General features: G+C 39.6%; 5 protein-coding genes across 10 annotated transcripts in view; 2 read left to right on the forward strand and 3 right to left on the reverse strand.

Annotated features, from left to right (window-relative positions):
* MKK6 (MAP kinase kinase 6) overlaps positions 1 to 6,475 on the reverse strand; it is a 12,920-nt gene extending 6,445 nt beyond the window's left edge. Inside the window, exons 1-6 of the mRNA XM_077361465.1 lie at positions 6,297 to 6,475; positions 5,954 to 6,038; positions 4,313 to 4,447; positions 1,529 to 1,753; positions 1,231 to 1,413; positions 829 to 1,052 (exon numbers count right to left, since the gene is read on the reverse strand). Of these exons, the coding sequence (XP_077217580.1) occupies positions 829 to 1,052; positions 1,231 to 1,413; positions 1,529 to 1,753; positions 4,313 to 4,447; positions 5,954 to 6,038; positions 6,297 to 6,376 (932 nt within the window). The 5' untranslated portion in view covers positions 6,377 to 6,475. The remainder of the gene's footprint in view (positions 1 to 828; positions 1,053 to 1,230; positions 1,414 to 1,528; positions 1,754 to 4,312; positions 4,448 to 5,953; positions 6,039 to 6,296) is intronic.
* Positions 6,476 to 13,145: 6,670 nt separating this feature from the next.
* LOC143851958 (early nodulin-93-like) lies at positions 13,146 to 25,553 on the reverse strand. Its single transcript, XM_077361475.1, has 4 exons — positions 25,271 to 25,553; positions 25,046 to 25,107; positions 19,807 to 19,882; positions 13,146 to 13,607 (listed from the first exon to the last, which is right to left on the reverse strand). Exons 1-4 carry the CDS (start codon positions 25,377 to 25,379, stop codon positions 13,516 to 13,518), a joined length of 339 nt encoding a protein of 112 aa, XP_077217590.1. The 5' UTR covers positions 25,380 to 25,553; the 3' UTR covers positions 13,146 to 13,515.
* A 3,549-nt stretch (positions 25,554 to 29,102) lies between these two features.
* On the forward strand, positions 29,103 to 37,368 carry LOC143861402 (O-Glycosyl hydrolases family 17 protein). Of its 3 annotated transcripts, none has more exons than XM_077372336.1 (4): positions 29,105 to 29,421; positions 34,692 to 36,001; positions 36,367 to 36,397; positions 36,889 to 37,368. In XM_077372336.1, exons 2-4 carry the CDS (start codon positions 34,900 to 34,902, stop codon positions 37,001 to 37,003), a joined length of 1,248 nt encoding a protein of 415 aa, XP_077228451.1. In that variant the 5' UTR covers positions 29,105 to 29,421; positions 34,692 to 34,899; the 3' UTR covers positions 37,004 to 37,368. The 3 variants fall into 3 exon arrangements, with proteins under 3 accessions (XP_077228446.1, XP_077228451.1, XP_077228441.1); XM_077372326.1 differs by having other exon boundaries at positions 29,106 to 29,421; positions 34,730 to 36,001; XM_077372331.1 differs by lacking the exon at positions 36,367 to 36,397 and having other exon boundaries at positions 29,103 to 29,421; positions 34,730 to 36,001.
* Positions 37,369 to 38,108: 740 nt separating this feature from the next.
* On the reverse strand, positions 38,109 to 38,555 carry LOC143865715 (uncharacterized). Its single transcript, XM_077375890.1, has one exon. The coding sequence runs from the start codon at positions 38,553 to 38,555 to the stop codon at positions 38,109 to 38,111; it is 447 nt and encodes a 148-aa protein (XP_077232005.1).
* Positions 38,556 to 52,446: 13,891 nt separating this feature from the next.
* LOC143851968 (uncharacterized) overlaps positions 52,447 to 60,704 on the forward strand; it is a 13,859-nt gene continuing 5,601 nt past the window's right edge. Inside the window, exons 1-4 of one of the 4 annotated variants that reach the window (XM_077361493.1) lie at positions 52,447 to 52,772; positions 53,627 to 53,750; positions 54,082 to 54,200; positions 58,420 to 59,792. In XM_077361493.1, coding sequence (XP_077217608.1) covers positions 58,443 to 59,792 — 1,350 coding nt within the window. In that variant the 5' untranslated portion in view covers positions 52,447 to 52,772; positions 53,627 to 53,750; positions 54,082 to 54,200; positions 58,420 to 58,442. The remainder of the gene's footprint in view (positions 52,773 to 53,626; positions 53,751 to 54,081; positions 54,201 to 58,419; positions 59,793 to 60,704) is intronic. The other 3 variants (XM_077361497.1, XM_077361487.1, XM_077361499.1) reach the window with 3 other exon arrangements.

The raw sequence follows: 60,704 nt of genomic DNA on the forward strand, positions 1-60,704 counted from the left end.
CACATTCGATGGTCGGCCCAAAGTGGGACCACATGTGCCACGTGTTTGCCAAGTGGGCCACACGTGCAGGGGAGTGTTAAAGTATAAAAGATAAATAACGCCTTTCTCCAACAGCTTAAGCTTTTGGAGAAGTTGGTAAGTTAACACAAAGAATATAAAAAATGGCAAGATTTCCTTTCAAATTGGTCCTACATCAGATCCATATACAAACAATATCAAAACTCTTCTAAAAATCCTCTAAAATTCATAACAATTTCCAATAACTAAAACTGGCAGGACTCCAAGGTTTTGGCAACAGTTGGACCATATGAAACTCATTGCTGAAATCAGCATGATGTTATTGTGGTGTCAACAGTAAACCCCTCCTTGTTCGGCACTTTTTATTCTTCCTCACTGATGGATATGTGATTCTTTAATAGATCAAGAAAAACATCACTCATTTTCATCCTCATCACATATAACTTGTTTCTCTGGACCCAAAAATGTTTTGCTACATTGATAATTAGAAGTATGTGGAGAATAAGTGGGAGATATTCTTCAGTCTGTAACCTAAAATATCTATCAGTAAAAGAAAAATGAGGACTTGAAAATGCAAAGATACTAGTCTATCAACGATGTTCTACTTGGTGCAGTAACCTCTAACCATTGCAAAGGTCAACCAGAGCAGAAGCAGCAGCAAATGATATATGTATGGAAGAGATAAACAATATATAACAAGTTTGAAAAGAAAGAGGCATTCTCCATTGGATGGTAAAAACCTAGTTAAATAAGATAAAATAACATAGGATAGCAATTATTATTTGTCATAACATGCACAAGTACACATACCAGGCTGAAATGAATGAACAGAACTCTGGTGAGAATTGATCTGGTGGGGCAGAAGGTGGTGGTTGGTCCACAATAGTCTCCAGAAGTTCATAAAAACTTAGCCAACCTTCTTCTTGTTCAGGTGGTAAATAGGGAAAACGACCTATAGCACACTCGAGTATGACCATGCCTAGACTCCAAATGTCACTACTGTAATCATAGGTGCTTCCACTAATTCGTTCAGGCTGTGACAGGAAAATCTTGATACTGTTAGCTCTCATCCTTCGAACTGTTGACCGATAATCATATCCAATGCACTTAAAACTGTAGTCTTCTACAAAGCGTTCAATAACTAAATAGTTCAGAAATAGCAATAATTAGGCCTATGAATTAGTATAATTAGAGAACAATAGTTCACCATACCGACATGTAGTTGTAAGTTCCAACAAATGTATCACGTTGACCCATGGAGCTCGCAAGCATGACACTCACTCCAAAATCAGTTATCTTTACTTCCCCTTTGTGATTTACTAACAAATTGGATGGCTTTATATCCCTGTGAATTACATGTCTTTCATGGTGCAAGTATACAAGACCCTTCAAAACCTAAAGATAAAGAGGAAAGAGTGAGATCAGGAAAGGAAAAATAAACAAGGTCATCTGACTATAATGAGAATTCATAGTCTTGACAGACAATATAAAGTATAGAACATACACAGACCTGCTTACAAACAACTGCAAGATACGGCTCAAGTATTGTTTTGACTTGTTTGACAATGTCTGCTAAAGATCCACGATCCATGTATTCCAAAACGAGTGAAATAACTCCATTTTGGTAGAAAGAATGGTAACAAACAACAACATGTGGGCATTGTGATGCTTGATTTATTTTCAGCTCTTGGACTATTTGTTTGCGAACAGTCTCTTGAATGTTCATCTGGATAACCTGCAGAGTATATCATCCCCCTGTCAACTTCCTCTGCATTCCAATCTGCCAGGACCTTAGAGCAAAATTATAATAATCATTCAAGAACCCATGTAGCAAAACAAAAGGATGGTGTCTTATATTCATTCTGCAGCTGTTGAGCATTATCTGTAACTCCATGATTAATTATATGATCCTGCCAATTCGTGGCAGTTGCACAATTATTTCTAACATTTTTATGTTCTGCAACGTTAAATCGTGTCAATAAAAATGAAATAATTTATCTTTTTTCTTTATTCTTTTTCCTTGGTTGAGTGGAATTAGAAACTCTCTGAGATCGAAGTTCTAATTCTCCTCCACTTGCGCATTGAGAATATTCAAGGCTTCTAACAGTTGTTTCCTACCTCATGCTAAGAGGGGAAGGCATTGTGCCATGGAATGCTTCATTTTGTATTCCAAAGATCAAGTTGTACGAATAATCATGTTGACTTTCTGACCAAAGATGTAGTAAGACGCACTATCCCATGTTCATCACTCCTCTTTAGTTATCCAACAGTGCTTTGGATGCCCAAGAGGGTTGATTTATAAAGTTCATAAAAAAGTTTTTTTATAAAAAGAAACAAAATGTGAGGAATTTTAGTCCATCGCCACAAATCAAGTTGAAATTATAAACATGTCGTGGAACGTCACTTAAACTTATTCATAGCATGTGTTACATTTTGCCACTTGGAGTCAATTTTGCGTATTGAAATAAGTAATAACACAGTTTGATGTGGTAGAACTGTTCAAGTTTCGGTTATCAACTTATTTACAAAATTACATGGTCTGTAAATTTTTTGGGCAAGAGTTGACGAACGCAGATAAACCAAATTTTCATTGGCATATTGGAATATAACCGACCATAAAATGATCAGAATGACTGAAAATATACCATACAGAAATGCAGCGGCTAAAGAAAAAAAATAAAAATAAATATCAACATATTTGCTCTCTTACACTTCTATAAAAACATTTTTCCTCAAAATATGAATGCCCTGTTTGTCTCAAAAAAGTTGAAACTCGAAACCTATTATATCAAGCACATTTAGGAATAAATCTCTTATCCCCTTTAAATATTGAGCGAAAACAAAATAGAGTCCAAATAGGCGGATTGGTCACAATTAGGAGAAAGCCAAATAGTCAACATTGGGACCCATATGGGGACACAGTATCGAGGCCATTGATCTGGTGGACTATCATGAGATGACGCACATGGACCTTGATCCAATGCCAAAAAAACATCCCACCAGTCAAACTACAGCCTACAAATATCAACGCTTTAGCTTCCCTTGAATCCTCAATGAGGCATATTAGATCAATGGGTTAGGATCATACGATCAAGGTGCGGCCAATGGCAATGGCTGGATATGTGTTAACTAGTCGGATCAACAGAGCCGAACACATCTGTGTTGCATATGTGATCCCAAAAAGAGATTGTTAAGAAAGAACCTAACAATCACTGCCTTTTTAGCATTTCTCAAAGGAATTTTGATTAATCATCTGCTTACTTTCTCATCGAGAAGTGGCAAGGCATTTTAATGTTCTTGGTTCTATTGTGCAAACTGAGTTAGAGCCTTAAAGGCTATATGAAAAGCACTTGAACTCCAGGGTGAAGATTTTGTACTTCCTTAGTATTGAGGTCCTTCCTAGCCTTATAATTTTTCTTCTTCTTTGTTTTTTTCGAGAAACATATTTTGGGCATTTTTTCACGACAAGTTTTTTACTCTAATGAACCTGTATGTTAATATGTAGAAAATGTAGGAAAGACTCCATATGCTAGCTGATCAACACATTATTGCTTGAGATTTTCTTATTTCTTGAAGAGTATCATAAAAAAGAAAGGAAGAGACATGAGGTAATTATTTCAGAAAGAGGATGTATTTGACATTTTGTGAAGAAAATACATGGACCGGGGAGAATGGGGAAAAAGTGACATCATGAGAAGCAGCAGGGTTCTACTTGAGTGATTCATAAATTAAAAAATAAGAGAAAGAATAAGGTCACAAGACTGTACTGGTTCTTTTCCGATAGCGACAAACCATAATTTGAGGCAGCACATGTCAAGTTGGAAGGAATTGTTGCACTGCTCTTTGGGAAGATGCATTCATGTTCTTTCTTTTGATTTGGGAAAAAAAAACTCTTGATTTGAAAAAACACATGCTGATCCACAATTCCACACTGAACAAAGCCCATCAGTGACAGTAGAATGAATTAACGATTTACTATGGCAGTCATTTTTGTTATGTATGTATTAACTGGTTGGTGAAATCTTAGTCATAATTAGCCACTTTCTGACTAACTGACAGGACTAACAATCAAAAAGTTATCAAATAGCTTCCATGAAAAAGAAAATCCTTAGATGTGGCATTTTGTGGAACTTCTTAGTTTATTCATATTTTCCAACAATTACATTATAATCAAATGATCTAAAAAATATAACTGTGTCCCCACCATAGTACCTTCTTAGTCTAATCACATTCCAACAATTGCATTATAATCAAATGGGCAAAAAACGATAACTCAGGGTCCCCACTATAGTACCTTTAGCGCAAATAGTGTCCCCTCCCATTTATGGCGAACAAGTTGAACAACACCTCCACTTCCCTTCCCAATGACTTTGATAGTCTCAAGGTCTTCCAACAAGAACTGGAAATCAATCTCTTTCGCATCTGACGGCTGCATATCAAGATATTATAAACAGAGTTCGCAGAAAAAATTCAGCAGAAAAAAAAAACTGTAAAGCAAAGCATCATGGAAGTTATTTCTTTCATATATGTCACCATACTGAGGATATCCACTATAGAATTTCCTAATTCCTGCCATAGCCTATCTTTCACATTACCATGATAATAATAGATGATTCCATAAGTGATCCTCTTACAGTAAGTTGTTCAACCATTTGATGCCAACAATTTTACTGTTCGTTATTTATCTTAGTAGAGAGAAATCATAACTGTTAAGTGATATTAAACAGCAAAAGAGTCCACTAAGTTGACCTTGAAATAAATAGAACTCACTTCGGGGAAAAAAGACTAGAAGAAGCCCTATATATATACAAATATAACACACGACTTTCGACGTCGTCTTTTTTTTTCTCCATTTTTTAAGTGAAATTCTCTCACTCAATGAACAGTGTATAACCATATGCCGAGCACTATTGAAGCAAATGATGAGATTAGATCGGAAATCCCTGACATGCACAGAAGGTAACACCACCACTTGCAGCAAATGGCATTACCAGTTCTCTCTCTTCAATCAAATGACATAAATATTATTAAAAATAAAAAAGAAAGTACAAAAAGATTATTGCACAGTGGGCATTTAGCCCCAAATCACTAGTTAGTTAAATCAGTTTTTTTTTTTTTTGAATGGCAATTTATTAGAAGGTAGTGAAGAGTAAGATTTGTTAAATCAGTTTTACATTAGATTTCGGATGATCAGGTGTTGCATGATGTGTATGACTGTTGAAAGCATTTTCTGAATTTCTAGGAACTTCATGTGCAAAGTCTACCAGTTCTATCCTTTAACCATCTGATAGCAGAATCCCCTTCTTTCTGCCTAGATATGAGCTGGAGTCCTTTTGAAAGGGTGACGCCCAACATTTTCTTCTCTTTTTTCATTTTTTCTTGAACAGGACACCAAACATTCCAATGGATGTCATTTACGCTTATTATTTTTCGAAACAGGCATTACTCCTAAATAATTAACTTCCTCTATATTGCTTCCTCTATTCAAGGACCCATATTTTTCGCTTAAATTCTCTCCATTAATCACTTCACTTTATAGCAAATTGTACCACTGAATCAAAGAAGTGAATTATGTTCCAACCCTTGGTCAGTTGAATCATTTAAGTCAGCATTGTTTTTTCATCTAGCTATCAAAGAATCCATTGGGCAACACAGTTTTATAAAGAGTGACTAATGTTCATATTGGGATCTTTTTGTACAAAAATACAAACAACACAGTTTCATTTTTCATTTCTGACTATTTCTTAAATTAGCCCAACATGACATGCAATGAATCTTAGACATAAAATCCTAATACGAGACAAATCATCAGCAAAGAAATCTATACAAGTTTAACGCAATAGATTGCTTGATATTACGCAAAACCTAAACTAGAAAAGAAACCCGCTTATGCGATTGATCAGCAAAAAATGGGGAACTGAAAAAAAAAACTTACACGAATTTCCTTCTCTTCGGAAATCAGACGCAGACCTTTCTTATTTAAAAGCAGATCGCCATCTTGGAACGTGCCGCTCGCAGTCCTGGAAAATACAAAAAAAAAAAAAAAAAAACCCTAATAGTTATCACAAACTCGAAAAGAAAAAAGGAAAACGGAAAAATCAGTGAAATTCTCAAATAAATTACTTAGGCAAACTGAAATTGGAAAGAACAAATTGATCGAGAGAGCAAGAAATGCGATGATGAAAAAAAAAGGTGGGGGGGGGGGGGGGGTCAATTGAAAGGCAAATTGGTTTGGATCTGTGGAAATTCAGAGAAAAAAGAAGGGGCGAATTACTTACAGGAAGTTTGTGATGGGGGTTTCTTGAGCAGGAACGGAGAGCTTGAGCTGCTTCAAGGGCTTGGGCTTTTTGCTCTTCATGATCTAGGGTTTTTTTAGGGTTTCTGGTTTTTTGGAGTTTTGGAGAGAGAGTAAAATGGAGAGAGAAATAACAAAAGATTTTCTTTGGTAGAAAGTGAGAGGAGTTGCTATCAGAAGAAAATTCAAATGACAGAAAGCCGCCACATGGTTCAATTATTTTGTCCATGATTTTTTTTTTTTTGGGCGATAATAAATGCGCACCCCCTGTAGGATAATTCGCACCCCTATCACGTTAAAAAAGTTAAAGTCTGCCAAAAATACAGCTGTGCATGCACGTCAAAAAAAAACAGTGGGTCCCACATTATTTGGGTGATCCCAACCGTTCATTCGTCGAGCCCTTAGGTAGATAGGTTGTGCTCAAAAAATCTTCTCCATAGATTCTAATCATCTAATCTGTCAAGGTTTCTGTATTGTACTGTCAATTTTAAATCTCCACAAATTGGAGGGTTAGGATATCCTATGGAGAAGATTTTTCTGGGCACACCCTATCTAATCAGGGCCCAATGAATGAACGGTTTGGATCGCGTGTAGTTAATATGCGTATAATTATCCATGTAGTTAATATGCGCCAAGGCGTCAGGTTAGATGTTCCCCATCATATACTGTGGAGTGTGCGTGAAAACCAATATTTTTTTTATAAAGTATAGTGGTGGCCACTTAAGAGGATGTTCCAAACCCTGCATTCAGGAGCGGAACCAGGAATTTACACGGGGGGCCGGGACTAATTTACACTTGCCTGCATTGGTCATTGGGGGGAGGCGCATTGCCACTAAACTAGCTAAGCATGCATGTATACCCATGCACCATGCACATACACCCATACACCATAAAAGAGATTTTTCAAGACATTGGGGGGCCATGGCCCCCCTCATGCAATATGTGCCTCCGCCCCTGCCTGCATTTGTTGGCCCACAACCTAACTAGTAGGTTGTAACATGTAGGTCATTTCCATAGGATGGTCCAAAGTCCTAACCTTCGGTCTATGGAAATCTCCATAGATTAGAGGGTTAAGATCATCCTACGGAGATGATCTGCAGGGTGCAACTTATGAACGGTTTGGATCATCATATGAAGTGGGCCCACCACTTTTTCAAAATTAATGGTTGAATATGGATCCACCAGTAAATCCATTGTACCACCTAATGTCTTTGCGTGTGTAATAAGAAGCTTCCCAAAGGAGTATTCATTCATACAAGTAAAGGAAAATGATATGAGGCGAACATGCTTGTTTTAGGATTTTTCCATTGTACACTCGTAGCCCGTTTTGATTTTCAGAATAAGGCATTATTATACAGAATTTTATTAAAGCAAGCAGAGACCGAGATGGTGATTATTAAACAGAGGAAAAATGCACGGCTGAGATTACGCCCAAAGCAACAAGATAAAAAGAGATAACTCAAGAGGGAGAAAGTCAAACAACTGAGAGAGCAAAGGAGGATATTATTGACTTTTGTAAAAAGTTTTTTTCATTTTTTTGGTCGGTAAGCTCGAATTGAACCTCGGACAACGCTAGAGGCTCAATAAAAAAACTCTTTCCATTAAATGTAAGTGTCGTTATCAAAATGAGGGGTGCAAATATCAAAACAAGTGAGTGTTGTTACTAAATGAGAGAGAGAGAGAGATACTAATGACCGTAGCATGGTTTTAAATTTCGACCGAAATCCAAAATTTTGGGTTTCGGTCGGGATCAAAACCGAAATCAAACATACCCGAAACGGTATTTTTTTCGATCATCCTCAAATCTCGGAAATTCAGCCCCAAAATGTCGGTTTTATTCTTTAAATAATATTTTAATTTCGACAAAAATTTCCGTAATTTTGGCTGAAAATTCTATACATAATTAAATAATTTTTTTAATGGTTACCGGATTTCAGACCGAAATTTCGGATTTCGGCGGAGACTGAAATGGGTACCGAAACTGAAATTTAAAACCATGGACCATAGTATAGAATTTCTCCATTTATTATCTTAAAAAATGTACAAGTATCTTTATCAAAACAAGGGAGTTCCATTATCAAGCCCGAGGAATGGAAAGCGAAAGAAACTATTGAGTATGTAGTATCTGTTTGGTTGCCGGGTTTTTTTTTTCCTAGGATTTATGTGGGAGAAAAAAAATCCAAGGAGATCGGTGGGGAAAAAAAAAGTCCGAGAAGTATCCAGGTAAAATAAAAAACTCATGTTTGATTGACCGGCTTTGTTTGGTTGCTTGAACTTTTGGGAAGAAGAGAATTCTTCTCAAGCTTATTTTTGGTTCCTGGGATTTTTTTTTTTTCCTTCCTCGGGTTTCATGCGAGGTTATTTTGGTTCCTGGGATTATTTTGGGCCCACCAACCAAACGTGGGTTTCCTAGGAAATCCCACAAAAGTCCCAAGAATAAAAAAAAACCGGGCAACCACACTGACCAAAAGGAAGGGTGTGCTATTATCAAAACGAGGGAGTGCATAAAGAGGAAGTATTGACCATGTAAAGACTAAAGACTTTCTCTATCTATTATCTTTAAAAACAAGGCAGTGTCATGATCACAACAAATGGGTGTAAATATTATATCTTATTAAAAGACCAAAAGGCCCAAGAGAAATTAAAATTATTATATAATAATCATTGAGTGTCTTACTGATCTAAGTGGATCTTGGAATGGTGGGCCCAACAAATAACACCACAATAATGGAGAAATGAGAAGAATCCTAATTACTCCAGTATTAAGAATTCTTACATACTCCTCCTACTTGGAAAACAAAACAGGGAGAGTTTTCTCCTATATATTAAATTATCATCTTCTAGGTTCATTAGGACTAGGACTTCTAATTAGGGCTGCAACTCGGGTCGGTCGGGTCGGGTTTTGGAGAACCCAACCCTACCCGAGAAATATCTCGGGTCGGGTCGGGTCGGGTTTTTTTTCGGAGAACCCACGATTCCCAAACCCGGCCCTACCCATGATAAATCTCGGGTCGGTTCGGGTCGGGTCGGGTTTTTTCACGTTGACGCAAATTTTTAAGGAAAATTCTTGTTTGGCAAGGCAGCTCAACTCATAGAAGCAGAAATTACACTCACATTACACTTGAATCAAACAATGATGTAATTACACTCACATCACACTTGAATCAAACAATGCTGTAATCAAACAATGTTGTAATTACAATCAAACAGTGCTGAATCAAACACTTGAATCAACTCAACTCATAGAAGCAGAAATTACACTCACATGCAGTAACAGTGGGTGCGTGGGTTTTCACTTTTAACTTTGGGATAATTACATTTACACCCCCTCTAGTTTCTGACACATCCACTTCCACCCCTATAGTTTAAAACGTGACAAATACACCCCTGTAGTTTCAATTTGTTTAAGGTTTGCCCCCTCAGCTGAAGGTTCGTCCATAGATTGAAGGGTTAGGATGATCCGATGGAGCTGATTTTTTGGGCACACCATATCTATGTCAGGACCCATCAAATGAACGCTTTGGATCATCCAAATAATGTGGGCCCCTACTCGAACGCTTTGGATCATCCAAATAATGTGGGCCCCTACCCGAATCCAAACACTACCAAAAAATCATCCAAATAATGTGGGCCCACATTGTTTGGATGATCCAAAGCGTTCATTTGATGGGTCCTGACATAGTTAGGGTGTGCCAAAATAATCAGCTCCATCGGATCATCCAAACCCTTCAATCTATGGACGAACCTTCAGCTGAGGGGGCCTACCTTAAACAAATTGAAACTACAAGGGTGTATTTGTCACGTTTTAAACTATAGGGGTGGAAGTGGATGGGTCAGAAACTAGAGGGGGTGTAAATGTAATTATCCCTTTAACTTTTAACTAACAATAGAAAAAAATGTACATACTATAACTTATGTAACTCGGGTCGGGTCGGGTCGGGCCCCTTCAAACCCGGCTCGACCCGAGATTCATGCGGGCTTTTGAATGCTGAACCCGGCTCGACCCGAAACCCATGAAACCTGAACCCGACCCAGGCTATTTTCGGGTCGGGTCGATGTGGGTCGGGTTTTACCCGGCTCGAGTTGCAGCCCTACTTCTAATCATGGTTTTAAATTTTACCTAAAACATTTTGTTTTGGGCGCTAATATTCCCCCCGCCCCCCTTGTAGTCTATTCCCACCCCCCACCCCCTTTTGACGGCTGGCTAACGTTAAACGTTAGGATATGTCACTTTCCCACCATTTGACCTCTCTCTCTCTCTCTCTCTCTATATATATATATATATATAGAGGATATGTCACTTTCCCACCATTTGACCTCTCTCTCTTTCTCTCTCCACACACAACATGACAACAGGAACAGTTGGTGGGCCAACAGAAACCGTTGGTGGAATGGTGGGCCCATCTTTAAACAACGTAGGCCCCGCCCATACCACAGTAGGATAATCCAAACCATCCATTTGATGGGCCATAAACGTAAATAGGTTGCGTCCCAAAATATCATTACCATAGGCTGATCCTAGCCCTCCGATCTAAATAGAAACTACATCTTATGCAACCTCTATAGATTGTAGGGTTGTGATCATCCTATGGAAATGATTTTTGGGGCACAACCTATTTACATTGTGGCCCATCGAATGAATGGTTTGGGATCATTCTATGGAGTTGGTCGTAAAGTAACATTAAGGCCCGTCCACAACATAGGACATTCCAAGCCGTCCATGGTTTGGATAATCCTATGGAGTTGGTCGTACAGTAACATTAAGGCCCAATCGTAGGCCCCACCGTTTTTTTTTTCAAATTGAAGCGTACCGTCCACAACATAGGATGATCCAAGCCGTCCATGGTTTGGATCCTACTATGGTGTGGTTCGTACAGTAACATTAAGGCCCAATTTAGGCCCCACCCATAATTTTGAAAATGAAGTATACCGTCTAGACCATAGGATGATCCGAGCCGTCCATGGTTTGGATCCTACTATCGTGTGGTTCGTACAGTAACATTAAGGCCCAATTTAGGCCCCACCCATAATTTTGAAAATGAAGTATACCGTCTAGACCATAGGATGATCCAAGCCGTCCATTTGATGGGCCATAACGTAAATGGGTTGTGCCCCCAAAAGGGTTGGCCCATCAAATGAATGGTTTGGATCATCCTGTGGTCGTACAGTAACATATTTGTGGGCCCCATCAAGTCATATGTGCGACATGCCACGTCACACAGACTTCTCCACCACTTTCTAGTTGGCGAATTCGATTTTCAAAAATCCCGTTCAACGGCCTGAAGCTATTATGCGTCCCTAACCGTGCACGATAGCCAATCCATCGAATCCGATCTTCGGCGGCCTCCACCTTGCGCCACCGCCTGTCCCGGGGAATCCCCCATTAAACCACCAATCCAAAAAACCCTAGTCTAACCCTAAAGACCACCATTATTCACCCTAACTTCTTCCTCTTCACCTACACCAGAATCCTAAATCTCCAACCCTACCCTTCCTTCCACCTAACCCTAGATACCACTATTGTTCACCCTAACATTCTTCATCTTCACTTCCACCAAACCCTAAATCCTGACCCTACCCTACCTTCCACCTAACCCTAGTCTTACCTCCTCCCTCAACCACTACCTCTCCAGCCACCGCCTACCACCACTCCAGCTAACTATCTGCAACCCAAAACACATATCCTAACCTAACACCCCGGCCCTTCTAGCCCCAACCTTGCACCTCGATCAAACACATCGTTTACCCTCAATCTCCAGACGGCAACCCCAACGCTAACTCCGGCTACCCATCACCTCCTCCACTCAACGCGGCCCCCAGAATCAGCGACCCACGGCTTCCCAAAGCCCTTTGCCGGTCAATCGCGACCATTTTCAATATCCCACGTGCTTTCCGCATTTCACGAGGGGGAGGAGGGTTCGGAATAACAAGCCGTCTCAATATCGCCGTCCGCATCCTTCATCAAACTTTTTCTTCACCGCCACCATCAACACCTCCACATCCAATCTCCTCATTTTTTCCCCCGAATCCGGCCACCCTTTTTTCATACTCCTGCCACGTCCACCACTTTCGACGACTCACCAACCCACTTTCTTTGTCCACCCTTCCCAGTTTCGATCATTTTCCCATTAAATCCGGCCCACTCGGACCCATATCCAGTTATTCTGCACCTCCAGCCACCATTGTTGCATCCCCTGCGAAATCTGCCCAAACCCGGGCATCATCCGGCCGCCAACACCTCCCTTGCCCATCGAGGGAGAGAAACAGAGAGATCAGAAAGTAGAAGAGATAGATCTAAGAGAAAGAGGAACCAAAGAGATAGAAAAGGGGGGGGGGCAGAAAAAAAAAAATAGAAAGAGAGATCAGGGAAAGATCAGAAAAATGAAAGAAAAAGAGATAGGGGGAGAAAGAGAGAGATCAGGAAAGGAGAGAGAGAGAGACCAGATCATACATCCAAACATAGTTTTTGGATCAAGTGGTATCGGAGCCAGTTTCGTCTTCAACCTGAGATCGTGAACAATGATGAACACCCATGTTCCATGACAACAAGCATACAAAGAAGAAGACCTAGTACTTGTACCCATCGACCAAAGAGACATGGTAAAAGATAACAGTCGTTCAAATATTTTATCGGATAAAGAGCGAGATGACGACCCTCATGTCGATGATGTCCCAACTAACATCTGCCAGGAGGCATCGACCTCACAACTAAATCCTTAACCTACCACCTGTGAGAAAAAGGTAGAGGTCGAAGGTGAGAGGAGGAAAAAGAAGATCGGGCACCATAGACATCAAAACTCCAAGGAGAGCATCCCAGTCTAACCATTCAAGGTGAAAGCCCAAATCGACATACCCTTATATTTCAATAATGGCATTCGTTACTCATTAGGTTGCAAAATTTCATGAGATTTACACAGGGATCACTTATTACTGTTGAGAAAAAACAAAAAGTCCTTTTCAGAGAAAACAGGCTAACCATGCATAAGTTGTAATACAAAACACAGTTAATTCCCTACTCAAACACATTCAAGACAGAGAACTGAGGGATAAAACCTGAACATTTGTAACAGTTTAAACATTCGCAAGGCCTTTAGAGAGAACTAGCTACCAGTTGGGTTGCACCATTTATTGGAAGCCGCGCATATAAGTCAAGCCATATGTTCGGAATGCGTGCACCCATGTGTGTCCAAGGACCCAACCCATCAAGCCGTTTTCTTTAAATTGTCGATACTGTTTCTCCTTGCACATTCTAAGATGGTTTTATCAGCAGTAATGAAGTAGGAAGCAATGGAAGCTGTACACAAATATAGGAAACAAAAACTCAGTTGTAAGTTGTAAATGTATCTAAAATTGCAAAATTGGAATCAGATTTTACATATAACTGTACAAATTTAAACTGTTTTTTTTATTGGTAAAAAACTTTCATTGAAAAATAGACCGACATGGTCAAATACAAAGAAACAGAGGAAAGAGCAACAGAGCAAGACAAGCAAATAAGATGAAATTTAAACTAACTTAAAGGCATAAATAAGAAGGAATGGAAAGGAAAATCTTTTGTCCCTCACAAATCTGTGTTTTAACTGGCATTTTGACCAGTAAAAACTAAAAAGGTTCATAGTATTGTTAGGTGTATACAGAGAGTGGGGAGGTATATCAGTGTTATATGTGTTATTTATTTGTTGCAAGTTGCAACCTCATTAAGGGTATTATGGCCAGTGTAATATATTGTCTATGTTTATATTAGAAGAAAGAGGTCTCTGGCATCCTTGAGCATTTGACACATATTTCTCTTTCTCTTATTTTTCTATCTCTTCTCTCTTTCCTCTCTTCCCATCCTCGTCATCGTCGATTGCATCATCACTGTTCGATTCAAGCAACGTGGTATCAAAGCCAAGTTCCTTGGTTGTTTGATCTTTTCTACTTGACCGTTATTACCAAGGTTGCTAGGGCGGGAATCGAAGGCTCCCGGGATGGTTGGAAGCGAGAATCGTGAAGTCGTCAGAGAGTCGTCGGGGAGTCGCCGGGGAATTATCGGGGAATCGCTGGGGAGTTGGGCATCGCCAGGGAATCTCCGGGGAATCACCGTAAAATCGCGTCTCACATAACATTAAACCATGGTTCCCAAAAGTAGGAATCGGGTTTCCGGGGAATCATAAACCGCGATTCCCAAAAGTGGGAATCGGGTTTATGGCGAATCAGAATCCGGATTCCCAGATTTTGGGGATTTGAGAAGATTCCCGTTTCGGATTCGAAAACCCGGGAATCGAAGGTTCCCCAGTCCCAGGGAAGAATCCTACTTCCTTGGTTATTACACCATTTCACCACTGACATCAGTCTCATGCTTCACTGATGACAGCCCTTATTTCACGACCTTTGCCAAGTGGTTTTCTGGCAGCTTCTTACTAGAACTATTCCTCGATCCAAGAGGGGCTCTTCTAATGTCTAAAAATGGGATGCTAATAATTCCATTGTCCTTGGTTGGCTATTCAACTTACACAGGTGATAGCAGCATGCAAGCAAGGGGATCGATCTATGGGGGGCATTTCAGTTTATTGGAGAGTACATGGGAGGAGCTCAGTCATTATGAGCACCTATCTAATTTTTGAAAAGCTGCTAAAATTGCTAAACATAAGGAGAGACATCATACTTGTTTCTTGATGGACTTCATCCAAAGTTTGAACAAACTAGGATTCTTAATTTCTTACTCATCATCTTCCTCCTCTCAAAACTATATATTATTCTCTTTGCTGAGGAGCACTCCAGTTGTTCCTCAAGATAGTGCCGTCTCTCTCTCTCTCTCTCTCTCTCTCTCTCTCTCTCTCTCTCTCTCTCTCTCTCTCTCTCTCTCTCTCTCTCTCTCTCTAACTGGTCGTGAAGGAGGGCTTCATCGAGGCCATAGTAGTAGTAGTGACCATACTGCACGTGGGCATGGTAGCTCTTCTATGATCTGTTCTCATCCATCTGCTCACACATTTGCCACAAATTCATCTTATGTTAATCTACGGCATCATTTGACTCGCTTAGTTCGTTGAGGGTTGAGATGCCAGAGATGATCCATGTCACAAGCTGCTCTCAGGCTCACACCATCAATCCAATTGAACCTTCCTCTTCCACAACTGTTGATCTTCCAGGTACTTCAGCTGTATCTGCCTTTACTGCCACTTTCTCACCCTCGTCTTCTCGTTTGATCATTGGCTCAAGGGCAGCGAATCATGAGACCGATGAGTCTCAAAGTTTCACGTTGTGTTTCCACCTTCCACATCTACTTGAGTTCACTTAGTTGATGGTTCTTATACTCATGTTACCCTCATAGACAATAAATCTTGTGACACTTGAATCTATCTTATAAAGTCTAAACACGAGGTTTTTCTAAGTTTAAAAAGTTTTATGTCATGATTCAAATCTAGTAAGGAGGCTGTACACCAGCACTGTGATCTGAGGGATGTGACTATACCTCTCATTCAGTATACCTCGAATATTCGGCTATATAAAATTCTAATAAAATTCAATCAATCTAGGGTTGGCTGTATATTTCAATTTTATGATCAGATGTACCCATTGGATTTAAGATCAAGATTGATCACTAGAGTCCAAGTTAAAAGCACTCAAATCCGTTTGTTGGATTTAAAATCAAGCTGAGCAATAAATAAGATGGTTGAGATTCAAATATGGCTGTGGAATTCAAGATCAGGTCTAATCATTTGAATCTAGCATGTTCTAAGTCTATAACAATATCTCACTGGAACTTTTAAATCTTAAAATCCCAATGGAACTTTTGAATCTTGAGATCATAAAAAGCAGAGTAATAAAGATGAAAGAAGAATATGGTCGATTGGTCGTTGGATTTACGATAAAGTTTGATCATTATACAATTTATTGCAATCGAATTCAAAACCAATGTCTCATGGGAACTTTAAATTCTTAAAATTGAAAAAAGAAACAGATAACGATTCGAGTTTATAATGAGAAGATAAGATGAGAAGATAAGATGAGAAAGCTTGAGAAATACTTTAGATAGAAGAGATGGAATGACGAATACCAAGGACATCACATTGGCAAAAACGAGGTCCCTACCCCCCCCCCCCCCCCCCCCCCCCTCCCGCCCCAAACACACACACACACACAGACCTCCTCACTTGATTCTAGACTCTTCTGAACCATGGACTTAAGACAGATGTGGGCCTTCTTGACTAAGAACCCTAAAGTGTAGAGAGTTCCCCTCAAAACCCACAAAAAAAAAGAACCCTAACTCAAACCTCTCAAAAAATAAGGCCTCCCCACTTAAACATGTCATGGAATTTGATGGGCCCTATCTTTATTACAAAATTCACATAAGTGACTTGACTATATGGACATGAATACACTAAAACACCACTAATTACTCGAAGTGACTCATTAAAAATTTAAAACCCAATGACTAAAAAAATGGTATCATCATGTTTAGCCTCTTTTCTGAATTGTGGAGGATGGTCGCCATCACATTTCTTTACCCTTTTTGAAACGCAAAATCTCTAAAACATTTATCTTCCTAAAGAATAGCAAAGTCAATTTACCATAACCTACTAACTAGACTTTTTTCACTCAATACCTAAAATAAGAAGCAACATAACCAAGAAAAACTTACTAAATGACTAGAAACACCACGCCAATGCTTGCACCAGGAGGTGGGGTTGTCAAGTGTGTGAAACAGGTCATCCAAATTTACTTCACAATATTCTTCGAAAATATGCAAGCTGAGAAGAAGCGTTCTAGGAATATTCAACTCATCATATGAATTTGGCAAAACCATGTGGCACTCGAGACCTAAGAAAAGAAAAAAGATGGAAACAATAGACTCAAAGATAGATGGCTTCCTCCTTTCCCAAATAAATGAAAACCCCAAGAAAGGAATTTTCGAAGACCTTAATTTGAAACCCCATTCACGTTTCTCTTCCATTTTTTACACAGAAAATCTCTAAAGTATTAACATCAATAGAAAGAATACCAAACTCCACTTACCAAAATCTAATAACAATACTTTTGTTTTCACTCAACACGTCAAATAAGAAAGCAACTCAATCAGGAAAAACTTCTAGACTTTTGTTTCACTTCAAATAAGAAGCAACTTAATCAGGAAAAACTTCCTAAATGTAAAAACACTATGTTATTGCTTGCACCTGGAGGTGACGTTGTCAAGTGTAAAACTTGTCATCCAAATTTATTTACACTATATTCTTTTGAAAAAAAGCAAGCTGACAAGCAACCTCGTGTTAGAAACAAGGGAAAACTAGTGAAAATTTAGGACTTGTGCATACGATTTCTCCACCAATCATGTGGTTTAGAATCTATTGCTTACTTGCACCTCCCACTTCAAAGCACATAACCAATATATGGTTCTATTTTCGTAAATCAGGTTAAGAATTAGAGCCTAAAAGAAAAGATCTCTCCAAGGATACGATAAAATAAAGAATAAATGAAGAATACCAATCAAGAAACAAGAAGATATATAACTTGGAGGAATATTCATCACACCTATGGAGTTGGCAAAACCATGTAACACTCGAGACTGAAAACATATATAAATGCCACAATCAAATAGAATGACGGCATTTAATATTGAAGTAGAAGATTTACGCGGTTGTACTCAAGCTACAGCTAGAGGCCGCACTAGCAAATGCAGTTCTTTTATATGTGGTCAACTCTATCATTGGTAGGATACAACGTGCACAAATAAATTTAATCCCCACCAAATGGAACCAGTATTAAATCTAACGGCCCTCCACAATCTTCAATCGGCATTGGAAGGAATCTTCCAAAGAATTCGCCCCCAAAAAATAACTCCCACGCTGATTCACTAGAAAAAAGCTTGCATAAAATAAAACTTCTTTTCCATTTCCCTTTTTCTTTCAAACATAAATACTATGGCTTGTTTTGTATTATGAGAACTGATGGTGAGTCAAAAAAAACTGATTAGTGTACTCCAATTTACGTTTAATTACGAGTCCAATAATCAGTTTTGGACTCAATTGGTTCTCAAAATCCAAAACAAACAGGGCCTAAGCATTTTATTAACGAAAGAATAATAGTATAAAATATAGACTGGGGTGGTCAAGAAAAGAACAGCAATGGTGACAACATGAAAAACTGATCATCATCCACAACTAGCTCCCACCCTCCAGCTCCCTCAATTAATGAGTCAGCTTCCAAGTTTGCCACACAGTGAACATGGAAAATGAAACATGCATTCGCAGGCCACATCAATGTTCTCCTCAATTTGTTTAGCATGTCTATGAGGAAAGCCATTAGTTCCCAAAATACAATTCTTAAGAATGAATCTCCTTCTATGGCAAATGGTCCTTGAAAGTTGCAGACGAGGTACCTCAAACCTTACCTTAGAGCTTCCTTAACTCTAATTTGACCTGATAAAACCAATCTGACATCAACCTAAATAATCCCAAAAGGCATGGTTTTAAACTTTCACCGAGACGTGTTGGTTTTGACCGGCATGAATCCAAGGTTCAATCCTTTCTATGCGCCCACATAACCAAAAAAATGTATATATCCAGGAAATATTCTATTAAAGATGGGTAAGTTGAAAAGTAAAAGAAATGGCATGATCATCAGCTTTCAAAAAAAAAGTGAAATATCCATGCTTAGAATGAACCTTATTGTTCCAAACACGCACGACAGTACATGTCACTAGGTGTTTGATCTTGTTAAACCCTTAGGAATAGTTGTCTTTATTATGTAATCATGTTAGGGGTACATATGTGCCTATTCTAACATTTCCTAACGTTTCATCTTAAATTTCCAACATTTCCATGGACTTATAAAAACTTCCATGATTTTTACAAGATTTCCATTGACTTCCATAAAATTCCATGAAGTACTTCCACTGTCGTGTCGTGGATACCAATATCTGAACTGAAACTAAAGTTTGATTCTTTGCTCAAAGGTACCCCAGCACCCTCTAGACACAGAATGATCCAAAGCTTCTTGAATTTTTCAAAACTAGAACCATCAAAATATAGTTGACAGTGATCCATAGGCGTGCTGCTCCACCTATAAGAATCATTACAAAACTACAACCCACTGAGTTTCTTTCATAACTATAAAGACTCCAACATGTGGAAGCATGGATTAAGTTTTCGACTCATGATGTTATGTATGTATCTTTGCTTTTGTGTTATGTCCCATGACCAGGTGCCAAGTGGGCTATAGTCCATAAGAAGCCTTCGCTTGTTATAATTCAGGGATTTTTAATGATTACAACAATAATATCTGTAATATTAAAAAAACAATAATATCTGTGTCCAGATGTAACAAGCGTCATGTCTACAAAGAACAATGAGAATGTTTCATGGTTCTTCACATTAGCAGAAAGTCTAGATGTTGGGTGAATTTAAAAAAAAAATTAAAATTAAAGCAAACAATGTACAACCTGATGTTTAAAACATGGAATAGAGTAAATGGGATAGAAAATTCAATTATCCTGATTTGAAATTTAACAGTACCTCCTGATATGATGAGCGCCTGTGCAGTATAATTAAGGTTAGCCTTTGCCCATGGAATAACACGAACGCCGACCAACTGAAAGATAAAACAAAAGGAAAAAGGAAAAAAATCAGAAAATAGGAGATCCTGCCGTATGAAGATTGAACCCCTAACCTATTTATATTTTGGAAAAAGAAGTCAAAAGCCTAAAAAGGAAGGTTGATTATTATAGACATGTCTGGAATAAGATGTTTGATCCATTCATTTTATATGACTGAACTACCACCAAAACTAAATGCATAAACCATCTTGACCGTCCAATCAATGCACATAACCTTGATCCTCACTAATCCTGACATTCAATAGATTGTCCATGTGTTGGATGGTCTAAAGCTTAAAAAGTCGCCTTCAATTCGATGCACCAACCCATGAACTACCTCTGTTTTGGGAAAGTTAGCAAAACATATGGGCAGTCGTGTACAATAAAATGGATGATTTGGATCAGTTGAAACTTGAATGGTATTGAAGATACATCCCATTCAAGACGTGGCCCGTCAATTAGACAATCTGGTTCAATGGGCATGTGCAGAGAGAACATGGTAGAGATCATTTATATACTGAACTATGGTGATAGTTTATTCACATATCATCTTAATAAAACATAATTATCTGTAAACAGTAATAAGAGTCAATTGATATGCAAATTTATCTTCTTTGATTAAGTATTTAAGTGTGATTTAAATTCAAGAGGCTTTATCTACGATATAAACTTTTATGTTTTTATAAAAGAAATTTTTAAATTTCAATCTTTGCCTATTTTTCCTTTTGGTGTTTGAAGTATACTTCATTATTAATCTGACATGATTTGGAACAAGGATGGGATATGTTCATAAACACTCTCACCTGTCTTCTCCTGGTTGTGATTACACTCATGTGGCACACTGTGGCAAGGTGTTTTGAACTGCTTCAATGTGTGCGAGGGACTAAGCACAAGGTTCTCGGAGAGCTTTTTTCATATTCACATCGCCACGAGCAGACCCGTACTAATTCTTTTCATTCAGTTTGTGATGGTTTATGGACAAGGCAGCCACCAGATTAACCCAATAATAAGGTTTAATGGACTAGAGATGGATGAACATGGACCAGATTTGGCCCTTGGGTTAAGTTTGTTCATAGATGGAGGAGCTGCCCCTTCGTGGGTTGTGCCCACATACAGATGACCTTGGTGTTAGTACAGGGAGTTGGACGACCAGAACAGCAGAAGAGAACACATAAAGGAGGGTGACTAGGAGGGAAATGGAACAATCCAGTTAGCTGTGCACAATCAAGAGTCCTAACAGACCCAATTGACAAGATCAACCTGAGATATATGGTGGCAGACTAACATGCACAGTCAACAAGATTATTAAGAAGTCAGTGCTATTGGAACAACAACCCTGAATCTCTAAATCTAAAGCTTATAACTTGTCTTCTTCATGGTAAAATCATTGTTTAAAATTCATACTCAGCTGAGAACTCGGCCAAGGTAAAAAGAGTCCACTAAGGCAAGTCAACGTTTGGCATAGTCAACTTCTCATTAACTCAGGCGAGACGAAGGAGTTTTTGATTAACTTGGTAGGGCAAAACTTGAACTCGGATAAAGACTTGGGCAAGGTAAAACTGAGTCGACTCAAGCAAGTCAATGATTAACCCGGCAGTGAGGGACACAGATCATAAAAGAAAACTCACCTTAGTGGCAGAAGCCCATGTCCACAAATAACAATTTGTGATTTTGTAGGTAGGTTTAAATCTTTTACCGACCCCAACTAGTTTGGGACAAAGGCTTGGTTGAGTTGAGTTGAGTTGTAGGTTTAAATCTTCTCAGGCGAGATTTAATTTGTCCTTTTTTTGCTCCATTTTGAACTTCTATTTTGAAGGTGTTCATGGAAAGACATGATACTTGTGTCACTTCAAGGTAGTGCAAATCTTCAGTGACTCAGTTGAGATTGGGCATGTTTGAACCCGGGAGATCTTGAAGCCACATCTTTTGCACGTCCGGAGACTACAACTACTTTCAAGAACTGGGATATGCAGTTCACCTATGAGCCTCGTTCATTTTAACAGTAAATGAATCATCGTGATATTTTGAGATAGTTGCCTCATGGCTACTGTTAATTTGGAATGATCCAAACCAAGGCCTCATATAAAAAAAAATTAATGGAAACAATTTACAACAATGGAAATGAAAATAAATTTTTTCTACGCAATTTATTGTGCATATATCCTTGTGGAATAAGTCCTCAAGTTCCTACAACATTTAATTCAGAAGCTTCTAGAATTGTACAAGTACAACCACTCAAGAAAATGAAGCTATCTTGGCTCAAGCACACAACTGGTCTGAGGTCATCATACAATTTTGAACACCCTAGCAGATAAACCTATGATTACAACAAATGGTCCAAGGTCATCATACCATTTCGAATGAGATTCTAGGTTGATGGGCTGCTCCACTCAGGTGAGATCCTTCCTACTACCATATTGACTATGATAGGTCCCCATAGTACATGTATAGATCGGCAATGTTGAAGACAGAAGAAATAAAGACATCCTTAGGGAGATTCAATAGATAAACGTTAGGACCCAACCGCTTGAGGATCAGATAAAGCTCGAACACCTACCCCAACGCTTTAAATTCCTACCAATACACTTGAGACCCTTATTTCCTATATAGGTGGTTGTTTTGGGCCTTAGGAATATTTCTCTCTTATTATTAGTTTGTATTCAGACCCTTTGGTTTATTGCAGCCATATACATGAATATATATATATATATATATATATATATATATATATATATATATATAGAGAGAGAGAGAGAGAGAGAGAGAGAGAGAGAGAGAGAGAGAGAGAGACGTGTTTCTAAGCACATGCTCAAAAACACATGTGGCTCACATTTTTTGGGGGATCCAAAGCATTCATTTGGAAGGCCCTTCCATGGATAGGGTGTGTACCAAAAATTAGCCCTATAGGATCATCCTAACCCAATCAAAGTTGGAGTAGAAAATGGACGAACACTGTGTGTCCATGTTTCTGCCCATTTTCCCCTCCACAAATGGCAGGGTTAGGATGATCCTATAGGGCTGATTTTTGGTACACACCCTATCCATGGAAGGGCCTTCCAAATGAATGCTTTGGATCCCCCAAAAAATGTGGGCCACATGTGTTTTTGAGCATGTGCTTAGAAACACTTTCCTCATATATATATATATATATATATATATATATATATATCCTGCTTCTTTGATGAGAAATATCACTGTCAATGCTTTCTTCAGATTGGTTTTTTAAGTTTGTTGCAGACTAACAAAAAGTGAGCATCCTTGGCTGGTTTGATAGGAAAAGGATAGGAGGATATAAAAGGGTTGTGGGGGCAGGAGTGGGGGCGATGGAATGAAAGTAGGGGTTCCTTGGGCTGTTGCGATAACGGACAAGAACATGCGCCGGGGGAAGAAAAAGAAAGCCGTGGGAAGAGAGACATAGAGAGATAAGAAACAAGAAAGATGCAGAAATAAAGAGGAAGTAGAGAAGGAGAGTATGGATTGGAGAAAGTAGAAGAGAGAAGGGAGGAAGAGGAAGAAAAGAGATGGGAAGAAGGACGAGCGCGAGATTTGCACAACCAATCTTGCAAATTCCATCTCCCTTGAGCCTCTTATAAAGTTGTTTTAACGAATGATTGTGGGGCCTCCCTCTAAGCCAATGAGATCCCTTTTAAACGTGCTCGCTAGTGACTACATACACATGTGCAAGGATTTGGGTGCAAGGATGGGGTGGACGTGCATTTCATGCTTTGTACACTTGCAATGGCCGCATGCAATGTGGTTGCCCTGAATTCTTTTCTTTTGGCTTGTGGCAGTTTGCAGACAGAGCCGCTGCCACTCTAACAAAACTCCAAGGTTCAATGAACCTGAGACGGATGAACATGGACCAAGTTTGGCCCTTGTAGAAACTGGCAAGTCAGTTCCTAGGTGTGGGCGGTAGGATGAACAGGAGAAAAGACCAATCTGGTTGGGATGTACACAACAGAGAACCCAAAAAAAGAGCCCAAACAAAAAAGACTAATCTGGTTGGGATGTACACAACAGAGAGCCCAAACAAAAAACCTGTGGGCTGAATAAACCATCTTGAATCTCTGAGTCTAAAGCCCTGTTTGTTTAAGATTATGGAAACTGATTGTGAGTGCCAAACCAATTATTGAACTAAAAACTACGTTTAAATTTCAATCCAATAATCGTTTAGCACTCACAATCAGATGCCATAATCTTAAACAAACAAAAGAGATTGTGATTGAATACTCAAATTACTCATAGAATCAGTGTCCACAAACAACAATTTGTGATTGTGAAGGCAGACCTTTAGTTTGTTGTTCTGAATCTACATTAACAACAGAGGAAGAGGCTAACCACAGATTGAGAAATCTAAGATGATATTTTGTTTGTCCTCTTTTTGTTCATATTTGGAATTTCTGTTTTGAAGGTTTTCACGAAGAAGGTGAAAGGATCTACCCGGCTCAAATTGACTTAAGTCTAATCCTGACACTAGTTGGGTTCGTCTACATGGATCATTTTCTTCCATTCTATCCTATCCGGGGTCATGTTCTCTGTTATGTTCCAAGCACTCAAGTCTTTCCTCAATGTTTCTACCCGAGTTGTTTTCGGTCTGCCCCTACGTCTTTTTACTCCATCAATTTGGCGCGAGTCACTTCTTCTCACTGACCCGAACCGACCCTCAACTCAACTCAACTCAACTAAGCCTTTGTCCCAAACTAGTTGGGGTCGGCTAATGAATCCTTTAGAAAAATTTCACGAAGAAGGTGAAAGAATCTACCCGGCTCAAATTGACTAAGTCTAATCCTGACACCAGTTGGTTTCATCTACATGGATCATTTTCTTCCATTCTATCCTATCCAAGGTCATGTTCTCTGTTATGTTCCTAGCCCTCAAGTCTTTCCTCACTGTTTCTACCCAAGTTGTTTTCGGTCGACTTAGCACGAGTCACTTGTTTTTTTTCTTTTGTTTTTTTTCTTTTTTTTAATAGGTAAGCTGGGGTTAGGCACGAGTCGCTTCTTCTCACTGGAGCATCCAGAGGCCTAAGTTGGATATGCCCAAACATCAAGAGAAACACTAATTGTGTGAATTCAATGTAGTTTTTACATTGACTCAACTGATTTTAAATTAAAAAAACAAGGGCACAACAATCAAATTTAATAAACCAAGATAGATACCGTGGGCACCGCGCTAACAACAGCAGCAATGGAGGCCGCCTTAACGCCTGCACGAACACCCTCTGCAAATCAAAGAGAAAACAAAGTATAACAAAATAGGGGAAAAGTAATATGATTTTAAAAATAAAAAAAAAAAGGACCCTTCATGAAAGCAAAATTCAAATTAAAGGTTAAAATTATGACATTGAATAGTCAAAATGAAGTGGGTCTTCTTTTTTTTGTTACCTTGGGTGCAGTTTTTTGCATTTAGGGCTCTCTGTTCATCAGGAGAAGCAATCAAAAAGGATTTTCTTGTGTTAACCCAAGCATCTCTCATTTCTGATGGAATACCCATTTTCTTCCTGGTAGTAATTCCAAGATCAAAAGAGAAAAGAGAAGATTTTTGATTCGTGATTCACTCTTTGGGTTTCAGTTTTTGGGGTTCTTTCTTGCTGCTCTATATTCCCTTGTCTGTGCATAAGATACTGAGAACGAGGCCAATATGCGCATGCGCGTTCGTGTTTCACGTGGGTCTGGGCCCAGATGACTTGGGTGTGACACTGTAATGCACTCCCAAGGAACCATGGGGGTGGATATATCACTTCCCTTAGCAAAATAGGTGAATGTTTGTTAATTTATGGACACACAAGGCCAGAACATGCATCACCCTGGGAAAACATAACATGCCATGATCTAATTGATTGATAGATGTCTTGATCTGACTTGATGGATCGAAGGAGTAAGAATGGATAGAGATGGAACCTATCAATAATAAGGGGAAATCTCCTATTTTTATCTATTGATGATTAAGATACCTATATATTCGATCCATAAGAAAGAAACCAATATGTATTTGATGGAGTCTACATCATACAAAGAGCGCCCGAGTGCTTTTGAGCTAGCTCAGTTCTCTTATCCATCGGTCCAATGCACTGGGCTCATCTCATGTAGGGAAAAGCTAAAATGTAGCCGTGTTGTTGTTGTTGTTCACTGCCTCAACGCATCCCCTTGTCTCCCTGATATTGTCACATAGAGTGAGGAGTTGAGCCTGAATTGGCGAACCGAAGTCACTTTTGGAACCATACTTCATGTAGTTAACCCATTTCCAATCCAATGAGAATGTGCACAGCAAACAAATGTGAGCTACTATACCCAATCCCCCACTGGCCATCAGGGACCAAGTGATCAGATCACTTGCTCTTCCATAGGGGACAGATGCACGAATGACAACACCATACGTCAGTACATCGCACATCAGCCTCCTACCAACCGTTTAGGTTGCACTAGCAAGATCCAGCTAAGGTAAGCAACTTTGTGCCGCGGCTCCTCCACTTCACGGGGTCATGCAAATGGTTATTATTGTATTATTCAAGAAAAATGCTTGAGTAGGGGGGGTGACCTAATTGTAATATAGTGAGGCGCACCCACTACTGCATAGTGGATCCCAACCTTGATCGATCTATTGCTTAAAAAAAAAAAAAAAAAAAAACCTTGATCGATCTAAGCCATCAATCCAATGGGTCTTGCTTCGGATCTCCTACAAAAAAGAAATCACACAAATCATTCAATCCTAACATCCAATAATGTGTAATTGTAGCTGTTGAATGTGAATTGTTGGAGATATGTAGCCTTTATTCAACACCAAAAAAAAAACACATAAGTAAATGTTACCATTGGATGATTGATTTGATTTTGGGGTCTTAAAGGCATATCAAACAGACATTTTGATCAACCTAAGGTAGGAGCCACCACTTCACAGTAGTCATATCTCATTGGGTTGCAATGAGGTCACACTATACAAAAGACTATTGAAAACATAACATAGTAGGGACGGCTGTTCAGAACATTCATCCTTGGCACATGTTCATCTTCCTAGCATTTTTTGTGTCAAATGTCTCAATTTAAATCCTATTTTATGTAACGAGCGTATAGATATATAGATATTTTGGTCGTTTGAGCTTATCAGCTTCTTATCATTTCCCTTCAACACCATGTCAAGGCCCCATTGAACCAAGATATCTTTCACTCTCTTTTTGCTCATTGACCGAAACTAATCACGTTACGAGCCGGATTGGGTTCGTAACAACCTCACACACACTTTATGCAAATAAGATACAAGAAACACAGCCTCAGCAATAGCATATGTGGCTCATGTCATACCTGCTGACTTACTAGGACTAGGATGATTTTAGAGAGAAGAAGAGAATCGGACAAAGACCAATGTAAGCAAGAGATGTGTCCAACCTACACTCAGTAGAGTGTATGGGAAACCAAAAACACAAGAAACTAGTGAAGTGGTGGAAAAGCTGAAAAGAAGGGGCCGAATTTCATTTTCCATAGTTAATGGCTTTCAAAGAGACATTAAATAAGATTAAAAAGGAATACAATTTACAGATAAGGACGAAATTACCCAGAGCCAGCTACTTATGAACAAAGGTAAAAACTAGCACAGAGGTAAAAATGAGCAACCTCACACTTTGTTCAACGTTGGACTTTCTTATCTCCAGCTCTTATAAGCATTTTCTTCTTCATATTTCATTTTCATTCTAAGTAAAATCAAAGGCAATCCACACTAGCTAACCTTAGAAGCCTACCGATAACTATTTGGGTTCATACTAAAGTTGCAAACTGCAAACCCAAACCAACCTAGCCAATCAATCAACTTGATGTGGCCAAACTCTACATAGATCTCGTTTATGTCATACGGGTGGGCCTAAACTCTACATATATCATGTTGATGTCACATGGGTAGGCCCAAAATTCTACATAGATCATGTTGATGTCATATGGGTGGGGCCAAACTCTATAGATAGTGATGCCATGTGGGTGGGCCCATACCCTACATGCATCATGTTGATGGGCCCAAACTATACATAGATCGCGTTGATGTCATGTGGCTCGGCCCAAACTTTACATAGATCCTATTGATGTCATGTGGGTGGGCTCAAACTCTCCATAAATCGTGTTGATGCCATGTGGGTGGGCCCAAACTCTGCATTGATCATTAGATCGTGTTGATGTCATGGATGGACCCAAACTCTGCATTGATGATCATTTTGATGTCATAGATCGGCCCAAAGTGAATAGATCATGTTGATGTCATAGGGGTGGGCCCAAACTCTGCATTGATCCTTAGAACATGTTGATGTCATAGATGGGCCCAAACTCTGCATTGATCATTAGATCATGTTGATGTCATAGATCGGCCCAAAGTGAATAGATAATGTTGATGTCATAGGGGTGGGCTTAAACTCTGCATTGATCATTAGATCATGTTGATGTCATAGATGGGCCCAAAGGCCCCAAACTCTGAATAGATAATGTTGATGTCATAGGGGCGGGCTCAAACACTACATGCCATTGGAACTCTCCACAAAATAAATCTCATAGATGGGCCAAAACTCTGCACTGATCCTTAGAACATGTTGATGTCATAGATGGGCCCAAACTCTGTATTGATCATAGATCATGTTGATGTTATAGATGGGCCCAAACATAACATGTCATCAAAACTCTCCACAAAATAAATCTCATAATTAGTCATTACCCACCTTCAAAACAACCCCATGATCAAATCATCAATCACAATAGTGACATAGAAGAGCGAAAAAATAAAAAAGAAAAAAAAAGAGAAAACGATCCCTTATAAAAACAAGTGGAAATTTTAAAAAGCAATGATAAATTCGCACCCCCTGTAGGATAATTTGCACCATAGTAACATAAATTGACGATAAAAAAAGGGAAATGATATATCTGCCCCTTTTGATCACCAGGAACATCCCCTATTAGTGTATCAATGACTGAAAAGGAGCTGTTGTACTTTTGTCAGAAGAATTCAATGGCCTTGATTGCCACAAACACTGACAGAGGGTGTTCCCGGTGATCAAAAGGGGCGGAAAAAAGCGTTAAAGTCTGCCACATAACACCCACCCCCCTCTCCTTTACAAGGGGTGCGAGTTATCCTACAGAGGGTGCGAATTTATCATCGCCTTTAAAATTATCTCAATCTTTTGGGTCTTTTTAGAAGAGTCATCACTCATTTTCAATTTCAAACGATTGAAAAGACCTTTTTAAAATTGTATTAAAAAACAGGCCAAAAGAGAACAGACCCCATTCCAAACAATCACCTATTTCTTTACCGTTGGTATGTCTGCTTCTTGGACACAGATACGCAGTTACGGAATCCAAATTCTTCATTACATTCCATTTCATAATCCCTTTGAAATCCACTCGAAATCTCCGTACATTTTTGTTTCTTTTCAGTTCTTACAGGAGAGAACTGAGAAGAGAATTTTTTGGAAGAATCGAATAAAGAAAGGGGGTTTATCTTGTTAGGGCAATGGAAAGATTAGGGTTTCTCTCTGTGATTCCACTACTACTTTTCTCGTTATTTGCAGGTCGGTCGAATCACAAAATCTCCTTCCTTTTTTTTTTTTTTACCTTACTTTTTGTGAAGTTTGATAATCGATAATTTATTTCATAGTTCACTCTATTTCTGTTGATTGTGATTGTTAGGTACTAGCTGTGGTAGAAGTTGGGTTGTTGTGTAAATATATAGGGTGGGTCTTAGCTTTTATGGGAAATGCAGATTAGTTTCAACCAATTTTTATGCTCTTGTATAAGAGGGACTAACTAACCCAAACAACCACTTTGTTTGTTCTACTCAGGCCATGTCTGGCCTGAGTAGAGAGACATGCGGGGTGGGTGGGAGAAGGAGAGATTTGAGAGGGCACGATTATAATGAGGGTGAGAAGTGGCTGAAAATCAGGAAAAATTCGATCCTATTAGCCACTTGAGACACTAGTTTCCTGATTTTTAGCCACTTCACCACTTGGAGACACTAGTTTATCGTAAAAGAGGGGGGCCAGTGCACGAGGCTCCCGCCATTGCGGGGTCTGGGGAGGGCTAGATGTACGCAGCCTTACCCCTGCTTTGGAGAGAGGCTGTTTCCGTGACTCGAACATGTAACTACCAGGTCACAATGGAGCAACCTTACCTTTGCGCCAGGCTTCGCCCTCTAGACACTAGTTTATCATAAAAAAAAAAAAAATCATGGTACTAGCCAACATGCCCTTAGTATCAGAGTCATTCGATCTAGGTATGCCAAAAAAGGCCCAGACCAGATTGAAAATATAAGAAAGAGTAGAAAAATTAGAAGCATCTATGAAAGACTTGATGGAGATAGTTTTCAAGGTGATGGGAAGACAGGCAGAAAGCTGTAGAAGATGGAAAATTCAGGCAGCGAAGGGGTTTTTCTACATCTAGAACCGGATGACAACGAATGGTCCATATCACGTTCTTCGGGCAGATCTTCTAGACGAAGTTTATTTGGTTGGAATTTCCCAAATATGATGGATAAAAAAAAAACCCAATGCGGTGGACTTACTGCGCTGGGCAATTTTTCCGGTCCTATTAGTTCAAGGTATTGAAGAAATGAAAGTCCCTCTATCTTCATTTCACATAGAAGGAGAAGCTCTCTAGTGGTTCCAATGGTATGAGAAACTTATAAGAACATGGAGTGGCAGGAGTTGAAACTAGCCTCGTATGTTAGAAGATGCAACTTATTAAAATATCCAAGTAATAATTGATCTCTTTTAATCATCTAAATGTGACTATAATAAGGAATCCTTAACTCGGTCCCCTTTCTATACTGAATTTTTTACCATTAAAAAAAAAAAACCAGGAACCCTTAACATGCATAAATTGAAAGAATGTGGTAACCTCACCATGCCTTTCCATTTTTGCCACACGAATGCTTTGGCAGATTGTACTTTATGATCTTTACTTAGTCCATCATCCTTGACTTGAGTTAGATGGCGTGTCTTTGCACAAGGAAGCAGGATTCTTCCCTGGGAGCCTTCGATTCCCGCTTTCGATTCCCACTCTGGCAACCTTTGAGCAGGATTCTTTCCTGGGAGTCTTCGATTCCCGCTCTGGCAACCTTGTCTTTGCATACTTGGATCTCCTTCCCCAATACTACTTGTTAAACACAAAACTTTATGGTTGTCTGTTACATGCAAGCAGAACGGATCGCGTATTAGGCCGAATATCTGAAAGATAGATATCTTTCTATGGTGTTTTCCCCTTTCCCTTCACTATTTTGAGTTGGAAAATATAAGAAAGAAAGAATGACCATAAAGAAGTAAGGTTTTGGTTTGCTTCGAGGGAAACCAGTACCTCCAAAAAGTTAGACGGCGCTAACAGAGAGAAAATCCATTCATAAAAACTTCTTGCTCTACAATGTTCCTACTTTGAGGAATGCTAGAGTCACAGGAGCCCTTCCAAAAAAATAGGGAAAGGGCACCCTCGTTGGTCAAAACCAATTTAGGATGGCGCAGAAAATCAGGGTCATAACTGCCACATAACTGCCATAAAGGAGTTTTGACCAATGAGGGCGCCCTTTCCCTGATTTTTTGCAAGGGCTCCTGTGAGTCTAGCATTCCTCTCCTACTTTATACAAGATATTCTCATAACTGAAATAAGCCTAAAAACTAGCAAAGAGATAGCAATAACTACCTACCACTAACATTATGGGATAGATGACTTATCCATGTTCAAACTACTTTGACTAACCAACAACTTTATTGACATCTGGACTAGTGATGTGGCCATCGAGTCAAGTATGGTGAAAGGGTTGAGCATGTAACATTCCTTCCCCTAGAAAAGACCCTTGTCCTCTACTTTGACTAACCAACAACTTTATTGACATCTGGACTAGTGATGTGGCACATCGAGTATGGTGAAAGGGTTGAGCACGTAACATTCCTTCCCCCTAGAAAAGACCTTTGTCCTCAAGGGTAGCTTCACATAACCTCCTTGTTCTCCTCCTCGTTGGCTACCTCATCATCTTCTGCTTCAGACCACCTACCTTCAATAATAATTTTTTGCATCTATCCTGGACTAAATTTTTCATTACAGTTAAAACAATGTCCTTTTTCTCTCTTTTCTTTAAGTTCCTCCGGACTCATCTTCTTGATAGGCATAGTTTTTGGCCCGGGACTCAAAGGTTGGTTGGGCACCAGCTTCCTCACCTCAAGCTCCGTCATACGTTGAATGTATTGATTGTGTGAGCTTGTGGCAGTTTAGTGTTGTCGGCTTGCAAGCTTGCGCATCATCCTTGGTGTTCTCCTTAAGTCCGCTTACAAAGTACCCAACTTGTTGCTCGGGTGTCAAGCGGCCAGCACGTATCAACAATCGCTCAAACAGGGTCTGATAATTCTTCACCAACGCAGTCTGTTGCAGCTTCGTTAAATCTCCAAAGAAGTCCTGGAATTCAATAGGGCCTATCTCGTGCTGAGACCCTTTTTAAAATCTTTCCAGGTAACGATCTCGCCTTCCTCCTTCATTAATTGATACCACAACTGAGCATTACCTTCCAAGCTGAAAGAAGCAAGAGGGACACGCTCCTCCTCGGGTGTTTGATGGAAGTCAAAAAACTGCTCGGCTATGCAAACCCAACCAGTCGGATCTTCTTCTCCATTAAACTTGGGGAAGTCTAATTTCACCATCCGGGGAAGGTAAAGTTCCTGTGGACCCCATCGTCGTGCCATGGGTTTGGCCTCCATTGGATCGTCCTACACCTCTTCGCTGTTGATTGTTGAAAAATTCACCTTGGTCAAGACTGTCTGTGATTTGATCGAGTTGCATCACCTCCTTGAAGTTGCACTCTTGATCCGCCTTCAAACTTCCCATCTCAGATTCCAATCGATTTAGGCGTTGGTCTGCCATGCCCGGCTCTGATACCAATTTGTTATGTGTAAGCGTAACAGATCGCGTATTAGGCCAATTATGTAAAAGATGGATATCTTTCTGTGGTGTTTTCTCCTTTCCCTTCCCTATTTTGAGTTGGAAAATATAAGAAAGAAAGAATGACCACGAAGAAGTAAGTGTTTGGTTTGCTTCGAGGGAAACCAATACCTCTAAAAAGTTAGACAGTGCTAACAGAGAGAAAATCCATTCATAAAAACTTCTTTCTCTACAATGTTCCTACTTTATACAAGTTATTCTCATAACCAAAATAAGCCTAAAAGCTAGCAAAGATAGCAATAACTACCTACCACTAACATTATGGGGATAGAGGACTTATCCATGTTCTAACTACTTTGACTAACCAATAACTTTATTGACATCTGGACTAGTGATGTGGCACATCGAGTATGGGGAAAGGGTTGAGCTCGTAACATCATCCCTTGTGGATCTTTGGCTGTTGCACCGCTTCCACCTAGAGTCGGCTTTGGTAATATCACAGTTTGGCCTTAAGGTAACTCTTTCTTGTTGTTAATATCTGTTTTTTTAATGGTGAAAATTTCATTAAAGAAAAGGAGAAGACCGAGATGGTCGAAACTCCAAATTACATAAGAAAGAATCAAAACCAAGAAGAAAAATAACAGAATGAACAATTTTGGGGGGAAGGAAATCAAACAAAACCAAACTCTCCCGCCCTACTCCTTGCCGAGCAAGGCGATCTGCCACATCGTTTGCCGATCTCCTGATATGCTTGAAAATGATAGAAGAGTCTCCAATTTTGTCTTGGATCTCATAAAAAAGGTGAGCAAAACGTCAAGGAGGTATAGAAACGCCTTTCAACCACCGAATGACGTGCAATGAGTCACCTGCCACAATCGTCTTGTCCAAGAGATCTCTACTTGAGCTTTTTAAACCCTGATGAGCAGCCCTAACTTCCGCTTCACCAGCGTTAGCCATCCCAACCGGACCCGAGAAAGCCCACTATGGCACCTACACAGTTTGGCCCACTAGACCCCAAAATCCTCGTCACCCATCACAGAATACAAATCATCAGAATCACTCTTGTTAAGTAGAGACAATGTTGAAACTTCCTCAGAACAGACCGGACATAAATATATCGCGGGGCTAGCAATTTCTGAAATTTATGCTTCTGAAAATTGAGGTTTTCATCTTCACTTGTGGAGAGAATTATGTTTTCAATTTGGGAGTGAATAGCGGAGCACATTTCACCACCATGGGCATATTATACAGAACAACAATAGCATCATGGAGGTGATGCTGCCTCTTGCCCACAGTGGGCTCTGGTAGCCGGTCTTTTTTCCATGCTTGTTTATGCATGCCTCATGCGAGCTGATAGCTGTTTAGCTGGCTGGGCAGGCTTTTTCTTTACATATTGATCCTGAAGTAAGAACTTTCTTTCTAAGCAACACTCCTTGATATCTCTTGATCCCAAATCACTCATCAAATAAATCAAACTAACACATTGGGCATAAAATGGCTGAAAGAAAAAGGGAAAATGGAAAAGAGAAAAACTCTGCACTTCCAGCTTCTCCTTAGTGTATGTGTATTTTGAACGATTGACTGTTGTGCAGTAGGTTTAGTGTTTCTCTTCATAAAAAAATCATTTTCTGGGAAAATTTTCCTGTTGTAGTGAAATCCCATCATATAATGTACTTTTCAGCCCTTTAATTGCAATGATTATGCACTTCTTAACATAATTCCCTTTTCTGATATCTTCTAAACTATTACTTGTTAATTCCCTTTTCTGATATCTTCTAAACTATTACTTGTTATCTTGTAGTTTTATTTCATTACAATAATAAGAGTACTGATTTTTGTTTTTTGCATTTTTATTTTGTTCTATTTCTTTCTCCGTGTTGTGTTTTGTTGTTCTTCAATGAATTTGAATCAACCTTGACAGTTTTGACCATATCTTGAATTATGGACTCCGCATAACAGAGCTCTGCAGAGGAAGCACTATTGGAATCTGCTATGGACGAAATGCTGATGACCTTCCAACCCCTGATAAAGTCGCTCAACTGGTTCAACTCCATTCCATCAAATACATAAGAATCTATGACTCCAACATTCAAGTTCTGAAGGCCTTTGCCAACACCGGTATAGAACTCATGATAGGGGTTCCTAACTCAGACTTATTGCCCTTCTCCCAATACCAATCAAATGTAGATTCATGGATGAAAAACATCCTACCCTACTATCCTGCAACAAAAATTACATACATAACTGTTGGTGCTGAAGTCACCGAAAGCCCACCTAATGTTTCCTCCCTTGTGGTCCCCACCATGCAAAATGTCAACACTGCCCTCAGGAAAGTTGGGCTACATAAGAAGATCAAAGTCTCTAGTACCCATTCACTTGGCATCTTGTCTCGATCATTTCCACCGTCTGCCGGGGCTTTTAATAGCAGCTTTGCGTCCTTCTTAAGGCCCATGTTGGAATTTCTTGCAGAAAATCAATCTCCATTCATGGTTGATCTTTATCCTTACTATGCTTATAGAAACTCCCCCACTAATGTTTCTCTAGATTATGCTCTATTTTCATCCTCCTCATTGGAAGTTATTGATCCAAACACTGGCTTGATTTACAAAAATATCTTCGATGCTCAGATAGATGCTCTGTATTTTGCATTGATGGCTTTAAATTTCAGAACCATCAAAATCATGGTTACGGAGACGGGCTGGCCTTCCAAGGGGTCGGCAAAGGAGACAGCCGCAAATCCTGATAATGCTGAAACGTATAACACCAATCTGATCCGCCATGTCCTCAACAATACAGGAACTCCAGCGAAACCCGGAGAAGAGATTGATGTGTATATTTTTTCATTGTTCAACGAGAACAGAAAGCCCGGGCTGGAATCTGAGAGGAATTGGGGGTTGTTTTACCCTGACCAAACTAGTGTTTATAATTTGGATTTTAGTGGGAGAGGGGTTGTAGACATGACTACAAAGGCAAATATTACAAGTTCAAATGGAACTTGGTGCATCGCTTCACCTACTGCTTCAGAATTGGACTTGCAGAATGCCTTGGATTGGGCTTGTGGGCCCGGAAACGTAGATTGTTCTGCTATTCAGCCTAGCCAGGCTTGTTATCAGCCAGATACTTTGCAATCCCATGCTTCATATGCATTCAATAGTTATTTCAAACAGAATGGAGCTTCTGATATTGCTTGCAGCTTTGGAGGTGCCGGTGTAAAAACCACTAAGAACCCAAGTAAGTAACCTCAGCCTATTTTCTTTAGTTTTCATCAATAAGATGTCTCTTATCATAGATATTTTTAGGCCACCTAACAATATTCTAAGTGTCTTATATATATATATATATATATATATATATATATATTAGGCCACCTAATAATATTCTAGTACTACCTAGGATCCAATTTCCTTAAATTTAGCTTGCTGCCAAAAGGAGAAAATGGGATTGACTGCAAACTCATAAATTATTGAGCTGGATGGAAAATTTTTATTTTTTGTAACCTGACCTTCTTTTGTAACCAATGTGTGTATTTCATGTATTCTGTTTGAAATTCTTTTCTAATTGACTTGTATTCTATGGTTCCCCAACTGTGTATGCAGGCTATGATACCTGCCTATACCTGACATCCGGGTATGTTCATGATCCAAGTAGTATTTACATTTACTTTTATGAGAAATGATCCTGTGCACACTATATAATACTAAGACTCAATGTCTAAACCATCTTGGCTATTGCAATCAATGAGCCCTGTTTGTTTTGGATTTCGAGAACTGACTGTGAGCCCAAAGCTGATTATTGTACTCAAATTTACGTTTAGGCACTGTTCATTTGAGATTATGCCAACCGATTGCGAGTCCAAAACCAATAATTGGACCCAAAATTAACCATAGATTTGAGTCCAATAATTGGTTTTGGACTCACAATCTGTTGGCCTAATCTTAAACGAACAAGGCCTTAATATTTGCTTAATATTGAGTTCAACAATCAGTTTTGGACTCACAATCGGTTCTCAAAGTCCAAAACAAACAGGACCCGAGAGTGTCAATGCATTGTTTGCATGCATTATTGTTTCTTTCTAAGTATTTAGTTTTTTGTTAAATTATTTTCTTTCATCTGCGCAGGAACAATATCAGCACCAATAATTCTAATTTGTCCCAAACTTCATCTACTGTAGAGTATGGTTTCTCGATATGGATGTTAGGGAGCCTGCTTGTGTTTATTCTTTTGTGTCGTTAACTCCTGGCATTGCCTAAAAATGCATGTTTTTGAAGCTCAACGAGTCGGTATTGCCCAGAAGGACGAGTTCCAGTGGAAGATTTTCTTAAATACACGGCATGCAATGCTTAAATTACACATGTGCATGTCTCTGCTGTATTTATGGAGATCTGATCCTATTTTTGTATGTATAGAAGTTAAAAGAGAACAGACTGTGATTGTAGAATTTCTTCCATTCGTGCATGATGTGGGTTTGCCTTTCAACATTCAATTCAAGAGCCGAAGCAATTTGAATTTAAATTGTACTCCCGGCGCGATGGATAGGGAGTGTAACTATATCCTACATTGTACCAGTATTTGTTATATTTATTGCCATTTAAGGGTAATTATTGTTAAATATTTTTCACAAACCAATCTAGCTTTTGATCTCAATCTCTCTCTCAAATGGCAACACAGAGGAAACATTCTGATACAGAGAATCCTCCATAATTCTGTGGTATGGTGTGTTACGTGCCTAGATGGGTCCCACTTAGGGTAGAATAAATTAGTTTATATTTTGTGGAATTAACTCTCTAGTTGTTGGTATGGATAGGATTCTTAGAGATAAGGATGATCTAGATTGGCTCAGGTAGGAGTTTTAGAAATGGGTCAAGGAGATTTTTCTATAAATAACACGTAAGTAGTCCTTTTCATAGGAATGAAGAAATCTATCCTTGAAATTGTGTCTTTGAGCACAAAGGATGACTAGCCCTTCCCTCAACGTGGGTCAAGAGGCTGATCTTCCTTCCAAGAAGATCCATCACGTTGCGTACCGATTTGGGTTCGTAACAATTAGTATCAAGAGTAGCACGATCCGACCCCGTTTAGGAGCAAATCAGAAAAGGCAATGGATCAGTGGGAGGAGATTATAAGAGAGATCAAAAGGCATCTAGCTTCTATGAATACCAAGTTCAAAAAGATGGTATTTTTTTTTTTTTTTGATGGGTAAGCTGGGGTTAGGCAGGACCCTGACCAGATATATTAAAATGATAAAAGATGATTACAAAAGGGGCCGCCCCCCCTAAGGCAACAGAGGCACAACAGGAGATAGAAGATAAGAGAAACAGCTGAAAAAAGAACTCTCAGACTATAGTCTGATGTATTTCTTCCCTTCACAATCATCACGAATAATGGCAAGAAGTTCCGGAGTAGCAATCGTGGGGGGTAGGTCCACTCCTTTCAATGGGCAGGATCTCTTAGAAAGGTAGTCAGCAGCTGAGTTTGCCTCCCTCCAGATATGAGAAATCTTCCAAGAGCTGAAAGAAGAGATTTTCTCTTTAATTTGCTGAAGAATTTTTACAGATTTCCAAGGAGGCTCCACTTGATCTGAGATGATTTGGACAGCAACAAGGGAATCTGATTCAAGCCAGATTCTATCATATCCACGGCTCGACGCAAGCTGAATGCCCTTGTAGATAGCTTCCAGCTCTAGCATGAAGATATCTTCCTTGGGGGCTTCTGTAGAAAATAGAACGACAATCTCTCCTTCTGAATCCCTGATGACTCCTCCAAGCCCCGCACCATCATTTTCCATAGAAGCATCAGAGTTGATCTTTTACTCACCAGCTTCAGGCTTCTCCCAAGTGCAGAATTTTTGACTGATTTCCTTTGGGATGAGCATGAATCCAAAATTTGCTGCAGCTTTGTGGTTCTTTTCATTTTCCATTGTTTTGCAAGGGAGGTGAGCTAATTTTGTTTTTACCTCTAACAAGATCTGATTAAGAATTTTGGACTTGTGGCGGGTGCTATTTTCAAACACTCTGGAGTTTCTTTCCCGCCAAATATTGTAAATTGCCGATTGAAAAGAGAGTCTTATAGCAGTAGCCATCTGACAGTTGCCTCTGTAGTGAGAACGGATCCACTGCTCTTCCTCTAAAAGAGAATTTTTCGGCCTTCTTCTGTGTCCAACTCTCCAGAGGAGAGACCTCCAGATCCAAGCTGAGAAACTGCATTTGAACAAAAGATGGTCTGTGGTTTCCCTTGCTGATTTGCAGAGAGTACAAGTCAGATCAAGCGGAAGGTGTAGAGATGGGATCTTATCTTTGGTGCTAATTCTGTATTGCAATGCTTTCCAGCTGACTATGGCTTGCCTCGGGATGAAGCCCTTGAACCAGATAGAGGAGATCCATGGGGGCTTAGGATGCTTTTTTCTAATCTCATTCCAGGCGCTAGTTGTAGTAAATTTTCCAGAGGCGTTGGGTTTCCAAATGGGCAAATTTTTTGGTTTGGAGTTGAAAATTGTTTCCATTAATATACTTTCTTCTTCCCTGAGAGATGGTTTATCCATGATCGGGTTCCAACCACTAGGATTGTGGAGCTGAGAGCTTTTGAGATTGAATAGAGTATAATTATAGCGTCTCTTGGAAATAATATCTGACAGAGGTCCGCGTGGGTGCCATGGGTGATTCCACAGCTCGATTTTGGTCTCATCTCCGATCAGATAGCATGTATGGTTAATGGCAAAATCTCGGGCTCTGAAAATGCTTCTAACAGCCCAGGAAGGCTTTGCAGGCATCTTTAGGGTCCAGAAATTCTTGTTTTTGATATACTTGGAGGCAAACCATGAGGCCCAGAGAGATGCGTTGGCTTCTAGGACAGACCAGAGAAGTTTAAGCTGGAAAGCTTTGTTTACATCAGTAAGTTTCCTTAGCCCCAGGCCACCCTCTTGTTTGGGACGGCAGATGTCGTCCCAGTGAACAGTGTGGATTCTTTTTGACTCTTCAGAGCTACCCCAGAGAAAGTCTCTGAATTTTTTTTCGATTGCGTTGAGAATGCCGGCTGGAATATTGAACGCTGCAGACCAGAATACTTGGTAGGAGTTGAGGATGGATTTGATAAGCTCTAATCTGCCAGCAAATGAGAGAGATGAAGCTGACCAACAACAGATTCTCTTCCTGATTTTTGCAATAAGAGGTTGGCTGTCTTCTTTGGTTAACTTCGAAGTGAACAGAGGTAACCCCAAATATTTGATTGGGAGTTTGCCTTCTTTGACTCCAAGCTTGTGAATAAGTTGGTTCTTTAAGCGCTGGGAAATACCTGCAAAAAAGATATCGCACTTTTCCATATTGCAACAAGGCCTGTAGTTTTCTCTAACATTTTTAGACATTTGCAAATCGCATTTGTATTTTTTAAACTTGCATTCGAGAAAATCATCAGATTGTCCGCGAAAAGTAAGTGAGATATCGAGGTTTCACCTTGGGAGAATGCTGAAGGGATGCTGCCTTTTTCCAGAGTTTTCTCAATGAGGATTGAGAAAAATTTCCATGACAATACAAAATAAGGGGGGAAAGAGGGTCTCCTTGCCTGAGACCGTTTGAAGATTTAAATAAACCTTGAGGAGTGCCATTAACGAGGATAGAGAAAGAGGGGCTGGATATGCATTGGTGGATCCATCCAATCCTGGTCTCATTAAAACCTTGCTTTATCATGAAAGAAATAAGCGCCTGTCTACTAATACAGTCGAAAGCTTTTACCTAACTCCACCTTGAGGCAAAGGGAGGGAGTAGAGGACTGAAGATGGAAATTATGCAATAGGTCGTGAGTGAGCAGAATGTTCTCCTGGATCTGCCTTCCCTTGATGAAGGCAGATTGGGAGGGGTTGGTTAGCTTCCCTATGACAGATTTAAGTCTAGAGGCTGTTATTTTGGTGATTGTCTTATAAGTGAAGTTGCAAAGGGAGATAGTCCTAAATTGAGAAGGAGCTGAGGCATTTGGGCCCTTGGGAATTAACGAGATAAAGGTTGAGTTTACCTCATCCAGCAGTTTGCCTTTGGTGAAAAAGTTCTGAATGGCGGATGCAAAATCAGATTTTATTAGGTACCAAACGCTTGAAAGAAAGCAGCGTTGAAGCCGTCAGGGCCAGGGGCTTTTTATCTATCTGCTTTGAGCACAGCTTGTTCAATTTCTTCGAAGGACACAGGGCGGGTAAGGGTTTCAGCTTCTAGCAGGGATAACTTTCTTTTTGGATCATGGGGGTCCAGGGAGCGTTGGAAATTCTTATTTAAGAGATTTTGGAAGTGTATTACAATGATTTTGGAAAACTCCTGAGGTTCAGAGCAAAGGGAACCGTCATCCTGCTTTAGAGCAATGATTGAAATTTCGGTTCAGTCTAGATTTCATGGCCGAGTGAAAAAATTTAGAGTTTGAATCACCCAGCTGAATCCAACTGATTCTCGATTTTTGCTTCAGCATGCTTTCCTCCATCCTGAGAGCATTTAAGAGGTTTTCACTGAGGGTTCTTTCTTTCTCAATTAGAAGGGAGCATGAGGGATTGGAGGCTAGATCCACATGAATTTGATCCAGCTCTTTTCTGATCGCAGGGGCCTTTATGTCTATGCACCCGAAATCTCCCTATTCCAAGCCTTTATAAGATATTTGACTTCCTTCAGTTTGCTGGTGAGCCTATACATGTGGTGAGCCCATACATGGGATTTCCTTTTACCTGGATAGACCAAGCTTTTTCTACAATGGGATAGAGGGAAACATCATCTAGCCATAAAGTAAGAGTTCAACGAGAAGGAATGTTACCAAGTGATGTGAGATGAGGGATAGAGGGAAACATCATCTCACATCACTTGGGATAGAGGGAAACATCATAAAAAAGATGGTATTGTCGCTTGGTGTTAAGTTAGAAGAACCTCCGTGTCTGTAGAGTCAAAGTGAAGAGTTCAACAAGAGCACCATCAAGAACGCTTGCACAATGAGAAAGAAAAGACGAAACAGAAAAAGAGGAAAAAAGAAGAAGAGAGAAAGAAATCAAATAGAAGAAAAAGCGACAAAGCCACAAAAGAAAGACATCGATGATTATTACTAGGATGACTTACTTGGTCATCTTTTTTGAAATGAAATTTGCTACCATTCAAGAAAAAAAAATGATGATTATCAGTCTTGGCAATTATGACAAAAGGTCATCATCGGAAAATCTGTCATTCCTCTCAACCAATCCGACACCATTAAGAAGATCCTCATCCACACAACCATCGTGCATCTACATCCAAATCATTGAAAAAAAAAAAAAAACACAACGAATGAGCTTTGATGAATGGTAAGAATAGACCGGTTTGAAAATGAAGCTGCCTCAACCATTGATATTGACATGTGAAATGGTGATTAATTGCAATACAAAGAGAAGAAAGGGAACGAGAGAAAAGAAGAGAAAAGAAGAATTTTAGAAAGTCCTATGCGTGATCCCATTTTTTACCAATTGACCGGCGCTTAATCTCCAAACTTGAGGACAAGATTGATTTCATGGCGGGTGGAAGGTTACGTGCCTGCATGGGTCCCAGTTGGGATAGAATAAATTGCTTTATATTTTGTGGAATTATCTCTTTAGTTTAGTTGTTGGTGTGGATAGTCTTAGAGATAAGGGTTGTCTAGATGGGCCTGGGAAGGAGTTTTAGAGGAAGTGGTCATTGGGGTTTTCTATAAATAACATGTAAATCTTTTTCAAAGGAATGAAGAATGTCTTAGAAATTATGTCTTTGCACACAAAGCAGGACGGGCCCTTCTCTCGAAGTGGGCCAAGAGGTTGATCTTCCCTCTAAGAAGATCAATCATGGTGCGAACCGATTTGGGTTCGGAGCATGGTAATACTTGTTAAAGATTTTTCAAAATCAAGTGTTTTTGGTCAAAACAATTTTTGGAAAATATTTTCTTTAAGTGTGTTTTGGAAAAAGAAAAACTTTTCTTTGGAAATAGTTGCTTTTTGCAAGAGAAAGAGAATAGTGTAATGTAGTTGAAAAGATAGTCCCAAATCGGATGAGAGAAAAGAAAGAGAAGGGCTTATAAAGCACTACACTTTTCTATTACTTGTTTGATTGCACATTGGGTTGAACCCATGGTTGGACCCGCGGGACGGTGCAACGCACCGTTCGCGCACGCGCACGCGCACACGCACGCAATGGGCTATAGGGCGCATAGTGGCGCTTTATTGGCGCTTTTTTAGGCGCACTTTGCACTTCGCACGCCGCATCGTAGCGAGGAGCGATTGGAGCCTTTAATTTTTCCAGATCTGATCTGGACCGTTGGATCTAGACGATTGTGGATCGGTCTAGTGGGTGGGCCGAATAGTTCAAAGGCCCATCAAGCCCAGTGTCGAATAGTTCGATTGGGTTGGGCTTTGATTCGAGCACAACGGTCGGCCCAGCGGGCCCAGTGCTCCAACGGTCAGTGGGTGCGATCCATTGGGTTGTGTCCCTTCCCAACGGTCAAGGATCTAAGGGGTGCGATCTGTACCATAGATGGATCATCTAACGGTTAGATGGGAGGACGGGAATTTAAATATCCCAACAGACTCTCTAGGATTGATCTGGTTCGTTGAATCGCGTATGGGCGCGATCTAACGGCCAGAATTCAAACCGATCTGGAAAGACTCTATACAGGGGTGCTTTTCACACTGAAAAGACACCAGAGGCTCTATAAAAGTTGCAGAACCCAACCATTTCAAAGTACAATCGAATTTACCCATTTCTGGATAAATTCTTAAGACTTCTAGTGCATTATACTCTCTTTCTTGCTCCCACCAAAATTCGTTTTACTAAACTATTTTCTTATTGTTTATCTAATTACTGTTATACTGCAGTAACAGAAATTAGACTGATTCTCTCAGGCTTGTAAGATTCTAAGGGCATTTCGGATTTGACTCCGCTTGTGCATAGCGTCGTCAAATTAGTAGGACATTCCTACTGGCTTCATTGTATCTTGGAGGCAGTTCGCGGATCCCCTTTGCACACTTCTAGTGGGGGCGAAATCTGTCTTAAGGAAAGCGATTTCGCGCCTTGAAGCAAACTGGTTACTGCTTTTTCTTTCCAACAGATACAGAATTATTTCTCTAACAATACTAAGACAGATTTATCTTTGCTTCAATGGCGTTGTACTCAATCCGTCAAATGTCCCAAGACTTTGTCAAACTTGAGCGATTTGACAAAGGGAATTTCAAGCGATGGCAGAAGAAGTTGCACTTCATCCTTACGTCGCTCAAAGTAGTTCGAGTTCTCACATCCCCAAGACCGACAACAGTTGAAAATGAGACATTAGCGCAGGCTCGTGCAAGAATGAAATGGGAACAAGATGATTACATCTGCAAAGGGCACATCCTCAATGCTATGTCGGATACTTTGTTCGACATATATCAGGGAATGGGATCGGCAAGTGAGATTTGGAAAGCACTCGAAGCGAAGTACATGGCGGAGGATGCTAGCAGCAAAAAATTCTCTGTGAGTCGTTTCCTGAATTATCGCATGGTAGATGATAGACCTGTTATTGATCAACTGCATGAAATCCAACACATGGTGAGTCAAATTCATTTGCAAGGCATTTTACTTGATGATTCCTTTATAATTCCGTCGATTATTGACAAACTTCCGCCAAGTTGGAAAGAATTTAGAAAAAGTCTTAAACACAAGAAAGATGAGATTTCTCTTGATGACTTGGCTCTATGCCTCAGGATTGAGGAAGAGTCAAGGATTAGAGATCATAAAGATGATCATGAGAATTCTTCCTCTAAGATACACTTGGTGGAAAATGTCAATAAACCAAACCAACAAGGGAAAGGCAATCGGAAGAGAAACAAACACCCTGACAAGAAGAATAATAAGAATAAGAAAAGGAAGGGTGCTTGTTTCAATTGTGGCAAACCAGGCCACTACAAGAGTGAATGTCGACTTCTTAAAGATAAGAAGTCGGGAACACCAACAGACAACAACAAGTTTGTGGCCATGATTTCAGAAGCAAATATTCTTGAAGATGGCAATGATTGGTGGATTGACTCGGGTGCGACGAGGCATGTCTGCAAAGACAGGAATCTGTTTTCGACCTATGAAACGGTTGAAGATGGAAGTGTCCTTTACATGGGCAATTCATCGACGGCAGAAGTCAAAGGAAGAGGCAAAGTAGAACTGGAATTTACATCCGGCAAGCGCCTCACTCTTACCGATGTCTTTCATGTACCTGAAGTGCGAAAGAATTTAGTTTCTGGAAGCATTCTTAACAAGAATGGCTTCAAGCTCGTATTTGAATCTGACAAATTCATTCTTTCTAAGGGGGGTACCTTTGTTGGAAAGGGATATATGTATGAAGGGATGTTTAAACTCAATATCAATAAAGTGAATGTCTTTGCTTATGTTGTTGACTCTTTATCTTTATGGCATAATCGTTTAGGACATGTTAATACTAGGAAAATGCATGATATGGTTAAGTTAGATTTAATTCCAAAATGTGAAATTGATTTAGTAGATAAATTCAAAATATGTATGCAAACTAAATTAATAACTAAACCATTTCCCTCAGTAGATAGAACTTCTAATCTGTTAGACCTTGTACATAGCGATGTATGCGATATACATAGTGTTCCTACCAAGGGAGGTAAAAAGTATTTTGTTACTTTTATAGATGATTTTTCTAAATTTTGCTATGTATATTTACTTAGTCATAAAGATGAAGTGTTGGAAAAGTTTAAGGTTTATAAAACAGAAGTAGAAAACCAATGTGAAACATGCATTAAATGCCTTAGATCTGATAGGGGTGGTGAATACCATTTTCCTCTTTTCTGTGAATCAGTGGGCATAGTTCATGAAACTTCTGCCCCTTATACACCACAGCAAAATGGTGTAGCAGAAAGAAAAAATAGAACTTTAACTGAAATGGTTAATGCTATGCTTGTTAATTCTGGTTTGAATAAAAGTTTTTGGGGTGAAGCATTACTTACTGCTTGTTACATATTGAATAGGGTACCAAGTAAAAAGAATAATGTAACCCCTTATGAGCTTTGGAAGAAAAGAAAGCCAAACTTGAATTATCTTAAAGTTTGGGGTTGTAGAGCCATTGTTAAAGTTCCTAAACTTAAATTAAGAAAATTAGGTGAGAAGGGTATAGAGTGTATTTTTTTAGGATTTGCTAGCCATAGTAAGGCATATAGGTTTCTAGTTATAGAACTTAATGATTTTCTACAAATTAATACAATAATTGAATCTAGAGATGCCTTCTTCTATGAGAATAAGTTCACTTCAATTCCAAAAGAAGTTCAGCCTAGTAATTCTGTGGAACTTTCTTTAGAACCACAAACAAAAGATGGTGAACCTAGTGAAATAAGAAGAAGTAAAAGAGATAGAAGTGAAAAGAGTTTTGGTCCTGACTTTGTTACTTACCTAGTAGAAGGGACAAGAGAAAAACTCAAATCTTCTATAATGTTAGATTTAAATGTAGAAAGTGACCCTCAAACCTATACGGAAGCCATAAAGTCACAGGATGTCGCTTTTTGGAAAGAAGCAATTAATGACGAAATGGATTCTATTATGGGTAATAAGACTTGGTATTTAGTTGATCTACCACCTGGATCTAAACCTATTGGGTGTAAGGGGATCTTCAAAAAGAAGATCAAAGTAGATGGAACTATAGAAAAGTTTAAAGCTAGGTTAGTTGCCAAAGGGTTTACTCAAAAACCCGGTATTGATTATTTTGATACATATGCACCCGTTGCTAGGATTTCTACCATTAGAGTCTTGATTGCTCTTGCTTCCATATACAAACTTCACATTCACCAAATGGATGTTAAAACATCATTCTTAAATGGTGAACTTGATGAAGAAGTGTATATGGAACAACCTGAAGGTTTCATTTTACCTGGTCAAGAGCATAAAGTCTGTAAATTAGTCAAATCTTTATATGGCCTAAAGCAAGCTCCTAAGCAATGGCATGAAAGATTTGATAAGGTGTTAGTCTCTACTGGTTATAGAATTCATGAGTCAGATAAATGCGTATATAGTAACTTTAAAGGTGGTAGTGGTGTTATTATATGTTTATATGTTGATGATATGTTAATATTTAGTACAGATTTTGAATGTATTCAAAGTACTAAATTATTTTTATCTCAAAACTTTGATATGAAAGATATGGGTGAAGCAGATGTGATCTTGGGTATAAGAATCATAAGACCTAACAGTAGTTTGATTCTAACCCAGTCACATTATATTGAAAAAGTTCTTAAAAAGTTTAATCATTTTGATTGTTCACCTGCTTCAACTCCTTTTGATCATAGTGGGAAGTTATATCTTAATTCTGGAAGGACTATTTCTCAACTAGGGTATGCTAGTGTGATTGGTAGCCTTATGTATGCTATGACCTGTACTAGGCCAGACATAACATTTGCTGTGGGTAAGCTTAGTAGGTTTACCAGTAATCCAAATTTCTCTCATTGGAATGCAGTCTATAGAGTATTAAAATATTTAAAGAAAACTATAGACTATGGTTTATGTTATGGTGGGTATCCAACTGTAATAGAAGGATACACTGACGCTAGTTGGATAACTGAGCGTATAGATCATACATCAACCAGTGGGTGGATTTTCACCCTTGGTGGGGGAGCAGTCTCCTGGGCCTCTAAGAAACAAACATGCATTTCAACATCCACGATGGAAGCAGAGTTTATAGCTCTGGCAGCATGTTGTAAAGAGGCGGAATGGCTTCGGAATTTGTTATTGGAAATTTCGTTATGGCCTAATCCTATGCCATCGATTTATGTCCACTGTGATAGTCAGGCCACACTATCAAGGGCATATAATCATGTTTATAATGGTAAGTCCAGGCATATAGGACTTAGACACAGTACTGTGAGAGAGTTACATACTAATGGAGTAGTAACTATTGATTTTGTGAGATCAAGCCAAAATTTGGCTGATCCATTTACTAAAGCTCTTGCGAGAGATATGGTGTGTAAAACATCATTAGGGATGGGGTTAAAGCCATTACCAAATAGTCACCAATGATGGAACATCGATTCAACACTTGAATAAATATCAAGTCTTGAGTTCAATGAGTCAAAGTACATCATATGGAGTGATTGCAAGCACTATAATATATATTATATTTCCATCCCAAGGTAAAGTGCTTGGTACCTGTAATGTATAAAAGGGAAAGGCTGAGCATTTGAGCTCTTAATAGACTTATAACAAAGTGTTGGAGTGTTATAGTTACAGGGGCACTCTTGATAAGTCTACCTATGTGAGTGTGGGAGTGGTGCCGCTTCCTATGAGACCTGGCTAGTTTCTAGAGCACTCATGAAACCAAGATATAGACACAAGGCCAATTCATGTGTCGGTTTTTTAGAAATTGCCTAAAGAGATAAATTCTTATGTGTGAGATGTGTCCGGTTAACCAAATAGAATCGCTAGTTCAAAGGCATGTCTACTATGCAATTCTGGTTAACTTTGATGTGTTTTCACTAAGTAAAGGTTCAAATCGAAAGATACCTTTATTTATGCATAAAAATTCCAAGCCTGATGAGAAAATCTTTTTTGATTTTGAAAATGGTGGGGGATTGTTAAAGATTTTTCAAAATCAAGTGTTTTTGGTCAAAACAATTTTTGGAAAATATTTTCTTTAAGTGTGTTTTGGAAAAAGAAAAACTTTTCTTTGAAAATAGTTGCTTTTTGCAAGAGAAAGAGAATAGTGTAATGTAGTTGAAAAGATAGTCCCAAATCGGATGAGAGAAAAGAAAGAGAAGGGCTTATAAAGCACTACACTTTTCTATTACTTGTTTGATTGCACATTGGGTTGAACCCATGGTTGGACCCGCGGGACGGTGCAACGCACCGTTCGCGCACGCGCACGCGCACACGCACGCAATGGGCTATAGGGCGCATAGTGGCGCTTTATTGGCGCTTTTTTAGGCGCACTTTGCACTTCGCACGCCGCATCGTAGCGAGGAGCGATTGGAGCCTTTAATTTTTCCAGATCTGATCTGGACCGTTGGATCTAGACGATTGTGGATCGGTCTAGTGGGTGGGCCGAATAGTTCAAAGGCCCATCAAGCCCAGTGTCGAATAGTTCGATTGGGTTGGGCTTTGATTCGAGCACAACGGTCGGCCCAGCGGGCCCAGTGCTCCAACAGTCAGTGGGTGCGATCCATTGGGTTGTGTCCCTTCCCAACGGTCAAGGATCTAAGGGGTGCGATCTGTACCATAGATGGATCATCTAACGGTTAGATGGGAGGACGGGAATTTAAATATCCCAACAGACTCTCTAGGATTGATCTGGTTCGTTGAATCGCGTATGGGCGCGATCTAACGGCCAGAATTCAAACCGATCTGGAAAGACTCTATACAGGGGTGCTTTTCACACTGAAAAGACACCAGAAGCTCTATAAAAGTTGCAGAACCCAACCATTTCAAAGTACAATCGAATTTACCCATTTCTGGATAAATTCTTAAGACTTCTAGTGCATTATACTCTCTTTCTTGCTCCCACCAAAATTCGTTTTACTAAACTATTTTCTTATTGTTTATCTAATTACTGTTATACTGCAGTAACAGAAATTAGACTGATTCTCTCAGGCTTGTAAGATTCTAAGGGCATTTCGGATTTGACTCCGCTTGTGCATAGCGTCGTCAAATTAGTAGGACATTCCTACTGGCTTCATTGTATCTTGGAGGCAGTTCGCGGATCCCCTTTGCACACTTCTAGTGGGGGCGAAATCTGTCTTAAGGAAAGCGATTTCGCGCCTTGAAGCAAACTGGTTACTGCTTTTTCTTTCCAACAGATACATAATTATTTCTCTAACAATACTTAGACAGCTTATATGCTATCCTAAACACACAATTTTTTTATGTCCAAGAATTACAGGGAAATGATATAGGGATTAAGCCGAAGGCGTTGTTCTTCAGAAGGTCCCTCTAGAAATGAGGAAACTCTGGTGGTTCAAGTTACTTTATTTTTTGTGTGACCAACAATGGAAAAGCAGGAAATTCTGGAAAAGTTTTTCTTTTACGAAAAAAAAGTCCTGCAATCCTAACAGGGCCTTAGGGAGCATTTGGAATGCCAGAATCAGGAGTTAGAATAGGGATTTGGTTCCAATTCCACTCAATTTCTTACTTTTGGTTAAAAAAAAGGAATGGAATCAAGGAGGCGGATTTGACACTGGGGCGGAATCAGAAGAGTAAGAAATACCGGAATGAAAACAGAAATTTTATTAGTTTTTTTTATAAAAAAATTTATTTATATTTTTTCTCATTCCGTTTGAGCGAGAATTGGAATAGGAGTCGGAATACGAGTCCATTTCAATTCCTGTATTGTATCATTCGTATAATTTCTAGCAAATTACACTTTTTTGAAATATTACAGTTTTGTTGTTTGCTGGTTAAGTCTGGCATAATTCCCACTATAACATCGATCGTCAATTAAAAATGTGTTCAACAAAGTAAGGCGCTCTTGGATTTCAAGAAAAATATCTCATGGATTTTTTTTTTACTTGTTCACATCTTTTTTTTGGCATGATTGGTCATGAAAGACCGAATTATCAGGTGACCCAAGTGTTATTCTCTTCAAAAATCTCCTCTAGGTATTTCTGCCAACCTTGTTGCGAATACCCTGAGTAATTATCTGAAACAAAAATGATTTGGCCCACACATGTGATGAGGAGAGTAGATTGAAGGGTTAGACATGTCTAAAATCATGTGGGTCGGGCCAAGTAAAGCTCATCTTGCACTTAAAAGATTCCACATTGGTTTCTCATGACATTATCCTAAAAAATATTAGAAAATCCGTATTAACAAATATAAAAACAATATGATGTAAATGTTCAACACAATAGGAACACCGGCAACTGATCTTGGCGATCCAACTTTGAGAAAAACAAAGATAACGATATGGATTGAAATTGAAATAGTAAAAGGACATACCGGAAGCCATGTATATTGTTTTGTTATCTCTTGAAATGTTCCACTCCGGTATATCTCCTTGTTCCACAACAGACAGTGAAGAAGATTGTTTTTCTCTTTCTCTTATGGATTCACAGAGAATGGAAAAGATTAGTTGTGTATAAGCAGGAACCGGAGAGTTTCTTTTATAGACGTTTGGAGGAAGGGATGCAACTCCTCATCACGCTGACCCTTCTCTCAAACGTCCCTTTGTTTACACATGTTCCAAATATACCTTTTCACAATAAAAGGATACATCTTATTCTTTAAACACTTGACCAATGAATTGATCTTCGCCATTGATCTTGTTAAAGCCACATCCACCGTCAGGTTCCTAAGATGTGAGGGTCTTGTTGACCTATTTGCTTATTCAGCTATTCTCCCAAGGAAGCAAAAATAGATAAGAAAATTAGAATTTTCTAATTTCCTTATCTATTTCTTATGCGGTTGAGCTCCCATGTTTACTAATATACTTGTGTAAAATTTTCTTTAGTGTGATCAGATATGGGAAACTAAGTAAATATACTTACCCATACATAAATTGAAGTAGCTTCTATGACCCATGACAAAGGGTTCCACATACCCCCAAAAAATTGAAGAACTTAGCTTTCCTGAGTGGTTCAAAAATATGAATACAAAGAAGGGGTTTTTGCAAAAGAAGTCTTCTACTTCGTTTTATTTGCTAAAAGAGTCTTCTTGTTCGACAATTTGCAAATAGAGTCGTAATGTTTGAGAGAACTTTGCAAATCAGGTCATGTCATTGGTTTGTGACTAAAATGCCCATTGTAGATTTCTTTACTCATAAAAAGACCAAAATGTCCTTGTATTTAAAAAGACAAACTACCTTATAAAAAGACAAAAATTCCTTCTGCATATACTAGCATTCTTATACAAGAAACGACAAAAATTACAGGCCCTACTCTATGCATGGGCTCGGGTGGAGATCGTGGGACCTACCCAATCATAGCATTCTTGGCCTATGCTATGCATAGGTGTAAAAACAATGAGCCACCCTATCACAACAGATGGTGTAATTTTTTTCGGAAAACCCACGATTCCCAAACCCGGCCCTACCCATGATAAATCTCGGGTCGGGTCGGGTCGGGTTGGGTTTTTTCACATTGACGCAATTTTTTAAGGAAAACTCTTGTTTGGCAAGGCAACTCAATTCATAGAAGCAGAAATTACACTCACATTACACTTGAATCAAACAATGATGTAATTACACTCACATTACACTTGAATCAAACAATGTTGTAATTACAATCAAACAATGCTGAATCAAATACTAATCAACTCAACTCATAGAAGCAGAAATTACACCCACATACTATAACAGTGGGTGCGTGGATTTTCACTTTTAACTTTTAGCTAACAATAGAAAAAAAAAAACATACTATAACTTATGTAACTCAGGTCGGGTCGGGCCCCTGCAAACCCTGCTCAACCCGAGATTCATGCGGGCTTTTGGATGCTCAACCCGGCTCGACCCAAAACCCATGAAACCTGAACCCAACCCAGGCTATGTTCGGGTCGGGTCGATGCGGGTCGGGTAAAACCCGGCTCGAGTTGCAGCAGCCCTACCAAAATTCATCTCCATTCTCCATCATATGATCCTAGATCATTTCAATTTATGTTGGTGAGCACGATATCCCTCTTCATTTCAATCGAATACCCAATTACCCACAACAAACGGAAGGTCTATTTACTTTTTGGATTCACATTTTATGCTGTCCACCAAAGAGCTAAAACCATTCAGCAAGAATCTCATCGCCCAAAATAAAACTCATCGCCAGGAACCCACCCTTCTTAAAAAAAAAACCCAAAATCCTCACTGAGGTTGACTGGAGTTTTGGCTATTTCTGTGTACTAGAAATCACCTTCCTTGCGAAATTACCGGTTAAGTTCACTGATGGGACTGCATGAGAGGGATTTGGGATATTGGAGAGAGAGAGAGAGAGAGAGAGAGAGAGAGAGAGAGAGAGAGAGAGAGAGAGAGAGATTTGAATGATTTGGAACTGGGGTTGATTCTTTCTGTCATTTCAGTTTAGTTCTCTAAGCAGGTGTGTAGTGGGTTTTCCTTTTTTTTCAATAACTTTGGATATATTTGGAATTGGGTCTGAGTTTTTGGTTGTTTGTAATCCATTTTGGAGGAGGGGTGTGAGGGATTGTTTGTTTCTGATAATTTTGAAATGTGTTGTTTTTAACCTCTTCATTTTTGATATAATTTTAAGTAGGATATTCATTTGTGTGAATGACTTTTGATTTCATCTCCTCATTTTATTTGATTTTGGAGGAGGTCATCCTTTTCTTAGGGCTGTCACTCTGCAGAATATTGAGAATTGGTTCTGATTACATCTATCATTCTAGATTGTGAGGGATTGTTTGTGTTTACACCCATTTTGGGCATGATCGGCCATGAGAGACCGAACCACTATATAGGATGGAGTTAATTAGGATGTTGATTAGATTAGATATTTTAGGATGTTGACCTCTAGATAAGCTCTTTGTAATTTAGCCCAATCATTTGTAGCTATATCCTTTTAAAACAGGGATCTATTGTAAATATACAGTGGCGATGGATGTATGAATTTTTTTTTTTATCATGGTATCAAAGCATAGGCGTACTCGTACCTTCCATTTTGTCATATCTTGCCATTCCTTTTTCATACAGCTATTCTTTATCTGGTACTGTTTCTATTTTCCCCTCATTTCTTATTTATTATTTGTTGAATCTGGTACGATTTCTCCCTACTTATTTCTCCATTCTCCCATTCCTTTCATATTATAAAATCTCTCTCCCAAAAGATTCCATCTAAAGGGAGAAAGTCCTGTTAATTTTCTTTATTTAAAAAAAAAAAAAAAAAAACTCAAGAAGGTTTTACGTCACTGAAATATTCTCTGTCTGATTGTGTAGAAAGTCTCATCCAGAATCCTATTACTCTCTATTCACACTTATTTAAGAGAGCAAATTCGTTTTGCCATTTCTTTCCTTGAGACGTTTCAACTAGTTTAGCCTGACCTAATGGCCAATTTCGCAGGTATTGCTCTCTCTCCTAATTTTCTGAATCTTTGGGTAATTGATACGGGTGCCACTAACCCTATGTGTTCTTCACCTAACTTGTTTCAATCCATTTCTTCAAATTCTACTATATCTAAAGTTCAATTACCAAATGGTGTGCAAGCACCCATTACACACACCGGTTCCAAGCACCCATTACACACACCGGTTCCATCTCTCTTTCTCCTGAACTTCAACTTGATAATGTATTTTATGTTCCATCCTTTAAGTTTAATCTTTTATCAGTTTCTCAGCTTACAAAGTCACATAAATGCTCTGTTACTTTCTTTTCTCATTGTTGTGTTTTCCAGAACCTGTCATCGAGGAGAACAATTGGAGTGGGTAGTGCCCGTGACGGCCTTTATTATTTTCAGACTCCGACAGCCTTACTTACTACATCAAAACCATCATTCGATATTTGGCATTGGCGGTTGGGGCACCCTTCATCTTTTACATTGCATTCTTTAGCTACAATTGAACCATCTCTTTCTAGTTCAAATAATATTATTTGTGATGTTTGTCCACTAGCTAAGCAATGCCGCTTACCCTTTCCCAAAAGTTCAATCCACTCTACTGCTCCTTTTCAATTGATACATTACGATATTTGGGGTCCTTTTTCTGTGCCTACTCTTTCTGGGGCACACTATTTTTTGACTATCATTGATGATTTCAGTCGTTGTACTTGGTTGTACTTATTAAAGAATAAATCTGATAGTAAGACTCACTTACAAGCTTTCTTTGCATTGGTTAAAACTCAGTATCATTGTCAAGTTCAAAAAATTCGAACTGACAATGGGACCAAGTTTCTCTCTAAGGACATGGTTGCTTTTTTCCAAACCAATGGTGTGGTATATCAGCGTAGTTGTGTTGCAACTCCCCAACAGAATGGAGTTGCTGAACGAAAACATAGGCACCTCTTAGAGGTCGCGCGTGCCTTACGTTTTCAAGCTAACCTTCCCTTATCCTTTTGGGGAGAATGTGTTTTAACTGCTGCATATCTTATTAATAAATTGCCAACACCTCTTCTTTCTGGAAAATCACCTCACGAAGTACACTACTTAATCAAAAGCCCTCTTATTCCCATCTCCGTATTTTTGGATGTCTTTGTTTTGCTCAAAATGTTAATCCACACAAGCACAAATTTGATGCCCGTGCTACACTGGGCATTCTTGTTGGTTACTCTTATGGACAAAAGGGTTACAAAATTTATGACATTACCACTAAAATTATTTTCACTTCTCGTAATGTCATTTTTCATGAATCAGTATTTCCTTTCAAAGATGTTGGCATGCACCCTTCCACCACTCCTGTCTTACCTATTCCTATCGGCGACTATCCTGAAAGTGTTGACTCCCCACTGTCGCCACCTACTACAATCTCTCCTGTTACTAGTCCGCCCACCCCTCCCACTATTGTTCCCACTAGTCCACCAGCATCACTTTCCTCACCTTCCAATACTATCCTTGTTGATCCTGTCACCATTTTACCACCTCGCTCACGTCAACCGCCGGGATACCTGAAAGATTATTATTGCTCTGTCGTTACAGGCACATCATCCACGACTCAATCTGTTCCTCCTCGCTCAGGTACACCCTACTCCTGGCATAAATCTCTTTCTTATCAAAAGCTCTCACAATCCCATAAGGCTTTTCTTGTAGCTCTCGACTCCTCTGTTGAACCTACATCATTTTCTCAAGCTGTGAAAATCCCAGAGTGGAGAGAAGCCATGGCTACTGAAATTGCTGCACTTGAACAAAATGGTACATGGACTCTCACACAATTACCTCCAACCAAACATGCAGTGGGGTGTAAATGGATTTATAAAATCAAGTACAAGTCCGACGGTTCTATTGAGCGATATAAGGCTCGACTAGTTGCCAAAGGATTTACACAAACTGAAGGGCTCGATTACCATGAAACCTTTGCTCCTGTCGCGAAATTGGTTACAGTTCGTTGCCTTCTTGCTATTGCTACTGTTTGACACTGGCCTATTCACCAGTTGGACGTCCATAATGCCTTTTTGCATGGAGATTTAGAGGAAGAAGTGTACATGACAATCCCTCCGGGCCTTCCTAAACAGGGGGAGAACTCTGTTTATCGACATAATAAGTCCTTGTATGGCCTCAAGCAAGCTGGTTGCCAATGGTTTGCCAAATTTCAAATGCATTGTACGAAGCCGGTTACACTCAGTCTAAGGCAGACCACTCTCTTTTCTTTCGATGGACATCTTCAGGTTCTGTTTTTGTGTTAGTTTATGTTGACGACATAATCGTCACTAGGGATAATGTTGCCGCTATTGCTCACTTGAAGCGTTTTCTTGATTCCAAATTCCACATTAAGGATTTGGGAACCCTAAAATATTTTCTTGGCATTGAGGTCGCTCGTGCATCGAAAGGACTCTGTCTCTGCCAGCTTGAGTATACGCTTGATATTTTAAGTGACACAAGCATGTTGGGATCTCGTCCTGTAACCTTTCCGTTGGAACAAAATTTGAAGTTAAATGCATCAGATGGGGACCCTCTTAAAGACCCGTCTCACTATCGACGGCTTGTGGGTCGCTTGATTTACCTCACCATCACTCGACCTGATATATTATATACGGTTCACATGCTTAGTCAATTCATGCAAGCACCACGCACTCCCCATCTTGATGTGGCCACTCGCCTACTTAGATATCTTAAAGGACCTCCTGGTCACGGCATATTTTTTCCTGCATCCAGTAGCCTTCACTTAACGGCCTTCTGTGACTCTGATTATGCAAGTTGTCCTCTCACTCGGCGTTCTACCTGTGGCTTTTGTACAATGATCGGATCATGTCCTATTTCATGGAGAACTAAGAAGCAAAACACTGTCTCTCGGTCTTCCGCTGAGGCTGTATATCGTGCAATGGCTCAAGCTACCTGTGAACTTCAATGGCTTAAATACCTTCTCAATGACTTAGGTATTCCACATCCTGAACCTGCAACGTTATATTGTGACAATCAAGCAGCATTACTCATTGCTGCAAATCCCGTCTTTCATGAGCGCACGAAGCATATAGAGATCGATTGTCACTTTGTTCGAGACAAAATCCAGGTTGGTCTCCTCCAACCTGCATATCTTCAATCGTCATCCCAACTTGCAGATGTCTTCACCAAGGCTCTTGGGAGAGATCAGTTCCATCATCTCATTCGCAAGTTGGGCATGATTGACATTCACGCGCCAACTTGAGGGGAGTATTAACCGTGTGATATCATTTCCCAAGATTACAGCTGTACAAGATATTTTAGGATGGTGATAAGATTAGATATTCTAGGATGTTGACCTCTAGATAAGCTCTTTGTAATTTAGCCCAATCATTTGTAGCTATATCCCTTCAAAACAGGGATCTATTGTAAATATACAGTGACGATGGATGAATGAAAAAAAAAACGCTTCCCAAAAATTATCACAAGTAATGGAACCTAAAAGGTTGGGCAAGCATCATAAGTTGTTTTCTAATTGTACGTATCTCTAAGGCCAATCGGTCAAGTGGGACTGAGTTACTAAGTTATTATCCCGATGGAGCGGGTCAAAGAAGTGGCACTACAGTTGCCAATCGTGGGAAGGTGGATGATAACCACATGGAGGAATGGAGGATGTGCAGATAAGGGAGCCTGCAATGGGCGGTTACTAAAAAGTTCCCTTCATGAGTACTTGGGGTAATGGAGAGCGGTTGCCCGAATAAAGCTATATAAGGAGACATCTATCTCCAAGGAATAGGTCCCAGCACCAAATCCAAACATGTTTTAGCATTTTCTCTTTACTTTTTATCACTGTACTTTTTACTTTTCCGTAGCTTTAGCTTTCATCTTGATTAAGGAAGCGATGAATTCACTTCCTAGGTGAGTCTCTCTCTTTAATTCAACTATCCCTCGCACTAGTGTTTCATTTGTGTTGTTTTAGTTCAAATGGAATGGTCCGTCGACCCTGAGAGTCATTTGCATTCTGAGTGCATCGATGGCGTCGTTTGAGTTCTGCGCGCAGTGACATTCCATGACCAACTGCTAGTCATTTATGTTCTGCGCGTGTCGACGTGTCGTCGTTCTGCATGTGTCTGCTTCTCGTTCACATTTTTCGTGTGTTGACATCCCCACATTTGGCATCATGTCTACACTGATAAAAGCCCCTTCCATCTGTGTAAAGGCAGAAGAGCGCAAGGAATATGTGTTGCTTCCCTCTTCTTCTTAATTGCCTGAAATCCTATCCCATGGGACATAATCATTTCAGTCGTCGAACCCCACTTGAATTGAGTTTCCGATTTCTTGCCTCGGAAGAGGATGGGACGCCTGCGCATCAATCACACACACACACACAAACACGCGCACACACACACACACACACACACACACACACACACACACACACACTTTGCAACCACGGTTACACTAACCAACCACGTTGGACCATTTTAGACCGAACAGTTTGCTTCTGATAACTGTGAATTGTGTAGATTTATCCTTTTTCAATTAGATAAATTTTTAGTAGGATATTCATTTTTGTGAATGGTTCTGATTTTATCCCCTCATTTTATTTGATTTCGGAGGGGGTTATCCTTATTTAGGATTTTCATTCTGTGGAATATTCTGTGAAATATTGTGAATTGGTTCTGATTACATCTATCATTCTAGATCATTTTTTAATATCCTGAGACATGGCGGGCATAGATATTTCAAAATATGCTCACAGCCTCATCCATAGGGCTGTGGCTGCAAGGGACTATGCCGCTCTCAAGCGCATACTTGCCAGTCTCCCTCAGCTCTGCAATCCAGATGAGGTTCACACCGAGGAGGCTTCGTTGGTTGAGGAAGAAAAAGCGGACGCAATCTGCGGTGTCATTGATAATCGTGATGTCCCTAACAAGGAGACCCCTCTCCATCTCGCCGTCAAGCTTGGGGACGAAACCTCAACTGAGATGCTAATGGCTGTGGGTGCAGATTGGACTTTGCAGAATGAGCAAGGCTGGAGTGCTCTCCAAGAAGCGATTTGCTCAAGGCAAGAGGGCATTGCCATGATAATAGTTAGATACAACGGGATTGTGGGATGGGCAAGATGGTGCCGAAGGCTGCCTCGTCTGATCGGAACGATGAGAAGGATTGGGGATTTTTACATGGAGATCACATTTCATTTCGAGAGCTCTGTAATTCCTTTCATATCAAGGATTGCGCCTTCAGATACGTACAAGATTTGGAAAAGGGGATCAAATTTGAGAGCCGATATGACACTGGCTGGTTTTGATGGTTTCAGGATTCAACGGTTGGATCAGAGCTTTTTGTTTTTAGGTGATAAGTCAGAGGATGGGAAAGTGCCTCCTGGATCGGCCTACTTGATTTTACATAAGGATAAAGAGATACTGAATGTGTCAGATTTTAATGGTTCTAACATCCCTGAGGCAGAAATTAAACACCTAGTCATGGCGATGTCACGGACTAAAATATTCAGGCCTAGGATAGATGTAACTCAGGCAGTGTTGTCCCCACAGTTAACATTGAGGGGAGAGGAGAAGACCAAGATGGTTGGGCCATGGGAAGCCAAGGTGTATGATATGCAACATGTGGTTTTGAGTGTTAAGTCCCAGTGGGTCCCTGGAGCGATGGAAGCAGACAAGAACGACACGGAGAGTGAGGGGTATGAGGACCTCTTGACAGAGGATGAGAGGAAGGAGTTGGAGGCTGCCCTGAAATTGGATTCTTCAGAGATGGTTGATGATGGTCTCTCTGATGAGCCGAGAGATATCCCTATTGAAGACAAACATAGTCGCAGCAATGGCAAGGCCAAGCATGATAGGAAAGGTTGGTTTGGAAACTGGGGTAAGTGGGGTTCCAAAAATGAGAGTGAATACAAGAAAGGATTGAGACCCGTTCTTTGGCTTTCTCCTGATTTCCCTCTCCGAATTGAAGAGCTTCTGCCGGTGCTTGACATTGTCGGACACAAGGTCAAGGCTGTTCGTCCTTTAAGAGAATTACTTACTACAAAGATTCCTGCAGGAACATTTCCAGTCAAGGTTCGTCTCATCAAAACTATACTGATTGAAAGTTAAATTTCAATTGTTTGTTTTGTCTTGGTTCCATGGTCTGGCATATCCATTGCATATGTTGATGCATTAAGTGGCGTTACCGCCATCCTTTTCACGTTATCGCATTATACTCTTCCCTTTGAAAAATGACCTTTTATCCAGATCACATGCAATTGGTCGTACAACTTATATATATATGATCACTTCAATTTTGGGCCAAATCTTTAATCCTTTTAATGATGTCATAAGGTTTGATTACAAATGTTGCTGACTTTAATTTAGGCAAGAAGCACTAAAGATTCATTTGGAGCTTAGGGAAGATGACAGTGGCAGTCAAAATCCAATCCTATCTTTTTTGAATGGTGGCAGATTTCATTCAAAAACAAAGGGAAGACTGAGATAGTCAACCCAAAGTATAAAGAGAATAAGAAATCATGAGAAGCAAAGCAAGAGAACAGAATAACATCTCAAGGAGGGAGGAAGTCAAACATTTCCAACCCCAATCTCCCAACTCCAGCCCTGGCTAAGCTATCAGCCTCCTTGTTTGCAGGTCTTCTAATGTGGTTGAATAAGATTGACGACCCTTCCACTATGTCTAGGATCTCGTCAAAAAAGTGAGCTAATCTCCAAGGGGAAACGAGAGAGCCTCTTAGCCACCGGATGACATTGAGTGAGTCTCCCTCTACCAGCAGCCTAACCAAAAGATCCCTATCCAAACATTTTAAACCATGGTGAGTGGCACAAACCTCTGCCTCGCTGGCATCTGCCACCCCAGTAGGCCCAAAAAAAGCCTAAATGACCACACTCCTTGAATCTCATAGGATACCACCAATACCTGCCGGCCAGGATTGCCTATGCTAGAGCCATTTAAGCTTTAATATCCCATTAGGAGGAGGTTCC

This window comes from Tasmannia lanceolata, unplaced genomic scaffold (genome assembly GCF_043159265.1).
Source record: "Tasmannia lanceolata isolate RefF3 unplaced genomic scaffold, GAP_Taslan_0.1 ptg000003l, whole genome shotgun sequence".
NCBI lineage: Eukaryota > Viridiplantae > Streptophyta > Magnoliopsida > Canellales > Winteraceae > Tasmannia > Tasmannia lanceolata.

Bases quoted from the DNA above. Each gene is read 5' to 3' on its own strand.
- LOC143865715 (XM_077375890.1), bottom strand. From the start codon at position 38,555: ATGGAAAATGATGGTGCGGGGCTTGGAGGAGTCATCAGGGATTCAGAA.
- LOC143851958 (XM_077361475.1), bottom strand. From the start codon at position 25,379: ATGGGTATTCCATCAGAAATGAGAGATGCTTGGGTTAACACAAGAAAA. The intron at 19,883-25,045 runs GTATCTATCTTG...TTTATCTTTCAG, and splicing joins TTGTTAGCGCGGTGCCCACG to TTGGTCGGCGTTCGTGTTAT. The intron at 13,608-19,806 runs GTACTGTTAAAT...ATTTGTGTACAG, and splicing joins GGCGCTCATCATATCAGGAG to CTTCCATTGCTTCCTACTTC.
- LOC143861402 (XM_077372326.1), top strand. From the start codon at position 29,364: ATGGAAAGATTAGGGTTTCTCTCTGTGATTCCACTACTACTTTTCTCG. The intron at 36,002-36,366 runs GTAAGTAACCTC...CTGTGTATGCAG, and splicing joins AAAAACCACTAAGAACCCAA to GCTATGATACCTGCCTATAC. The intron at 36,398-36,888 runs GTATGTTCATGA...TCATCTGCGCAG, and splicing joins TGCCTATACCTGACATCCGG to GAACAATATCAGCACCAATA.